General features: G+C 41.1%; 2 protein-coding genes across 3 annotated transcripts; one reads left to right on the top strand and one right to left on the bottom strand.

Moving 5' to 3' along the window:
* Positions 1-2,483: 2,483 nt before the first annotated feature.
* On the bottom strand, positions 2,484-30,868 carry LOC115847131 (zinc finger protein 182). 2 transcript variants are annotated; one of them, XM_060292344.1, is made up of 5 exons: positions 30,497-30,868; positions 29,548-29,604; positions 9,961-10,087; positions 9,554-9,646; positions 2,484-5,512 (listed from the first exon to the last, which is right to left on the bottom strand). In XM_060292344.1, exons 2-5 carry the CDS (start codon positions 29,560-29,562, stop codon positions 3,885-3,887), a joined length of 1,863 nt encoding a protein of 620 aa, XP_060148327.1. In that variant the 5' UTR covers positions 29,563-29,604; positions 30,497-30,868; the 3' UTR covers positions 2,484-3,884. The 2 variants fall into 2 exon arrangements, with proteins under 2 accessions (XP_060148327.1, XP_030702519.1); XM_030846659.3 differs by having other exon boundaries at positions 2,484-5,515; positions 9,554-9,649; positions 30,497-30,866.
* Positions 30,869-36,076: 5,208 nt separating this feature from the next.
* Positions 36,077-38,565, top strand: LOC115847178 (sperm acrosome-associated protein 5-like). Its single transcript, XM_030846743.2, has 4 exons — positions 36,077-36,221; positions 36,877-37,035; positions 38,283-38,361; positions 38,466-38,565. The coding sequence occupies exons 1-4, from the start codon at positions 36,077-36,079 to the stop codon at positions 38,563-38,565; spliced, it is 483 nt and encodes a 160-aa protein (XP_030702603.2).
* The last annotated feature ends 22,383 nt before the right edge of the window (positions 38,566-60,948 follow it).

The following is a 60,948-nucleotide window of genomic DNA, read 5'->3' as shown; positions in this document are numbered from 1 at the left end:
TGATTTATATGCAGCTGCCCGGCTTTCCCAACACTACTTGCTGAAGAGACTGTCTTTTCTCCACTGTATATTCTTGTCTCCTTTGTCGAAGATTGACTGTAGGTGTGTGGGTTTATTTCTGGGTTCTCTATTATGTTCCATTGATCTATATGTCCTAGCCACAGCAATGAGGCTGTCTTACATATACACAACTTACCAAAAAGCATATTATATAGGTGCAGCCCCAGTTCTTTTGACTTAGATCTACTCAATAGTCTCTATTACTAAAATTGTAAATGCTTGGCATGGGACCACTCTTGTCAAATGCTGCAAAACAATACCATTTGACAACCCCATAGGGGTTATCTTGACCAAAGACAGATCAGTTGGTGGCCCCTGACAGAACTGTATTGGATTTGTAACATAAATGCCTGACTATTAACTGCAAATTGCACAGCATCTGTTATCTTGGTAAATTAATGCCTACCTTCAAAAGAGCCCCTAATATCACCCAGAGTTTCTTTTGCTTCAATAAGTTTCCTTTTCAGAGAAAGAAGTCTTTAGATAATTTGATTCCAGAAGGAGAGAGACTAGACCTTGATTTGAGTCCAAAGACTTTACTCAAGAGGAATTTTGGACTGCCTTTTTCTGTCACCAAGTCTCTTCTTTCCACACTTTGTAAAGGCCAGAAAAGTGGGTGAAATTCTATATACTATTGTTCAGAGAACAGCAGGAAAACTAGACAAGGTCACTAAGGCTATAGAACTCCTTGCAGGAGAGGTTCATGAAATCAGACAAGCAGTGGTTGAACATACAGCCACTCTAGATATAATATTGGCCTCTCAAGGTGGAAGAATGTTGTACCTATATTCCAATAGGTTCTCTGGGACCTTTAACATTACTAAAAATATCAGAGAAACAAGCAAGCAAATCAATGTATCTGATATTTTTGCTAGTCCACCAATATCTGCTTCTGCATACTCTTCAGATTAGGAATGGGATCTGCTCTTTTCCTTTACTTGGGTAAACTTGGCTCTTGACTTAGGAGTGTACTACACAATCTTAGTATAATCATTCCCCTAGTGTTCGTGTTACAGTGTTTAAATGTGGGACCTCCAGAGTCCTAAATGCTACTGTGTAGCCACTGTCCTTTCTGATGATGCAACACTAAGGTGCTTTTGAAGGAATGTGAAGAATGGACATTTGTCCAACTACAGATTACGTTCTCCAAACCGTCTTTAGATCAATGTAACCGAGACAATGGTGAAGATGTGAATTTTCCAGAATAATATTCTATAGTTGAACTCACCTGCCCTTGGCCAAAAGGGGTAGTGAAGAGTAAAAACTTCTCTGGGACAGAAAGAGTGAAAATCAGCTCAGAGTGAGAAAGAAAAAGGCAGCACTGCATAACAGGTACAGATAAAGACAATTGCAAGTTAACAGGAAATACTATTTCTCCTAAATTCATACAGCAGCTGTAAAATGCCACAAAGACACATTTTTTCTCTAACTACTACTTTCTTATCAATGATGACCCCCAGATCCACTTTGCTATTCACATCTATTGCTGGAGATTTCCACCCCTTCCCCTCTGGGTCCCTGCCTCACTCACCTCTGCTTACACACATGGCCATCACATCAGACTGCCATCTGGGCCCCAGGAAGCAGGAGTCCAAGATCAACCTGAAATGGCAGATCTGACCGCCCATCCCCATCCCACTTAAGGGTGACCTTTGATGGGCCTGAAACCCCAGGAATATTCTCTATCAGCAGGAGGATGAAATGTTTCTTTTGTTTTTCAATTTTATTGAAGTATAGTTGATGTACAATGTCATGTTAATTTCTGCTATACAGCAAAGTGATTCAGTTATACATATATACATTATTTTTCATATTCTTTTCCATTATGGTGTATCACAGGATATTGAATATAGTTCCCTGTGCTATACAGTAAGACCTTGCTGTTCATCCATTCTCAATGTAATAGTTTGCGTCTACTAAGCTTGATTCCACCACAGAGATGGCCTCAGTGAAAAACCACAATAGGGTGAGGGCCACAAATATGGTCATCCATACAGTGGGACCTCTCCTTCTGGAGCAAAAGTGCTATTACATGGACTTTGGCTGTATCCATTAAGATCATGGCTTTCAATCTGTCTCTCACCTTGGAAAATGTCACCAGCAGAGGTGTGATTTGGGGGGCAAGTTATTCAACCTCTCTGTGGATTTATGCTTTATATCTCTTGTAAAAAGAATACATACACATGCATGGATGAAGTAATTTAAGTCGTTTTAAGATACAGAAAGGCATTGGCAGGCTTTAGTACAGGATATTTTCACAGATGTCACTGTGCATACTAAATAAGAAATGTGTTCCAGTCTCAATTATTGTAGATTTACATAATGCAGTCCCAGCTGACCTTAGAATCACTTTATTTGGCAACCTCAAGAAAGCAATGCTTGTGTGCCTTTGGAACTGGCTGGATATCTGTTTTGTCTGACTGATAATTCAATTTACTCACTCTAAAAAAATGAAACTCCACATTGAGCATATGTATACTAAATGTTATGAAATCCTGCATCTAGAATCTGACTTCATTAGAATAGTAATAGAAAATATGCTTTTTAAAAAGTTTTATTTTTTGAAAAGGTAGTACATCCACATAGTACAATTTTCAAAAGTTCTGAAAGGATATACAGTTGTCTCCCTCCCATTCCTTCCCTCCAGCCACCCACTTCCCCTTCCCTTTCCCAGAGGTAATCAGGGTTCCCAGCTTCTCGTATATCTTTCCAGAGATAGTTTATGCATATACACTCAATTATGTATTCACCATTCATTCTCCTTTTTACTTACAAATGGTAGCATATTATCCTCAGTATCCTGCACCTTGCTTTTCTAATAATGTATATTGGAGGTCATCCCACATCACTACACAAATGTTGTCCAAGTTCTCTTTAACCATTTTTCTTTTTTGTCTACCTAAAAGGTTGCTGTGCGAACATTCCATGATTTCAGGAGCCATGTGGAAAGCTTCCAATCTTTTGTTTTCACAAACAGTGCATCACTGAATACCTCTGTGTGTTCATCATTTTGTACATGCATGAGTATATACATTCCTAGAAGTGGAATTGCCGGCTCAAAAGCCATGTACATTTATGGTTTTGATTGCCTTGGAATCATTCCTCATTGAATAAGAGTTTTTCCTGGACTTGTTTGCTGGAAGTTCATGTAAGGGAAGAAATGGGGCCACATTCTAGGCAGATCAGAGTTTTTCTAACTGGAATTACTTTTGCATTTGGTAGGTTTTTCAGACTTGACTTTCCAGAGTCAGTAAATAGGGGCAGCTGTTGGGTTCTTCACAAGAACACTCCCTTCTCTTTCCCCAGCCCCTGCCAACTGCTCCTCTCATGAGTATAGACTACTTTCTGCAAATATGGCTTGTCTGAGCAATTCCTTGTTGAGGCCCCTGCCTGTCTCTCCTGAGACTCCAAATGGGTCTAGGAAACATCCCACCTGCCCATGCTCTCTGTTACCATTGTTATGTATCTATTTGGTCTTGCACTCAGCCTAAAACTTGGCTAACAGTCCTTACCAGTGCTATCTCACATCTGCAGCCTTGACCACTCCTCTCTAGCCTTTGAAATCTCCTTGCACTGGTGCTTGATTTCCTCTGCCTCTGGCAGCCCTCTCATCAGGGTTTCAGCGATCTCCTAATTTTGTCAGATACAGAGATTACACGTCCACTTCTTTTTCTCCTAGTAGTTTTGGGCGAAGACTGAGATGGAAAGAAAAAAAGGCTGACTTTACTCCCCATATTTAAACCAGAAGTCAGAACATACTTTTAAAATGTTTACTTAAACTGATGAAACTTTCCTTCAGTGAAGATAACTGCATTGTTGACTCTCTAATGTGCAATGAGCTTAGACTTCCGGGTATGGCCTTTCCCATGGGCTTTCTTTCCTGTATGTGTTCTCTGATGTACAATAAGATTTGACTTTTGAGTAAAGGCTTTCCCACATTCTGTACACTTATAGGGTTTCTCTCCAGTATGAGTTCTCTGATGTACAGTGAATGTTGATTTTTCTCTGAAGGCTTTGCCACACTCTGTGCACGCATAGGGTTTCTCTCCTGTGTGTGTTCGCTGATGTATTATGAGCTGTGACTTCTGGCTGAAAGCTTTCCAACATACAGGACATTCATAGGGCTTCTCTCCTGTATGGATTCTCTGATGTATAATGAGCTTCGACTTTTCTCTGAAGGCTTTGCCACATTCATTACATTTATAGGGTTTTTCTTCTGTATGCGTTCTTTGATGTATAATGAGATATGATTTCTGGGAAAATGCTTTTTCACATTCATTGCATTCATAGGGCTTCTCTCCTGTATGACCTCTCTGGTGTAGCATGAGATAGGATTTCTGAGAGAATGCTTTCTCACATTCATTACATTCAAAGGGTTTCTCTCCTGAATGAGTTCTTTGATGTACACCAAGGTTTGACTTTTGGGTGAAGGTTTTCCCACACACATCACATTCATAGGGTTTCTCTCCCGTATGAGTTCGCTGATGCACAATGAGGGTTGACTTCTCGTTGAAAGACTTCCCACATTCCGTACATTTATGAGGTTTCTCTCCCGTATGAGTTCTTTGATGTATAATGAGAGTTGACTTATCACTGAAAGTTTTCTTACACTCATTACATTCATGGGGTTTCTTTCCTGTATGAGTACTATGATGTATAATTAGATCAAGCTTCTGTATGAAAGATTCCCCACATTTGGTGCATTCGTAAGTTTTTTCTCCTGTGTGGGTTTTCTGATGGACAATGAGGTTTGACTTCTGAGTGAAGGCTTTTCCACATTCATTACATTCATAAGGTTTCTCTCCCGTATGAGTCCTGTAATGTATAATGACAGTTGACTTTTCCCTGAAGGCTTTTCCACATTCTGGACACTCAAAGGGCCTCTCTCCTGTATGAGTTCTCAGGTGTATAATGAGCTGAGATTTTTGGCTAAAGGCTTTTCCACATTCTGTACATCCAAAGGGTTTCTCTCCTGTATGAGTCCTCCAATGTACAATGAGGTGTGACTTCTTGCTGAAGGTTTTCCTACATGCAGTACATTCAAAGGGTTTCTCTCCATTTTTAATTCTCTGATGTAGACTAAGACCTTTCTTTTGCCTGAGGATCTTCCCACACTCTTTATATCCATAGGGTTTTACTCCAGGAGTTGTTTTCTCATACTCAGTATGGAAGAATAATTTTGCACATTCATTATCATGCTTCTTTCCTGCAGAGCTTCTACTAAATAAGTCTAAATTATCTACCATATTATATCCAAATGACTCAAATTTATGGGGCCTTTGTATTGAAGCAACAAGGTTTGTATTCAGATGAAGTATGTTTCCGAATTCATTATAGTCAAGGCCACTCTTGGTGGTAATTGTTTTCCTGTCAGGGAATCCAACTTGCATCAGATATTTATCTTGGTCATCCTGATGCTGTCTCTCAAACTGTTCATCAACCTGGCAGGCTTCTTCTAGAAAGAAGTACAATACACCATCTTTATACTTTGACATTATGGAATGGACCTTCTTTAGAAATGCCCTACCATATGAAAGCTGATACTGATATCTCATTTTATGAGTTCCTGGAGAATCACAGCCATCAAATCCTGTTCTTTTACTAAACTCCCACCTGCTAGCCTTTTTGTTACCCAAAACAATCTTACCCTAACATCTCAGTCTTTCTTACCTCTACTTTTACATCACTCTGGAGATATTATCACCCTTTATTTATCATATGAACTCTTAACTGTTCCTGACTTACATTATTTCCACCTAGACAGAAATACAACACTGTGACTTGTGGACTCAAATCTTACAACAATCCTGAAGCCCACATTCTCAGTAAATGAGAGAAATATCTAGAATAATTAGCCTTACAAAAACAAAGAAACCTAAATATCCTTGCCCAATTTGGATTCACCTTTGTATTCATCCAAGTTTGCATTCACAGTTCTTCAACATCACCTTCTGCTTCTGTCTACACTAATTCCACTAAAAACTCCATCTATTATTAACTCCAAACCCTTCCTCATGTTCCGTCACTCACATAGCCCCGTCCTCCATATTTTGCTATATTCAGGATCTAGATAACTTTCAAGAAGCAGTTCAGTCTTTTCAAAAAAGCTTAATCTGATCTTCCTCAATAACTTTAACTTTCATTAACTTCTAAAGTAGTCAGTTATCTGTACCACTCATTTAGACAGTTAAAATTGCAAGGCCTTGCCTTTAATATACCATACTTCATCAATTATAAGATGCATATTATTCCACATTTTAAAACCTCTGAATCCAGATTCACCTTACAATCAATGACATGTCATAAATTGCTGGAAAATTTTATTTCTCAGTGGTGTGTCTTAAAACCAATGGTATCCTGGACAGTAAATACTTTTTGCACATACACTGAATTTTTATTTTTTGTAGTTTAATTTTCTTCTCACCTTTTCCTAAAATTTTATATGAAAAATTTCAAACATACAGAAAAGTTGAAAGAAGAGTACAATAACTACTCATATTACCACTTAGATTTAATAACAACATTTGAGAGTAATACTGAATTTTAAAAGGGATCATGCAGCTGTGGCTTCTCTTCCTATGACTTCCTTTCTTTCCATAGTAAAGCACTAGTTCTTAACTGAGAGTGAATATCATAATCATAAGAAAAGCTTTTACAAAATACATTCGATGGGACCCAAGCTCCACCAAGGATCTACTGAATCTGGACCTCCTTAGGTGGTTAAGAAGCAACATAGCACATGTGGCTAGGGTCATAAGTTCTCTAGGCCAGGATCAAATCCTGGATCAGACTTTTACATGTTCTGTGACCTTAGGCATATTAGCTAATCTATTTGCATCTTACTTTCACACCTGGAAAACAGGAATTATAACAGTGCCCACCGAAATGTAATGTTTATGTACAGCACTTCAAATGTTTACTAGAATAACAACTACCACTATTACAATACAGCTACTACTATTATGATTGAGTCACTACATTACTATAAAAAGAAGTAAGGACTATCTCAGTATATTTAACATGTTCTTGAATTAACTGAATAAAGAAGGTGTATAAAAATAAGCACAGTAGGCTAACATTTTTCTAAGGAGGAAACAAATATATAAGTATATATTTAAAGTAATATAGGCTCATACTATAAAAAACAATGGAAGGATAAATCTTTAAATTTTAACAAATGGTTACCTATGGGGGAAGGAAGAGAGAGAGTAGGATGGAGAGGGAAAGAGGCTGGACTTCTTTGAATATACCTTGTTTTCTAGGTTTGATTTTATTTTCTAGGTTTGATTTTGGAACCAAGTTAATATTTTGCAAATATTTTATATACTCATAAAGCAAAACTGAAAATAAAAGGATTCCCTAATAGTAATAAATATTCCCTCATCTGTATTTCCTAACAACCATGCTAAAAAGTCTTGATTCTCAATGGCACCAACATGATTACCTCAATTGATTCAACCCACTATACACATTCAGCAATCTCAGAATAATATTAACAATATTACCATCAGATGTAAGATTAATAAATTAAAAACCTTTAAGTCCAGAATTTGATTTGGAAATATACATTTGAATACATGTCTTTCTCTTAAAAATCTTTGTTTACGTAGTTCCTAGCTATGTCAATGAAAAGGCCTGAGAAACAATTCCCTAACATCCAAACTGTGGTCACAAAACATTATTTACCACTAAAAAGAACCAAGGCTCCTTGGAGAAATGGCTGATTCCAGGGCAGAGAAAGGAACTGTATAATATGAGCCTGGAACATCTTGTAACAACAGAAAGCAAGGAAGCTACCAAAGCCTAGGGACCCAACTTGAAGGGGTTTCCACTGGCCAGAGATAGAGCAGTTTGATTTATAAAAAGGATAAGGCAATGGATCAAAACATAAAAGTGTTTAAATCCATAAGTCCATAAATGATACTCCAAAAAGACATACTAGGCTTTGAATGATGCTACAAAACCAACTCATTTTGAAAACTGATAAAGAAATGGAAAAATACATGTAACTCATATATAACCAAATACAGTTGACCCTTGAACAATGCAGGGGTTAGGGGCACTGACCTTCTGCACAGTTGAAAATCCAATTGTAACTTATAGTTGGCCCTCCATATAGGTAGTTTCTCCTCCTAGTCTGCGGTCCCACATCCGTGGATTTAACCAACTGCAGATCATCTAGCACTGTACCATTACCATTGAAAAACGCATATAAGTGGACTTGCACAGTTCAAACCTGTGTTGTTCAAGGGTCAACTGTAATAGATGGAGGGCAATCCCTCTTTATTGAAGTATTCCAGCTAATCAACAAAGAAGGAAAGTTCTTTACAGAAAAATGCCAACTTACAAAGGTAGAAGGAATGATAGAAAATGCACCATTTTTCTAACCATCTTAGTAATAATTGATTCAGGCAAGAATCATCAGTGAATGTTAAAACCACCGGGTAAAAATTTTGGAGGAACAGGATATTCACACAGTTTGGCAGTTCCACAAAATGTTAACACAAACAGCTATCACATGGTCTAACAACTCCACTCCTATGTATGTTCTCAAAAGAAATGAAAATGTACATTTCAAAACTTCTACATGAATGTTCATAGCAGCATTATCTATAATACCCAAAAAGTGGAAATAACCTAAATGTCCATCAACAGATGAATGGATAAACAAAATGTGGAATATCCATACAATGAAATATCATTCCACCATAAAAAATGATGACACATGCTACAATATGGACAAACCTTGAAAACATGCCAAATGAAAGAAACCAGACATAAAATTCCACATTTTGTATGGTTCCATTTATAAGAAATGTCCAGAATAGGCAAAACTATAGAGATAGAAAGTAGATTAGTGCTTGCCAGGGGATGGGGGTTGGGGAATGGAGAGTGACTGATAAGGGATAGGAGTTTCTTGGAGGGTGATGATAATGTTCTAGAATTAGATAGTGGTGATGGTTAGACAGTATATTCTGTGAATATAATAAACATCCTGAGTTTTTGAGTTTCACTTCAAAAGAGTGAATTTTATTGTATGTTAATTATATCTTAATAAAGCTGTTGTTAAAGAGAGAATCAAGATGCTTTAGGAGAACAAATCTCATAGGAATGTCTAAACTGGATGGAATCAGGTAACCCAATCTGGGATTAGAGCATTAGTGCCTAGGCCTGTGACTCATTTGGGCCTGGCTTCAGATGAGTAGTGGGAGGTAAGAACGATAGAACTGGCAGGGCGTGGGGCCAGCGGACTGTCATTTACAAGACAACTTTATACAGGGAAATGGAGCTGTGCAGAAACTTATTGGTGAGCACCAACCTAAGGAGAGTGGTCTGGTGGGTGTAGGATAGGGGAGGGGGTGTCTTAGGTGTTCATGTCCCTGTCCTCCAACAACCATTCCTGAGATATTCCTGAAAGTCCTTTCACAGGCCCTCACCCCTGACTGACAAGCTGGGACCTCCTGTCCCCATAGCCTGAGTCAATCCCACTTACCTGGAAAGCTCCAAATTGGGATTTTTCCTTCTGGCAGGCATGGCTCTTCTACCTCCAATTTAAGGATGAGATCTGGTTTGGTAACCTGCTGCCCTGCTAATGAGAAATGATAGCAATACCTCCTTGGTCTTCAGAGCCTCTGAGAAAAAGGAAGGTGGAGTTTGGGGCAGTACAAGCGATATATCACTTGACACAATGGTCGTCAAACCAATTCAGCTGAGTTTTGAGTTCATAAACACCTTGTCAGGAAAGCAAAGGGGGAAAAGGAACTCTGATCCATGGAATTTAATGACAAACTCTTCAATCAGTTCAGAGGCCTTGGAAGTTTCCAAACTTGAGAAAGGAAAGGCGTTCTATTGGACAGAATAATCATAAACAGCAAAATTACCTGAGGAAGCCATTCTTACCCACAGAGACCAGGTTGCTGTAGGTCTCCAGCATCACATCTCTGTACAGGTTCCTCTGTGGAGGGTTCAGGTATTGCCACTCCTCCTGGGTGAAATCCACAGCCACATCCTCAAATGTCATGAGTCCCTATAATTGCACATTCTTTTATTCTAATATGCTTACCACTGGGTGATAAGGATGGAATGAATGTAGGGGAACTTCTGACTGGGTTTCCAGTTCATGATGATAATTTAATACAGGATGCCTATCAAGTTAGTGACCTACTTTGTGGGGGAAAAAAATCACAAGTCATGGTAGAGAAACTATTATATTAAATAACAGAATATTTAAGACAATGTGGCATTAGCACAAGGATAGATGGATAGACATATAGTCCAGTAGAACTAAAAAGATAATCCAAATATGTACGGACACCTGAATTATGATAAAGTTGAAACTGCAAAACAGTAGTGACAGGATGATATTTTCAAGTAAATGTGGATGGGTTACCAGATGTCTATATGGGGACAAAAATGACATTTAACCCCCTAACTCTCACTATATACAAAAATCTGCTACAGGTAATTTGTAAATCTAATGTGAAAGGTAACACGATGAAGTGTCTGGAAAATAATATAGGAAAATGTTTTCATAAGCTTGGTGTAGGGAAAACATTCAAAAACAAGACATGAAAAGCACTACTCATAAAGGAAAAGACATACATGTTACAAGATTAAAAATACAGCAGTAAAGGCAACCTATAGATGGGGAGATTATCGGCAGCTTTCATAAGTGATAAAGCGTTCTGATCTGGAACATATAAAATAACCCCTACAAATCAAAAGACACATACAAACAATGCAGAAAAATAGACAAGAGATGTGAATAGATACTTCACTAAAAGGAAAAAATAAACATATGGACATATGTTCTATGAACATAAGAAAATATACCCAACCCTGTTAGCACTCAGGTAAATGAAAATTTAAGCCACATTGAGACACCACTTGGCACCCACCAGAAACATTATAATTATATGACTAAAATGCCATAAGATGTGGCTTCCCTGGTGGTGCAGTGGTTGAGAGTCCGCCTGCCGATGCAGGGGACACGGGTTCGTGCCCTGGTCCGGGAAGATCCCACATGCCGCGGAGCGGCTGGGCCCATGAGCCATGGCCGCTGAGCCTGCGCGTCTGGAGCCTGTGCTCCGCAACGGGAGAGGCCACAACAGTGAGAGGCCCGCACACTGCAAAAATAAATAAATAAATAGATAAATAAAATGCCATAAGATTGTGTTGAAATGGGAACTCGCACACGCTGTTAGTAGGAATGTTAAAAACTGGTATAACTGCTTGGGAAAACAGTTTGGCATTATTTACTAAAGTTAATGATTTGCAAACACTATGACCCAGAAATTCTACTCTTAGGTACACACTTTAGAGAAAATCATGCACGTGTGCTCTAGAAAACAAGTAGGATGTTCACAGAAGCACTATTTCTAATACTAAGTTGTGGGAAAAATCCAAATGTCCCTCAAAAATACAGTAGGTAAATTGTGGCACAATCTTTCAAAGGAATACTATGTGGTAATGAAAAGGAATGAACTACAGCTGCATATCCAACATAGATGAATGTCACAATTGTACTAATGAGCAAAAGAATCCAGCCACAAAAGAGCACATACTGCATAATTCTATTTATATACAGTACGAGAACAGGCAAGCCTAATCCATGATGTCAGAAGTTAGGAGAGTGATTACATTTGAGGCTGATGTTGATTGAAAGAGGGCATGAAGGGGGATTTAGGTCGTGATTTATGTTATAATCTTCACGTTGACCTGGGGGTGGCTCCACAGTGTGTCTACTTTGTGATAATTCATCAAGCTGTACACTTATAAACTGTACTTCATGTATGTTATAATTAAAGGTACTTTATATCTTTATACTTAAAATTATTTTTGACAAATGCAAAGGCACTTTAATGGAAAATGGGAGTTCCCAGTTCAACAAATGGTGTTGGAACAACTGGATATCCATATGCCAAAAAATAAAAATAAAAAAAGAACTTCAATCCATATCTCCAACATATATAAAAATTAACTCAAAATGGATCACAGACCTACATGTAAAATCTAAACCTATAAAATTTTTAGAAGAAAATATAAGAGAAAATCTTTTTAACCTTAGGTTTACCAAGTATTTCTTTGATGTGACACCAAAATTCAAAAGACACTGTTAAAAGAATAAAAAGCCATGGAACAGGAGAAAATATTTACAAATCATATACCCGACAAAGAAGCTGTATTGAGAATACATAAGAACTAGAACTCTCAAAACTGAAAAAAAAAAAAAGCAAAAGAGACATACTTTACCAAAGATATATAAATGGGAAATAAGCACATACAAAGATGCTCAACATCATTAGCCATGAGGAAACTACAAATCAAAACCACAATGAGCTACCACTACATACGTATCAGAATGGGAAAAGAAACTGACAATGCCAAGTGCTGGTGATGTGGAACAACTGGAAGTCTCATTTATCATAGATAGGGATGCAAATGGAACAGCCACTTTGGAACAGTTTTCTAGTTTCTTATGAAGTTAAGCATATACTCCCATAGGACCTGCAATCCCACTCACAGGTATATTTACCCAAGTGGAAAGAAAACTTATGTAAACCCAAAAACCTGTACATGAACATTTATATAGCAGGTATATTTGTAATCACCAAACTATGGAAACAACCCAAATGTTTTTCAACCAGTGAGTGAAAAACAAACTGTAATCTATACAATGTAATACTACTCAACAAGAAAACTGAAAGAACTAATGATACATGCAACAACATGGGTGAACCTCAAATGTATTACCCTAAGTGAAAGAAGCCAGACTCAACAAGCTACATACTGTATTATTCCATTTATATAACATGGGAAAGGCAAAACTATAGAGACCAAAAATATATCAGTGATTACAAGGGGCCAGGGTGCGGCCAGGGGTTGACTACAAAGGGGAAATACAGTTGACCCTTGACAACACAGATTGACAATCTGACAACACAGATTTGAACTACATGGGTCCACTTATATGAAGATTTCTTTCAGTAAATATATTGGAAAAATTTTTGGAGATTTGCAACAATTTGAAAAAACTCACAGATGAATTGCATAGCCTAGAAATATTGAAAATATTAAGAAAAATTTAGGAATGTCATGAAAGCATAAAATATATGTAGATACTATTCTATCCTTACATAGGCATATGGTGATATTTATATAAAATTAATAATGTGTTAGTTTTCCTACTATTTTATAACTTTGCTTTCAAAGAATTTTATTACTGTACAGTATGCCCTTGTCTCTCATAATTGGAGAAACTGCTTATCAGCCTATCATCACAGGTAAGTGGGTTTTTAAAAAATATAACAATGTTTCCAATACTGTATTATGAATATGACTGTAATACTGTATGCCATAAAATTATATAACCATTCATTAGTATATAGGCTAAGCTACCATGAAGCAATCATATCGACTACACTATGCTACCATAAAGCAATCATATTGCTGCTTCGTTATCAATGTATAAATCGTTATAACTGTAAATAAATATGAATTTTTCATATTATCTTTTCATTGTTGATATCGTGTTAATAATCTGTATAACATCTACAGTATTTTGTATCATATAAGACAATATTAATGTAGGTACTGACAGACGTGATTCATCTTGTAAACAGACGACACAAACTTAAGTATCGACAAATACAGTGCAGTACTGAACATGTATTTTCTCTTCCTTATGATTTTCTTAATGACATTTCCTTATCTCTAGCTTACTTTATTGTAAGAATACAGTATTTAATACATATAACATACAAAATATGTGTTAATAGACTGTTTATGTTATTGGTAAAGCTTTTGGTCAACACTAGGCTATTAGCAGTTAAATTTTGACGGAGTCCAAAGTTATACGTAAATTTTCAACTGTGCAGGGAGCTGGAACCACTAACCCCCGAGTTTCCAAGGGTCAACTGTATTGGGAGGCGATAGAACTGTTCTACATCTTCATTGTGGCAGTGTCAAAACTTGCAGAGTTTGCCAAAAGATGCAGAACTGTACACTGAAGGCCTATTTTACTGTATACAGATTATACCTTAATTTTTTATTAAAAAAATTAAGGTTCCTCCAGGTAATTTGGAATAACTTCACCTGTTAAAGGTGAAGTAGTTAAATCCAAATCTCTTCACATATCCTCCAAACAACTATACAGATCAATATGAAGAACAAATAAAACTACACATAACCTATACCTTCAGTATAACTTATAATAGAAAATAGAGAGTACTATACACATTTCTAATTACCTATGATTGAAAAACAAATACCAAATTCCAGCTCAGCTGGCTTTCAAATTACTGCCACAAACCTTTCTGGAGTGTGAGAAGGGTATGAAGAAAACAGTCAAGAGAACAGAGAGGGGAGCAGAGAACCTAAGAATGAGCTGAAATCAAAGCTTAGAAAGAGAAAATCTACCATAAGTATAAAAACACTGAAAAGTGGGCTAGATCAGTCACAGCACCAGCTATAAGAACGGTATATGGGACCCAAGGTGGCAGTCACAAAAAAGCATCACCTCCAAGGGAGCAGATGATAAAAAGGAATGAGGAAGAACCATGTGGAGATTGGGTTGTAAAGGGGAAAAGCTAGAGGGGGAAACTGAAGGTCATGTGAGACAAAAAATGACCTAAACAAACTAAAACAAGTCAGAGCACACACAAGGGGCCCCTCCACAGTGCCAAAAGAAAGTCTCCATTAAGGGAACTGCAGTTTGCCTCACTGACAAAAGAGGGGGCTCTTGAGCCAAGAATCGTGCAAGTCACCACAACCTCCAACAGTCCTTAAAAAGATGAAAACAGTGTGCATCCATTCAAAGCTTGAGAACAACAGAAAATGAGAAAATATTTCAGGTGATAAGAAATTCACCCCACAATGGCATTGACAAAATGACAGAGTAGGCAGCTCCCAGCCCTTAGCTTCTCTCCCACTACCACCGCAAAAATGAAAATTAAAAAACAAACAAACAAGTGTCAGAACCAACTTTGTCAAAACTCTGGAAAACAAAGGTTTGCAGTAACCACATGGAATCAAGAAAAAGGCAACTTAAAAGACATCAGGAGGGCTTCCCTGGTGGCGCAGTGGTTGAGAGTCCGCCTGCCGATGCAGGGGACGCAGGTTCGTGCCCCAGTCCGGGAGGATCCCACATGCCGCGGAGCAGCTGGGCCTGTGAGCCATGGCCGCTGAGCCTGTGCTCCGCAACGGGAGAGGCCACAGCAGTGAGAGGCCCGCGTACCGCCAAAAAAAAAAAAAAAAGACATCAGGAAGACTTCATGGCATCTTTACTTGCCCCTCTCCTAAGAGACAGCAGTCTTGAAGCAGCAGCAGCCAATGTTCCCCATGTGGGACCCCCAACCCCTAATTCTAAAGGAAGCAGAGCAGACCTTATTCACAAATTAGTGTGTGTCTGTTCTAACCTGTCTGGGGCTACCAGAAAGACTGATGCAAGGTGCTCCTCTCTGTTTCACCTAACTCTGAACTCAGGCCAGAAAGCAGTAGGCATTGCTCTTAAAGGCTGCAAGGCAAACTAACAACCCAGAGATGCCTGGGGCAAAAGATTACAGTCCAGACAGACAACAGACTGCCTAAGGCCTGAGAGGAAATACTGGGGGGGATTCTTTGGGAAATTAGGACATTCAAAAGCACCCATGTACAGGGGAATGTAGAAAGCCACACATATGCCCAGGATAAGACTCATGCTCACAAGAGAACTTAGAAGACTCTAACTGCTCTAATTCTTCCTGAGCATAGAAAAATGAAAAGCTTCCAAATTTGTACAAGAACTGAGTATAAATTTGACACATAAACTCATTTAAGGTTGTACAAAATAGGAAAATGAAGACTAATCTCACTTATGAACAACAGTGCAAAAAATCCTAAATAAAATACAGTTAACCCTTGAACAACATGGGGGTTAATCTACGTATAACTTATAGTCAGCCCTCCATATCAGTGGTTTTCCACATCTGTGGATTCACCAAACATGGACTGTGTAGTACTGAAGTATTTACTATTCAAAAACATCCACATATAAGTGGACCCAGACAGTTCAAACCCATGTTGTCCAAGGGTCAACTGTATAAGCAAAAGGAATAGATCCACATGACCAATTAAAATTTATTCCAGGCATACAATGATAGTTCAATATTAGAAGATTCATTAACATAAATCACCATTAAACAGACCTAAAGAGAAAACTTACATGATTAATCTAATTAATATAAGAAATGCTGATACAAAAATATTGAAACAGAATTCAATACCCAATCCCAATTAAAAAAAAAAACAGTAAAGATTAGAATAAATGGTAATTTCCTTAAAATAACCAGATAGGAAGGAAGGGAGGGAGGGAAGGAGGGAGGGAGGGAGGGAGGGAGGAAGGAAGGAAGTTTTACATAGGGGCCTTGAGTCACCATGAATAGCATAACGATGTAAGTTTAGGTGGGGGCTGGCCACACCAGAAAGATCAACCACATGATTTAGGGTGGGGGCTTTGGGTCACTCCCAGAGGGGCTGGAGACAGACAGTAGCCACATGGACAATCATGCCTATAAAATGAAGCCCTAATTAAAAACTCTGGGGGACTTCCCTGGTGGTCCAATGGCTAAGACTCCACACTCCCAATACAGGGGACCCAGGTTCGATCCCTGGTCTTGGAACTAGATCCCACATGCCGCAACTAAAGATCCTGCAGGCTGCAACTAAAAGATCCTGCATGCGGCAGTGAAGATCCCAAGTGCCACAACTAAGACCTGGTGCAGCCAAAATAAATAAATAAGTAAATGTTTACAAACAAACAAACAAAAAACTCTGAACACCAAGGATCACAAGAGCTTCCCTGGTTGCCAGAACTCCATGTGTACTATCACACATCAATGCCAACCACACAAAGTCATGCACCCTGACTCCATGGGGAGAGAAAAACGGAAGCTCCATGTTTGGTACTTTCTGGGGCTCTGCCCTATGTACTTCTTCCCTTGGCAGGTTCCAATCTGTATCCTTCCCCTGTAAAAAGCCATAACCATGAGTATAACAGTTTTCAGTGAGTTCTGTGAGTCCCTCCAGTGAATTGTCAAACCTAAGGGTGACCTTGGGGACCCCCAAACTTGTAATTGGTGTCAGAAGTGAGGGTGGTCTCTTATTGGGACAGTTCCCTCTAACTTCAGAGTTGTCCAACTCTTCATAGATAGAATGATAGAAAGTCACAAACATGTAGTTATCCCTAAGTTATTTTATAAATTTATTGTGATCCCAATTTAAAAAACAAGCTTTTTAATGGTACTAAACAAGGTAGTACTAAAGATCATATCAAAAAATAAATGTGCAACAATAGCTAGAAAAGTCTGGGAAAGAAAAAGTGTGAGGAAGGGAGTAGCCCTACCAAATACCAGAACATACTCTGATACAGGCATTCTCTTAAAGCACAGGGTGAAAGACCCACTTTTTAATAAGTGGTGCTGGGTCAACTGCAAAGCAATTTGGGAAAGGCTAAATTGGATCCATACCTCATTACATACACAAGTATAAACACCAAATGGATCGAGGGCTAAATGTAAAAAACGGAAACCAAACAAAGTACTAGAAGAAAGCATGGGTGAATGTCCATATAACCTGAATTGAGGGAAAGACTTTCTAACTATGAATAAAAATTCAGATGTAATAAAAGATTAATAAATACAACCACAAAAATATAAAAACACTTTGGTAAGTCCAATGACAAACCAGTGGGGGAAATCTGTTGCAACATATATCACAAATAAAGATTGCTGTAACATATATCACAGATAAAGATTAATACCCTTAATATATAAAGAACTCTTAAAAATCAAAGGGAAAAGAAGAACAAATATGTGATAGAAAATTAGACAAAAAACATAAGACAATTAACAAGAGATATAAAAATGGCTCTTATAGATATTTTATTTATTTTTTGGCTGCACTATGAGCTTGCAGGATCTTAGTTCCCCAACTAGGAACTGAACCTGGGGCCATGGCAGTGAAAGCGCCGAGTCCTAACCACTGGATCGCCAGGGAACTCCTGTAAATGGCTCTTAAATATATGAAATTACATTCAACTTTACTCATAATAATAGTAATGCTAATTAAAACTATACAGACATACCTTTTCTTACCTAGCAGATTAGAAAAACTTAAAAGCCAGACAATATACTCTGTTGGTACAGCCATAGAGAAATAGGTACTATCACACAATGTTGGTGGGAATGTTAAACAGTACAACCCTTATGGAAGGGAATTTAGCAATATCTAATAAATTGTGTTTACCCTTTGACCTATCAATGCCACTTGTAGGAATTTACATAGAAGATATACTTGCACAAAAAGGAAACAACATATGCACAATATATTTCATTTCAGCATTATTATTATTTTTTTTTTTTTGCGGTACACGGGCCTCTCACTGTTGTGGCCCTCTCCCATTGCAGAGCACAGGCTCCAGACGCACAGGCTCAGCGGCCATAGCTCACGGGCCCAGCCACTCCGCGGCATGTGGGATCTTCCCGGACCGGGGCACGAACCCGTGTTCCCTGCATCGGCAGGCGGACTCTCAACCACTGTGCCACCAGGGAAGCCCCAGCATTATTCTTAATTACAAAATACTGAAACAACCAAAATTCACATGTATATAGGAGAATGGTTGAACAAACTGGTACATCCACTAATAGAATACTATACAGCTATAAAAATGAACGAGTCACATAAACAGAACAATCCAAAGTTCGTATGAAATCACAAAAGACCCTGAATAGACAAAGCAATCTTGAGAAAGGACAACAAAGCTGGCAGCATCACACACCCTAATTTCAAACTATATTACAAAGCTATAGTAATCAAAATAGTATGGTACTTGCATAAAAACAGAACATAGATCAATGGAACAGAATAGAAGGCCCAGAAATAATCCCATGCATAAATGGTCAATTAATTTATGACAAAGGAGCCAAGACTATACAATGGGGAAAAGACAGCCTCTTCAATAAATTCTAAAATAAACTGTGTTGGGAAAACTGGACAGCCACATGCAAAAGAATGAAACTGGAGCACTATCTTATACTATGTGCAAAAATTAACTCAAAATGGATTAAAGACTTGAACATAAGACCCCAAACCATAAAATTCCTAGAATAAAACATAGGTAGTAAGCTCCTTGACACTGGTCTCGGTAATGATTTCTTTTTGGATTTGGCAACAAAAGCAAAACTCAACAAATAGGACTACATTGAAAAAAAAGAGCTTCAGTACACCAAAGGAATCCATCAACAAAATGAAAAGGCAACCTACCAGATAGGAGAAAACATCTGCAAATCATATAATTGATAAGGGGTTAATATCCAAAATATATAAAGAACTCACATAACTCAGTATCAAAAAAACGAACAACCCAATTAAAAAATAAGCAGAGGGGGTTTCCCTGGTGGCGCAGTGGTTGAGAGTCCGCCTGCCGATGCAGGGGACATGGGTTCGTGCCCCGGTCTGGGAAGATCCCACATGCCGCAGAGCGGCTGGGCCTGTGAGCCATGGCCGCTGAGCCTGCATGTCTGGAGCCTGTGCTCCACAAAGGGAGAGGCCACAACAGTGAGATGCCCGCGTACCGCAAAAAAAAAAAAAAAAAAAGCAGAGGACCTGAATAGACATTTTTCCAAAGAATACATACAGATGGCCAACAGGAACATTAGAAGATGCACTAATCATCAGAGAAATGCAAATCAAAACTACAATGACCTATCATCTCACACCTGTCAGAATGGCCATTATCAAAGAGACAAGCAATAGCAAGTGTCAGCAAGGATGTGGAGAAAAGGGAATCCTTGTGCACTGTTAGTGATAATGTAAATTGGTGCAGCCATTAGGGAAAACAGTATACAGGTCCTTCAAAAAATTAAAAATAGGGCTTCCCTGCTGGCACAGTGGTTGAGAGTCTGCCTGCCGATGCAGGGGACACGGGTTCGTGCCCCGGCCCGGAAGGATACCACATGCCACGGAGCGGCTAGGCCCGTGAGCCATGGCCACTAAGCCTGTGTGTCCGGAGGCTGTGCTGCACAATGGGAGAGGCCACAACAGTGAGAGGCCCGCGTACCGCAAAAAAAAAATAATTAAAAATAAAATACCATATGATCCAGCAATTCCACTTCTGGGTATTTATTCAAAAGGAAACAAAAACACTGACTGGAAAAGATATTTGCACCTTCATGTTCACTGCAGCATTATTTCCAATAGCCAAGACAAGGACTCAACCTAAGTGTCCATGGCTGGATCAATGGATTAAGAAAATGTGATAAGGAGGCTAGGAAGATGGTGGAAGAGTAAGATGCGGAGATCACCTTCCTCCCCACAGATACACCAGAAATACATCTACACGTGGAACAACTCCTACAGTACACCTACTCAAGGCTGGCAGAAGACCTCAGGCCTCCCAAAAGGCAAGAAACTCCCCACGTACCTGGGTAGGGCAAAAGAAAAAAGAATAAACAGAGACAAAAGAATAGGGACGGGGCCCACACCAGTGGGAGGGAGCTATGAAGGAGGAAAGGTTTCCACACACTAGGAAGGCCCTTCACAGGCAGACTGCGGGTGGCGGAGGGGGGAGCTTCGGAGTCACGGAAGAGATCACAGCCACAGGGGTGCGGAGGGCAAAGCGGAGAGATTCCCGCACAGAGGAGCGGTGCCAACTGGCACTCACCAACCCGAGAGCCATCTCTGCTCACCCGCCGGGGCGGGCGGGGGCTGGGAGCTGAGGCTTGGGCTTCGGAGATCGGATCCCAGGGAGAGGACCGGGGTTGGCGACGCGAACACAGCCTGAAGGGGTTAGTGCACCCCTTCAGTGCACTAACCGGGAGGGAGTCCAGGAAAAGGTCTGGACCTGCCGAAGAGGCAAGAAACATTTTCTTCCCTCTTTGTTTCCTGGTGCGCGAGAAGAGGAGATTCAGAGCGCCGTTTAAAGGACCTCCAGAGACGGGCGCAAGCCACGGCTATCAGCACAGACCCCAGAGACGGGCATGAGACGCTAAGGCCACTGCTGCCACCACCAAGAAGCCTGTGTGTGAGCACAGGTCACTATCCCCACCTCCCCTAACGGGAGCCTGTGCAGCCCGCCACTGCCAGGGTCCCGTGATCCAGGGACAACGTCCCTGGGAGAATGCATGGTGCTCCTCAGGCCGGTGCAACGTCAGACCGGCCTCTGCCGTCACAGGGTTGCCCTGCATCCATGCCCCTCCCTCCCCCCGGTCTGAGTGAGCCAGAGCCCCTGAATCAGCGGCACCTTTAACCCCGTCCTGTCTGAGCGAAGAACAGACGCCCTCCGGCGACCTATATGCAGAGGCAGTGCCAAATCCAAAGCAGAGCCCCGGGAGCTGAGCGAACAAAGAAGAGAAAGGGAAACTTCTCCCAGCAGCCTCAGGAGCAGCGGATTAAATCTCCACAATCAACTTGATGTACCCTGCATCTGTGGAATACATGAATAGACAACGAATCATCCCAAATTAAGGAGGTGGACTTTGAGAGCAAGATATATTATTTTTTCCCCTTTTCCTCTTTTTGTGAGTCTGTATGTGTATGCTTCTGTGTGAGATTTCGTCTGTATAGCTTTGCTTTCACCATTTGTCCTAGGGTTCTGTCCATCCATTTTTTGTTGTTTTTTTACTTAAAAATTTTTGTTCTTAATAATTATCTTTTATTTTAATAACTTTATTTTATTTTATCTTACTTTATTTTATTTTATCCTCTTTCTTTCTCTTCCTTCCTTCCTTCCTTCCTTCCTTTCTTTCTTTCTTTTCTTTCTTTCTTTCTACTTTTTCTCCCTTTTATTCTGAGCCGTGTGGATGAATGGCTCTTGATGCTGCAACCAAGAGTCAGTGCTCTGCCTCTGAGGTGGGAGAGCCAACTTCAGGACACTGGTCCACAAGAGACCTCCCAGATCCATGAAATATCAAACAGTGAAAATCTCCCAGAGATCTCCATCTCAACACCAACACCCAGCTTCACTCAACGACCAGCAAGCTACAGTGCTGGACACCCTATGCCAAACAACTAGCAACACAGGAACACAACCCCACCCATTAGCAGGGAGGCTGCCTAAAATCATAATAAGGCCACAGACACCCCAAAACACACCACCAGATGTGGAACTACCCACCAGAAAGACAAGATCCCGCCTCATCCACCAGAACACAGGCACTAGTCCCCTCCGCCAGGAAGCCTACACAACCCACTGAACCAACTTTAGCTACTGGGGACAGACACCAAAAACAAAGGGAACTACGAACCTGCAGCCTGCAAAAATGAGACCCCAAACACAGTAAGATAAGCAAAATGAGAAGACAGAAAAACACACAGCAGATGAAGGAGCAAGATAAAAACCCACCAGACCTAACAAATGAAGAGGAAATAGACAGTCTACCTGAAAAAGAATTCAGAATAACAATAGTGAAGATGATCCAAAATCTTGGAAATAGAATAGAGAAAATACAAGAAACATTTAACAAGGTCCTAGAAGAACTAAAGAGGAAACAAGCAACGATAAACAAAACAATAAATGAAATTAAAAATACTCTAGGGCTTCCCTGGTGGCGCAGTGGTTGAGAGTCCGCCTGCTGATGCAGGGGACACGGGTTTGTGCCCCGGTCTGGGAAGATCCCACATGCCGCAGAGCGGCTGGGCCCATGAACCATGGATGCTGAGCCTTCACGTCTGGAGCCTGTGCTCTGCAACAGGAGAGGCCACAACAGTGAGAGGCCCGCATACCGCAAAAAAAAAAAAAAAAAAAAAAACCAACTCTAGATGGGATCAATAGCAGAATACCTGAGGCAGAAGAACGGATAAGTAACCTGGAAGATAAAATAGTGGAAATAACTACTGCAGAGCAGAATAAAGAAAAAACAATGAAAAGAACTGAGGAAAATCTCAGAGACCTCTGGGACAACACTGAACGCACCAACATTCGAATTATATGGGTCCCAGAAGAAGAAGAGAAAAAGAAAGGGACTGAGAAAATATTTGCAGAGATTATAGTTGAAAACTTCCCTAATACGGGAAAGGAAACAGTTAATCAAGTCCAGGAAGCACAGAGAGTCCCATACAGGATAAATCCAAGGAGAAACACACCAAGACACATATTAATCAAACTGTCAAAAATTAAATACAGGGCTTCCCTGGTGGCGCAGTGGTTGAGAGTCTGCCTGCCGATGCAGGGGACAAGGGTTCGTGCCCCGGCCCAGGAAGATCCCACATGCCGTGGAGTGGCTGAGCCCGTGAGCCACGGCCGCTGAGCCTGCATGTCCGGAGCCTGTGCTCCACAACGGGAGAGGCCACAACAGCGAGAGGCCCGCGTACTGCAAAAAAAAAAAAAAATTAAATACAAAGAAAACATATTAAAAGCAGCAAGGGAAAAACAACAAATAACACACAAGGGAATCCCCATAAGGTTAACAGCTGATCTTTCAGCAGAAACTCTGCAAGCCAGAAGGGACTGGCAGGACATATTTAAAGTGATGAGGGAGAAAAACCTACAACCAAGATTACTCTACCCAGCAAGGATCTCATTCAGATTTGATGGAGAAATTAAAACCTTTACAGAGCAGCAAAAGCTGAGAGAGTTCAGCACCACCAAACCAGCTTTACAACAAATGCTAAAGGAACTTCCCTAGGCAGGAAACACAACAGAAGGAAAAGACCTACAATAACAAACCCAAAACAATTAAGAAAATGGGAATAGGAACATACATACTGATAATTACTTTAAATTTAAATGGATTAAATGCTCCCACCAAAAGACACAGACTGGCTGATGGATACAAAAGCAAGACCCATATATATGCTGTCTACAAGAGACCCACTTCAGACCTAGAGACACATACAGACTGAAAGTAAGGGGATGGAAAAAGATATTCCATGCAAATGGAAACCAAAAGAAAGCTGGAGTAGCAATTCTCATATCAGACAAAATAGACTTTAAAATAAGGACTATTAAAAGAGACAAAGAAGGACACGACATAATGATCAAGGGATCGATCCAAGAAGAAGATATAACAATTGTAAATATTTATGCACCCAGCATAGAACACCTCAATACATAAGTCAAATACTAACAGCCATAAAAGGGGAAATCAACAGTAACACATTCATCGTAGGGGACTTTAACACCCCACTTTCACCAATGGACAGATCATCCAAAATCAAAATAAATAAGGAAACACAAGCTTTACATGATACATTAAACAAGATGGACTTAATTGATATTTATAGGACATTCCATCCAAAAACAACAGAATACACATTTTTCTCAAGTGCTCATGGAACATTCTCCAGGATAGATCATATCTTGGGTCACAAATCAAGCCTTGGTAAACTTAAGAAAATTGAAATTGTATCAAGTATCTTTTCCGACCACAACTCTATGAGACTAGATATCAATTACAGGAAAAGATCTGTAAAAACTACAAACACGCGGAGGCTAAACAATACACTACTTCATAACGGAGTGATCACTGAAGAAATCAAAGAGGAAATCAAAAAATACCTAGAAACAAATGACAGAGGAGACACGACGACCCAAAACCTATGGGATGCAGCAAAAGCAGTTCTAAGAGGGAAGTTTATACCAATACAATCCTACCTTAAGAAACAGGAAACATCTCGAATAAACAACCTAACCTTGCACCTAAAGCACTTAAAGAAAGAAGAACAAAAAAACCCCAAAGTTAGCAGAAGGAAAGAAATCATAAAGGTCAGATCAGAAATAAATGAAAAAGAAATGAAGGAAACGATAGCAAAGATCAATAAAACTAAAAGCTGGTTCTTTGAGAAGAGAAACAAAATTGATAAACCGTTAGCCAGACTCATCAAGAAAAAAAGGGAGAAGTCTCAAATCAATAGAATTAGAAATGAAAAAGAAAAAGTAACAACTGACACTGCAGAAATACAAAACATCATGAGAGATTACTACAAGCAACTCTATGCCAATAAAATGGACAACCCGGACGAAATGGCCAAATTCTTAGAAATGCACAACATGCCAAGACTGAATCAGGAAGAAATAGAAAATATGAAGAGACCAGTCACAAGCACTGAAATTGAAACTGTGATTAAAAATCTTCCAACAAACAAAAGCCCAGGACCAGATGGCTTCACGGGCGAATTCTATCAAACATTTAGAGAAAAGCTAACACCTATCCTTCTCAAGCTCTTCCAAAATATAGCAGAGGGAGGAACACTCCCAAACTCATTCTACGAGGCCACCATCACCCTGATACCAAAACCAGACGAGGATGTCGCAAAGAAAGAAAACTACAAGCCAATAACACTGATGAACATAGATGCAAATATCCTCAACAAAATACTAGCAAACAGAATCCAACAGCACATTAAGAGGATCATACACCATGATCAAATGGGGTTTATTCCAGGAATGCCAGGATTCTTCAATATATGCAAATCAATCAATGTGATACACCATATTAACAAATTGAAGGAGAAAAACCATATGATCATCTCAACAGATGCATACAAAGCTTTCGACAAAATTCAACACCCATTTATGATAAAAACACTGCAGAAAGTAGGCATAGAGGGAACTTTCCTCAACATAATAAAGGCCATATATGACAAACCCACAGCCAACATTATCCTCAATGGTGGAAAACTGAAAGCATTTCCACAAAGATCAGGAACAAGACAAGGTTGCCCACTCTCACCACTCTTACTCGACATAGTTTTGGAAGTTTTAGCCACAGCAATCAGAGAAGAAAAAGAAATAAAAGGAATCCAAATCAGAAAAGAAGAAGTAAAGCTGTCACTGTTTGCAGATGACATGATACTATATATAGAGAATCCTAAAGATGCTACCAGAAAACTACTAGAGCTAATTAATGAATCTGGTAAAGTAGCAGGATACAAAATTAATGCACAGAAATCCCTGGCATTCCTATACACTAAGGATGAAAAATCTGAAACTGAAATTAAGAAAACACTCCCATTTACCATTGCAAGAAAAAGAATAAAATATCTAGGAATAAACCTACCTAAGGAGACAAAAGACCTGTATGCAGAAAATTATAAGACACTGATGAAAGAAATTAAAGATGATACAAATAGATGGAGAGATACACCATGTTCTTGGATTGGAAGAATCAACATTGTGAAAATGACTCTACTACCCAAAGCAATCTAGAGATTCAATGCAATCCCTATCAAACTACCACTGGCATTTTTCACAGAACTAGAACCAAAAATTTCACAATTTGTATGGAAACACAAAAGACCCCGAATAGCCAAAGCAATCTTGAGAACGATAAATGGAGCTGGAGGAATCAGGCTCCCTGACTTCAGACTATACTAGAAAGCTACAGTAATCAAGACAGTATGGTCCTCGCACAAAAACAGAAATATAGATCAACGGAACAGGATAGAAAGCCCAGAGATAAACCCACGCACATATGGTCACCTTATCTTTGATAAAGGAGGCAAGAATATACAGTGGAGAAAAGACAGCCTCTTCAATAAGTGGTGCTGGGAAAACTGGACAGGTACCTGTAAAAGTATGAGGTTAGAACACTCCCTAACAGTGTACACAAAAATAAGCTCAAAATGGATTAAAGACCTAAATGTAAGGCCAGAAACTATCAAAGTCTTAGAAGAAAACAAAGGCAGAACACTCTTATGACATAAATCACAGCAAGATCCTTTTTGACCCACCTCTTAGAGAAATGGAAATAAAAACAAAAATAAACAAATGGGACCTAATGAAACTTCAAAGCTTTTGCACAGCAAAGGAAACCATAAACAAGACCAAAAGACAACCCTCAGAATGGGAGAAAATATTTGCAAATGAAGCAACTGACAAAGGATTAATCTCCAAAATTTACAAGCAGCTCATGCAGCTCAATATCAAAAAAACAAACAACTGAATCCAAAATTGGGCAGAAGACCTAAATAGACATTTCTCCAAAGAAGATATACAGATTGCCAGCAAACACATGAAAGAATGCTCAACATCATTAATCATCAGAGAAATGCAAATCAAAACTACAATGACCTATCATCTCACACCTGTCAGAATGGCCATTATCAAAGAGACAAGCAATAGCAAGTGTCAGCAAGGATGTGGAGAAAAGGGAATCCTTGTGCACTGTTAGTGATAATGTAAATTGGTGCAGCCATTAGGGAAAACAGTATAGAGGTTCTTGAAAAAATTAAAAATAGGGCTTCCCTGGTGGTGCAGTGGTTGAGAGTCCACCTGCTGATGCAGGGGACACGGGTTCGTGCCCCGGTCCGGGAAGATCCCACATGCCACGGAGCGGCTGGGCCCGTGAGCCACGGCCGCTGAGCCTGCGCATCCAGAGCCTGCGCTCCGCAACGGGAGAGACCACAACAGTGAGCGGCCCGCGCACCGCAACGAAGAGTAGCCCCCACTCGCCACAACTAGAGAAAGCCCGCCCACAGCAACGAAGACCCAACCAAAAATAAATTAATTAATTAATTTTTAAAAACCTCAATAGTGATAAAACAAACAATCCAATTTAAAAATGGGCAGAAGACCTGATTGGACACTTTGCCAAAGAGGATATGTAAAAAGTAAATAAGTATTTATAAAGATACTCAACATCATTGGCCATTAGGGCAATGCAAATTAAAGCCATTATGAGATAACACTACACACTAGAATGAGTAAAATTAAAAACACAGTTGACCCTTGAACAACATGGGTTTGAGCTGCATGGGTCCACTTATATGTGGATTTTTTTCAGTAAATGCATACTACAGTACTACACGATCTGCAAGTTAGTTGGAAACACACATACAGAGGGCCGACTGTAGGTGGATTTTCAACTACTGGGGGAGTCAGTGCCCCTAACCCCAGCGTTATTCAAGTGTCAACGGTACTGACAATACCAAGTGCTGGCAAAAATGTGAAGCAATTGGAATTCTTAAACATTACTGGTGGAAATGAAAGATAATTCAACCATCCTAGAAAACAATTTGGCAGATTCCTAAAAAGTTAAGCCATACACTTACCACATGACCCAGCAATCCAATATTTACTCTAGAGAAATGAAAACATATGTTCACACAAAAACCTGTATATGAATGTTTAAAGTAGCTCTACTCACAACTGCCAAAAACTGAAAATAATTCAAATGTCTTTCAAAAGGAAAATGGATAAATAAGCTGTGGTACATCTACATCATGGAATGCCACTCAGCACTAAAAAGCAAAGAACTATGGACACACACAACTTGGCTGAATCTCCAGGGAATCATACTGAGTGAAAATAAATCCAATCTCAAAAGGTTACAGACTATGTGCTTTGATTTATATCACATTCTTGAAATGACAAAATTCTAGAAATGGAGAACAGATCAGTAATTGCTAGAAGTCTAGGCATAGGGTGAGGGGGGGAAAGGGATTGATGTGGCTATAAAAGGGTAACATAAGGGATCCTTGTGGTGATGGAACTGTGTCTTAACCATATCAGTGTGAATATCCTGGTTGTGACATTGTGCTATAATTTTGCAAGATGCTACCATTGATGCAAACTGGGTAAAGATCTCTCTGTATTATTTTTACAACTGCATGTCAATCAATTGTTGCAAAAGAAAGTTTAATTTGAAAAAAGGAAAGTTATATACTGTATGATACCATTTATATGACATTCCTGAAGAGATAAAACTCTAGTGACACAGAACAGGTCTGTGGTTGCCTGAGGTTACAGGGAGGGGAGGATATGACTAAAAGGGGTTGCATGAGGCAGCTCTTTGGCGGGATGAAACTATTCTCTATCCCATAGATTAGTTATAACAATCTACACAGGTGTTAACATTTATCGACCTGAACAACAAAATCAATTTTACAGTACACTAATTTTAAAAATAAAAAAAATTTAAGTGAAAGAAAAAAGATGGTGGGCTGTGGGTGCCTACAGGACTTTGTCCCTGGCCAAATGAGAATCAAAAGTCCAACTGAGAAAATTACTTCAGCAAAATCATTTGGAAGACAAACAAATTCCCTAAGATATTTCATTCCCAAATTACATCTAGATATTATGTCTCCAGCTCACTGAAGAATGCTGTAAGGAATATCTGCAGGAAACCAGAGACTGCATTTATCATTAGGCTGTGATTGACGACAATTCCACCATTCACACGAAGATTCAGCAAAGAAATGCCTTGAAAGGCAATTGCAGGAAACCTTTACTTCCCTGAGGGCTTGATGTGTTCTCTCCTTGATGAGTAAAGTGAGCCAGACTACCTCTGGCTGCCAGAGGCTCAAAGAGAAATTTGCAACTCAACTAATATTGTACTGCGTAACTGTCTGTTGCCCTAAGTCATTTGTCTACATTCTAACCTGGCCTTGCTGCTGTCTCATTTTCCCTGATTCTAATGCTTATTTATAAATAATTTTCTTTTATGTCTGAGATTCCTACATCACTCATCACATTCATGGTAAAATAAAAGAAGGAACACACAATATCCTTACCTGGGCTTTGGCCATTTCCTGCTCTTCTTGGGAAAAGACAGATGTGTGAAGCCTGAGCTAAAAGAGTGGAGAAGTGGAGAGCATATGAGAGACCCCATCAGGCTTCCAGTGCCCAGAATTATCGGCCTAGAAATCCCCTCACATGAAGCTGCTCTGTGGAAGTTTGGGCGACCATGTGGTTTTTAACAACCACTTGTGTATTCTTGAGTATTTTCCTCATGTGAACATCTAACACAAAAGGTTTTCTTCCATACATACTTGTGTACTGACTCAGAAATTGTATTTCTAGGTATTTTCCTTAATGAAATAATGTATCATAATTTCTCTTTAAGTACCTTCATCTCAGCATTGACTTTAACAATGCCAAACTTAAACGATCCTCTATGACCCATGATATGGGATTAATAAGGAAATACAAGGGATTAAATTCTATGTAGCTACTGAAAATAATGTTGTATGGTACTGTACACTTATTATCTGTGTATTTTCTGTACATATATCTAAATTACAAGTTTTTTAAATGTTACAGAATAAATCTTTAAGCTGAATCGCAGTAACTTCTAAATGAAAACAAAGGCAGGTTATCAAACTTAAGGAACCCATTTTAAAACCATACGTTAAATGTTTAAAAATGCATATCCCTTATACACACTAAAAAGTGTCTAAAGAATGAACATTTAAACAGAGGGGGCTAAAATTAGTTCTTTTTTATTTTCTTCTCTATTTTCTAATCAATCTATAATGCAAATGTGTTACTTACGTGTTAAATGCCAAAAAACCCCACTGAACTTTAACACTATTATTCCCAGGCGTTTTAAGCCCCATCCCCACCCCCACCCCGCCTGACCCCACAACACCAGACCCTGCCCACGCCTCCCAAGCCCCAGGCTCTGCGCGAGGCCCCTAATCAGGTGAGTTCTCTCTGGTGCCTCTTCTTGCTTCTCCTCACCTCACTGGGGACGTCTTGCCCAGGAGCCAAAAGGAAGCCTTCGGGTGCAGATTCACTTCAGCTGGAGCATTCACACAAGGCCCCTACCTCGGGGCTCGGGCAAGGGGAGAGGAACAGAGGGAGAGGCGGGGGCGCCTAAGGAGGAGCTTGAGGGGTGCGTATGAACCCTTAGCGCAGGTCACTGTGCTGGAAAATGTGTAAAAGTCAACGTTTAATATGCCCCATTCAACCCCGACTAGCCCCATAACTTTGTCTGCCATTGAGCCCACAAACCCTCATTCGCTGACCTCTCGGTCCACCCCACAACCTCCCACATCAGTGACCCCCCCAACACCCGCTTCATTCGTCCCCCAGAACTCCCCATCACTCAGCCCATCACCCCTACTACTCGCCCCCTCAACCTCTCTCTCGACACAGATTTTGTGCTCGCTGCAGAGGAGACCGTTACGAAAACTGGCCCCAAGAAGCACTTCCGCTTTGGGACCAACTCCGGCTCCGCAGCCCAGAGGGCTGTAGCGGCCGGTGTGCGCACGCTCAGTGGGGGCTTTGAGCCCGCGTACACCAATAGTCAACATGGGGACCCCTCCCGCCTGCCGGACGCGAATGCGACGGGGCTGCAGCGCAGGCGCAGAGGGGAGATGGCCGCTCCGGTGACGTCACTGCTCTGAAACGATGGCCGCGCCCACTGCGTCTTTTCCCTTCGAGGGCGGCAGTGTAGAACAGGTGCTTACTTTGATTTGCGGAGGCCGTCATTCCTAAGACTCCAAAGATCGGTTTCCTTATGGAGGGAGGGAAAGGGCCCAATTAAGGAGAATGCTAGCAGGCAGGAATTTCATGTCTTGAACCTGGAGAGCAGTATCGGGTTTGCAGGTGTAATTGAATAGGAAGTCGGGATGCGTGGCGGAATTGCTCAGCATGCACAAAGGCTAGGAGGTAGGGAGAGGTCACTGGCTCCATCCAGTGGCTAAGGCTGGGAGTTTACAGCCTAGCGTTTGAAGGACGGTGTGCAGACAAACAAGAAGCTGAAGAATAAATAAATGGCCACCTAGTACACACACACACCGGGATGAAGGGGATGTGTTAAGTAGTGACTGACAATGTTGTTGTCTCAGGATGGGCAGGGACGATCTCCTTTTGTCGGGGGTGACAGTTACGCTGGTCAAAAGGAGCCGGCCGCACAAATATTTGAAGCAAAGAGCTTTGTGGTGGAGGGCGCGGCTGTTAAAAAGGCCCTGAAGTAGGACCTGGTTTGGCACGTTGGAGGAACAGAAACAGTGTCAGTGTGTTGGGCATATAGAAGGTGTAGGCAAGGGAGAAGTGAGTGGGTGCCAGATGCTGTAGGGCCTCCTCTGCCAGGGACAGAGCTCATGTCTCATTCTGACATAATGGGATGCCATTAAGGGGGATCAGATTTTTAAAACACCAGTCTGAAGCAATCCAGCATTATATATTAACTTTAAAAATACACGTAGATTAGACTCTTGTTTATTGCCTGTCTTGTACCACTAGGACATGAGCTCCGCAGAAATTTGCTTAAGCACCTCCCATATGCCAGGTAGTGTTCTACATATTGGGAATACTGCAGGAGAGAAAACAGAACCAACCAAACAAACAAACGTGATGGAGACAGCCTGGTTGCAAACTCCCACCTACCAGCTGTGTAATCTAGGGCAGGACTCAACTCCTCTGTGCTGAATTTCCTCATCTATAAAATGGGGGATAATGACAGCACCTACCTCGTTAGGACTGTGGTGACAAATGAGCTGATAATTGTAAATGGCTTAGAACAATGCCTGGAACACAGCAAGTGCTGTGTAACTGATGATGATGATTAAAATAAAATTAGACGTGTGTATGTATAAAACTTTTTTTAATAAGAAGAAAAAAATAAAAAGATGACCTGCAGGCTGCTTTGTGGATGACAGATTGCAGAGGGCAAGGGCGAAAACAGGGAGAACAATAAGGAGGCTCCTGCCAACAGGCCCAGCAAGTGATAATGGAGGCTCAGACCTAGCTCAGTATCTCCTGTGTGCCAGGCACTGTGTGAAGCACATGACATGACCTGCCTCAGATAGTCCCCACTTTCTGTGAACAATCCTGTGGTCCCACCCGTCTTGTTAGGTGAGGAAACTGAGTCCCAGAGAGACTAAGTAACTTGCCCAAAGTCACACAGGTTCCCAAGATCAGATCCTTAACTTCTACCCAATAATACTCTTCTTTTGTTTATTCAGTATCCCACAGAACTTCCAGAAAATATCTGAGGGTGTTCATTCCAGAACCATTAAAACCAGGCAAGGAATTTTTTTTTGGGGGGGGGGCAGGAATATAGATGGAGCTTCCTAGCAGACAAAGCAAAGAGAGAAAGCAGGGAAGTAACTCAGGTCTCTTGCTCTCTTAAGGATCTGTACCTCCTGGGTACAAAACTTGTCAACTCTCTTAATGAATTAGGATGTGGAAAATAGGAGGGGCTGGACCTTTAGGGCCCCTGTCAGTCTGGCCTCTTCCATCCTGTAAACATAACTTCTCCACCACCTTGTACACACATATATATACACACACCCCTGTGTGGAGGGGGAAATCCTATAGGGTTGGTGGGTGTTGGGGTACAGTGATTTCCAGCTCCAAAAATATTCTGAGCCAGTGATACAGCCCTGCAGAAACTGTCCCAGGGTTCACAGTGCATATCCACAAGCTATGTGAAACCAGATTTTCTGCTGTGGAGCTAGGATGCCCACTCTCTGTCCTGGGCATCCTCTACCATCAGTCCCTACAGGTACAAACTCATTCAGTGGCCTAAGCAGCAGGTAGCTAGGTGAAGGGGTGTGGAAAGCTGACAGGTAGCTGGTCCCACCACAGAATCTGCACGATGTGACACTCCAACCCAAAGGCCACCCCCACCTCGCTGGTGAGTCATTAAAACTGCTCTTAAGATACATTTTCTCAAAACTGTGGAAGTGTTGCCAATGGTGAGCAATCATTTTGGACCATGAGGTAGCAGGTGAGTTTGGCAGAGCTACAGCATACGAGCAGCCAGCTCTCTGGTGAGCTTGGAGCTGCCACTCTAGCCCTCCAAGAGAGGAATCCCCTTCCATCCTCTTGAAGCTATTGGTATTTAGGGTGGTACTGGTATGTGCAGCCAAACTGAATCCTGAACAATACATCAGACTTTTCTGTCTTGGCAGATGTGTCACTAAACAGAGACATGTGGGACCAGTGAGGGCAGGGGGCGGTGAATAATGGTGAATGAAGGACAAATTGGGAATGAATGGGGGCAAGGAGAGACAAAGGGGGATGGCAGGGAGGTGAATGAGCAGTAGAGTGGAGTGAATGTGGGTAGTGTGGGACAGAGTGAGGAAATAACTACGCATTCAATTTTTTTTTTTTTTTTTTTTTTGCGGTACGCGGGCCTCTCACTGTTGTGGCCTCTCCCGTTGCGAAGCACAGGCTCCGGACGCGCAGGCTCAGCGGCCATGGCTCACGGGCCCAGCCGCTCCGCGGCATGTGGGATCTTCCCGGACCGGGGCACGAACCCGTGTCCCCTGCATCGGCAGGCGGACTCTCAACCACTGCGCCACCAGGGAAGCCCTACGCATTCAATTTTGAATCAATTTAAGCTTATGGATGAGACTGAGTAAGTGATGGGGAAATGAGGCACCGTCTAAGTGGCAAAAAGTGAAAGATGGAGTGGACTGTGAGTGAATGGGGCAATGAAAGGTGGTGAATGTGAATGGGGTTGATAAAGCATGAGGGTGCAAGTTGATATGAGTACTAAGGATTGAAGTGTAAATGAATGATGGTTTATGGAGCACAATATGAGTAAGGAGAGGTGAATTTAGGGAGAAAGTAGCAGTTAATGGAAGTCATGTGAGGCACAGAGGGAAGAATGGGGGACACAAGGGGCAGAATAAGAGGAAACAGAAATGAATACAAGGTAGAATGTGAATAAGTGAATCGAGTCGAGTTTGTTTGAGTGGGGATACTACGAGGGAGGAGAGCGACCAGAGGTGAATAAGAGGCAGACTGGGATTAGATGGGGTAGGTATGCGGGGCAGCGTTCCAGTAATGTGCAGAGATCCCAGTGGGAATCAGCCCAGGTGAATGAGCAAAAGCATGTGCGTGAATGGAGGTAATGTTGGGCACAGTGAGAGGGGATGGAAGTAAAGAGCAGAAGAAGGTGAGTAATTGGGTATTGTGAGGCAAGGGGAGAGGGGATGAAGGTCACATAGCCCAAGGTGAGTAAAGTGGGGGAAATGGAGCCCAATGTGAGCAAAAAGTGGTAAATCCGAGGCAGAGTGTGACTGAACGAGGGTACCGCGAGGCAGAGTGGGAGCAACTCAAAATGAATCGGGAGCAGAACAAGAGTGATGAGTGGAAACAGGGGTTACATCGGGAGTGACTTTAAATGAATGAGATAATGGGAGGCAGTGAAGATTGAGAAAGAATGGAGGTGACCAAGTGTAGAGTGAGTATAACTTGGGCTAGTGTTTGGGAGTAATACAGTTTCAGGAAATGCAGGTAATATGGGAGAAGCGCTTGAGAGAATAGAAGTGAAGAAGGGGCAGAAATAGAGTGAATGAGGGAGGGAATGAGGCCCAGAGTCAATGAACAAAGGTGAAGGATGGGCCACGTGAGAGCAGATGGGAGTCATTTGATGCGGTGTCAGGCAGTGAAGGTGAAAGTAGGAAATGAGAGTCTGAGTGGGAGTGAATGGAGGTGAAGAAGGAATAGGATGTGAGAGAGCTTGGGTAAGAGTAAGTAGAGGGTTAGGGAATTGCAGTAACACGAGGCCCAGTGTGAATGAATATAGGTGGATAAGAGGCAGTGTAAGTGGACGAGGGAATAAAACGTAGAATGAGAACGGGGGTGAAAAAGCAGTAGAGTGAACATGTATATGTAATATGTAATGTGGGGCAGAGTCTGATTAAATGGGTGTAACATGGGGCAGATTCCAGTAAATGAGGGTGGAACGAGCACATTAAGTGAAGAGAGGTGAAGGAGGTGCTGAGAATGAGTAAATAGAGGTAATGTGGAACAAAGGGGAGAGCACAGTGGTTATATTTTATAAAGCATGAGGAATCCGAGGTGGTAGTAGGCATGGTGTAGTGACCAGAGCTGACTACTCAGCAGAGTGGGGGAAATGGAGGTGATGAGGGGCAGAATGAGTGGAAATGGAGGTAACCAAGTGGTAGAGCATGATTAATGGGAGTAGAGTGGGACAGTGTTAAGGAATGTAGGGGAATGTGGGCTGAGTGTGAGGTCTAGTACCTGGGACCTGTCTGTCCTTTTTGTGTCCCAAGCCCCTCTCTCCCTGCATCCCTTTCTGATATCTCTGGGTTTCTCCCTGTCCTTGTCTCCTTCCACCTCTGTGTATACATTAGTATCTTTCTTTTTCTTTGTTTCTGTCTTTAACAGAGCTAACACAGGGGAAGATGGTGAGATGCCCAACCCTCTGGCTTCTCTGTTCCAGAATCTGTCACTTAGATCTTCACAGAGCCCAAAATTCCAGCATACCCTTAGTTCTGAGCACTGAAGGGTGAGTCTGAAGCAATGGGTCAGGTAGGAGGGCTTGTGCATGTCATAATGCAGGCCTGGGACACGATGGTGGTGACCCTGGCCATGCTGATGCCTGCCACTGTGGATGCCAAGATCTTCCAACGCTGCGACCTGGCAATGAAGCTGGAGGAGGCGGGCCTCAATGGCTTCAAGGGCTACACCATTGGAGGCTGTGAGACTTGTCACCCCATGCCACGAGCCACCCACCACACTCAGACCCAAGCCCTCCCCCATTGCCATTTGTTACCTCCCAGGCTAGGGAATGATCCTCTCAGTCACCCTCTGACTATGATGAGTACTTTAACTAACTCTAGTTTCATCATCATTGCCTTCACAACCATTTACCCTCATCTCTACTAACACCACCATCACTACCATCCATGTCATCACTGCTGTTATCACCATGGATACCATCACCACCACCATTACTGGTATCTCACCAGAATCACCAACATCAACCCCAAACCAAGAATTCACCCCCAACAACTAAGATGAAAACCATCCCTGGGGGCTTCCCTGGTGGCGCAGTGGTTGAGAGTCCACCTACCGATGCAGGGGATGCGGGTTCGTGCCCCGGTCCGGGAGGATCCCACATGCCGCAGAGCGGCTGGGCCCGTGAGCCATGGCCGCTGAGCCCGCGCATCCGGAGCCTGTGCTCTGCAACGGGAGAGGCCACAACAGTGAGAGGCCCGCGTACTGCAAAAAAACCCAAAAAACAAAAAAGCAAACAAACAAACAAACCCATCCCTGCCCCATTCCCTCATCCTACCCTCTCCCCTATTACCAAGACCCATGCCCATCTGCTACCTCCCCCCTCCCTGCCCCAGTGCTGTGCATGGCACACTATGAAAGTGGCTTTGACACCTCCTTCATGGACCACAATCCTGAAGGCAGCAGTGCATATGGCATTTTCCAGCTGAACTCCACCTGGTGGTGTGACAGTGGTGTTACACCTACCCAGAACCTCTGTCACATGGAGTGTCATGGTGAGGCAGCATTGAGGACACCTTGAAGCCCTGCCTGGCCTCACTCCCCAACACGCAGAGGGCAAGACTGTCTAAGCCATAGCCTTGAGTAACAAGCAGAAAAATGATAGGGAAAGGAGCAGACTTGCCTGAGCTGTTACAGACACCAGCCTGTATCCTTACCCAGACTGCACTGAGATGTTGTCTAGGTAAGGAGGACTCAGAGCTCCCAAACCTCACCTAGAATGGAGGCTGCCATTTTCTAGGACTCAGGAAACAATACACTTAGCTCCAAGTGGAATGGAGGGGGAAACTGTCCTGATTTGGGGTTGGGGTTGTCCAGGCCCTGAAGGAAGAAGCAGATATCTGTCTGTAGGAACAGAAACAAGGTACCTCTGTGCAGAAAGGAGAGAATTTTTCAGACAAGAGTGTGGTATTGTTGAGGACAAAATTGAATAGCAGTAGAAGTTGTTCAGGGTTCACCAAAATGGTGTTTGAGGTTGTCCAAGATAGGCCAAAATGGAGACTGTGGTTATTTGGGACCAGCCCAAATGGAGGTTGAAGTTGTCCAAGTCCTGCCACAGTGACAGAAGAGATCACCCAGGACTTGCCAGCTTGAAGGCTGAGGTTATCCAGGACTAGTCAACATAGTGGTTGAGATCATTAACTAGTCAGAATGGCAGTTAAGGTCATCCTCGTCTAGCCACCATAGCAGTTGATGTCATCTAGGACCAGGCACCATGGTAGCTGAAATTGAACAGGACTAGCCAACATAGAGACTGAGGTCACTTGTAACTAGTAAAAATGGGTGTTGATGTTATCCAGGACCTGACAACATAGTGTTTGAAGAGTCCCCAGGACTGACCAACCTTGCAGTGGAGTGGCTTTCCAGCCAGCCAACAGCCATTGCAGTTGAGATCATTCATAACCACACAAAATGACAGTTGAAGTCATCTGGAACTGGCCAACATGGAGTCTGAGGTTGTCCAGGACCAGCCAATATGGTGGTTGAGGTTATTCATAACCAACAAACATGACAGTCAAGATCACTCAGGATCAGTCAATGAGTTAAGGTTGTACAGAACCAGTCAACATGGCAGTTGATGTAATTCATAGCCAGCTAATAAGTGAATCAAGGTCATCTAAAATCAGGCAATATAGTGGTTGAAGTTATTCAGGCCCCAAGAAACCCAGAACCCCTTGTCCCTTCATACACTGTCACCCTGTCCCCAATACACCAGATTACTATATCCCTCTCTTCCTCCTAGAACTGTTCAACCGCCATATTCTGGATGACATCATGTGTGCCAAGCAGATAGTGTCCTCACAAAACGGTATGAATACCTGGTAAGTCTCATGGGGATGTCTTGGACTCTGGGCAGCCGAGATAGTGGCACTACCACCCCATCAGCCTGTCCACTTCATCCTCCCTCTCTCCCTTCATTTCCCAGGGATTCTTGGAGCCAGCACTATTCTGGCCATGATTTATCTGAATGGCTCAAGGGGTGTCATATGTATGCAAAACCTTACACAACAGAAATTAATTCATGACTCAGCTTCCCAGAGATAGAGATTTCATTTTCCTTTCTGTCCTTTCTTTTGTGGATTTAATAAAGGATGATATCTATAAACAATTCAAGAGACCCCTGATGTCTGACTCTCTTCATTTTTCCAATGCCTGAAGGTACCCCTATTCAATCACTCCCTCCATATATTCAAAGCTGTAATCAGGGGACACAAGCTCACTCAGGGTGGGGGTGGAGGATAATGTAGTGATTAAGAGCATAGGTTCTCCTGGGTTCAGAAACAATCTCTACCACTTACTGTCCCCAAGTTGCCTTGGGTAAGGCACTTAATTTCTTTGTGCCTCAGTTTCCTCATCTGTAAAATGAGGATGATAGTGGTAGTAACTATCTCATGGGTTGTTGAGAGAATTAAATGAATTAATGTTTGTAAAGCACATAAAGTGTTTAGTACACAAGACAATTCTAGGTCTGGAAATAGAAGGGTGGGGTGGGGAGATATGAAAATTGGCTTCCCTTAAAAAGTATCACTCTCAGTTGATGTAACAACAGGGTCTTTAATTAAGGTAGATACAGTCTCTTCAGGGGGAAATGGAATTGGTTTCAGCTTACAGAGAAAGCTCAGTGGGAATTAGGATTTTAAAGTATTCACATTCTCCCACATCCTCCCACATTATTACCATTCTAACTCTCAGCCCCCAACTCCTTCTTTCATGATCTGTAACCGAAGTTTCAAATGACAAACTGGAAATTTAGGCCAGGAATTCAATGGATGCACAAGGTAATAATTATCTTTACAGAATCCCCGAGTTTCGGTCTATGTCTTGAGCAGAGAATTTAGGAATTTGAACTTGCCATTCTTTCTCTTTGTGCTGACCAGCCCCATTGGAAGCAGCCACCCCCGTGAGGAAGCAGTCCCTCACGTCCTTTGTACTCTTTGGTTGGGGTGGATATTCAACTATCCAAAGCCTTGTTTTCAGTGTTGACTTCATCCAGATAAGCACAGATGATCATTAAAGCAGTTATCTGCCACTGCATGCCAAGGAATGCCAGAGCCCCCTTCCTTAATGCCACGTGGATTTCCCCTGCCTTCAGTCCCAACCAGCCTAGAAAACCAAATCTCGCATTTCCCTGGGGTCCGTTAAAGGTATCATCACTCTGGATACCAACTTCTGAATGAGATAGTTATTTATCAAAAGCAGCATAAATAAACTCTGGTGAATTTAAGTAAAAAGCAGATCTCCTAAAAGCCTATCAGGTAGCTCATAGTATTTCTGGGAAGACTGCATGATCTAGCTCAGACAGGGGGAAGGTCCACACAAAGAAGAAGCCAAAATCTTGAACGTAGAATAGGTTGGGGCAAGAATATTGGCATTACCAACTGTTGCTACTTCTGAAAACTGGATTTGATGCCCTAGTGTTTCCTTTACATTTTTTCCGATTATGCATCTTTTCTAATAATTTACAACATTTATAGTATATTTATCATTGTTATTCCTTTACTGGTTATCTTTAAACCTCTAATTTTATATCATTTGATGAACTCTTTTTTCGGTAGATAGCACTTATTCCCCATTATGGAAGATGTGAAAGCAGCTGTTCTTCATAATAGACTGTATTAGGTTTTTTTCTATGAGAGTTTGATATTAAATCTGGAATATTTCCCTTAATATCATTGCCATGGGACTATGTTTATCGAAATCAATTAAATTGGGTTTCTCTTGATACCTGTGCCCAGATTTACCATGTTTGGCTTTCATATATTCAAGGCTTCAAAGGACTGCAGTCTTGAACAACCTCTCTGATGTAAAATAGTCATTCACTATACACCCATGATAACAACTACAGAGGCCAAGTATTTTGCACCAGGATCTTGGCTCTTGCTATTCTTTATGCCTGGAATGTTCTTACCCCCAGTATGGCTGGCTCCTTATTTTTAGAAAGACCTTCCCTGACCACCTTAGCTAAGGCATGATCCTTTCACCTCACCTTTTTCTTTTCCTTTCACTTTTTTATGAAGGATTTTCCATTTTCAGTTCTTTTGCAAAGTTTCTCTTTTCTCTGAGTTCTTTAATCCATGATGAACTTTAACTTCTGGAAGGTTTTTCTTATATTCAGGAAAGCCATAGGGTTTCTCGCCTATGTGGGTTCTTCGATGTAGAGTGAGTTTTGACTTCTCTCTGAAGGCTCTACTACACTTATCACATTTATAGGGTTTCTCTCATGTGTGAGTTCTTTGATGTATAACGAGATATGATTTCAGGGAGAAAGCTTTCTCACATACATTACACTCATAGGGTTTCTCCCCTGTGTGAACTCTCAAATGAATAATGAGATATGACTACTGGAAGAAAACTTCATCACATTCATTGCATTCATAGGATTTCTCAAATTTTTCTCCTGTATGAGCTCTCCAATGTAACACAAGATAGTACTTCAGGGAGAAGACTTTCCCACATACAGTACATCCATAGTTTTTTTCTGTATGAATTCTTTGATGAGCACTGAGATTCAGCTTAAGGGTGAAGGCTCCTCCACAGTCTGAACACACATAAGTTTTCTCTCCTGTATGAGTTCTTTGATGTCTACGCGATTTTGATTTCTCTCTGAAGGATTTGCCACGTTCATTACATTCATAGGGTTTCTCTCCTGTGTGTGTTCTCTGATATGTACCTGTTTTTTGTTTTGTTTTGTTTCTTTGTTTTTTATTTTGCGGTACGCGGGCCTCTCACTGTTGCAGCCTCTCCTGTTGTGGAGCACAGGCTCCGGACAGGCTGGCTCAGTGGCCATGGCTCATGGGCCCAGCCGCTCCGTGGCATGTGGGATCTTCCCGGACCGGGGCACGAAGCCGTGTCCCCTGCATCGGCAGACGGACTCTCAACCACTGCGCCACCAGGGAAGCCCTGATATGTACCTTTTGATTGAAGGTTCTCGCACATTCATTACATTCACAGGATTTCTCTTCTGTGTGAGTTCTCTGATATATAATGAGCTTTGTCTTTTCTTGGAAGGCTTTGCCACATTCGTTGCATGTATATGGTTTATCACCTGTGTGCGTTCTCTGATGTATATGCAGTGCTGATTTCTCTCTGAAGGATTTGCCACATTCATTACATTCAAAGAGTTTCTCTCTTTTGTGCGTTGTACTTCTGATATACACTGAAGCATGCCTTCTTGTTGAAGGCTTTTCTGTATTCTGTACATCTGTAGGGTTTTTCTCCTACATGAGTGATCTGATGAGCAATAAGGAGTGAATTCTTGCTGAAAGTTTTTCTACACTCAGGAAATTAACAGATTTTCTCTCCAGCTTGAGTTATATTATGCTGAACAAAGAATGGGTTATGCTTATGACCTTTCCCACCCACATTATGGTCATGGGATTTCATTCCATTATTTTTCTCAAGCCTGCCATGAATTAATAATTTTCCACATCCATAACATTCTGAGCTGCAAAGCCTCTATTATGACCGAGTAAACCCTAATTATCTTGAAAACTTTTCTGAGTCATATATATAGAGAGTGTGTAATGAAGAAACCACCCCTGTGCTCTGAGCAAGTGGGTTTACAAATCCATTATATTCGTGACCTCTATCCTTAGTCAAATTTTTCTCATTAATGGATATAGCTTGCCTCAGGTGTCTGTTTTGGTTTTTCTGGTACCTCTCCAGCTGGTCAACTTGCCAGACTTCTAGAAAGAAGAATAATAAACCATACCGTGTGAATACACCTTTTGTCAGAAGCAGACCTTTGTAGGGTTGACTTTTATTTTCTTTTGACTAGATACCAGTCAGAAAGAAATTCGAAGCACATGTCTCTCCTATATGCTGAGCTTAAGGGGAAAAAAGCTCAAATTGCTCTAATAGATATTGGAACAGGAGAGTAACAATAAATATAAGTGACTTTGATTGTTTAAGAAAAGTACCTTAAAACTGAGGAGAGAAAGTGAAAATAGGTTTAGGTAGCCACTGAGTAGGAAAAAAGGATTTTTTGAAATGGTATCAGATCTAGGATTTGGAGGAAGGGGACTCAAAATAGGATGGAAAGAGCCTTTCAGGAAGGCTGAAAATAACTGAGGTGACCAAGGGAAGAAGCAGAAGGACAAGGCCAATTATAGTCAAGTTCCTCTCCATCTCATTCCAAGATTACCATGAGACAGTAACTCACAAAACTAACAATTTGGAGTTAGAAAAGAAAAGTTCATATGCTTTATTTAGGAAGATATTTCTGAGCTTTAAGAGATGTCTGGCACTCACTGACACACTGGAGTCTTACCCTCATCATCTCCCACCTATTCATTTCTTATTTACCTGTACAACTCGAACTTGAGATTTCTCTCTCTATGATCCAAAGTCCTCTCTTCTCCAAAGAGGTAATCATATCTACTTCAGTAACAGGATACCCTGTAATGGGAAATGATACAAGACTTGGGCACATCTGTGTGGGCTTCAGGGCCTCAAAGTAATTAGTAAGGTACATTTTAATAAGCATAAGTTTCACATGAGAGGTGAAAATACAAACACCTTGTTCAGTCTAAGAGCAATTAAGAATCTTTAGTTCCTCAGAAATAGACTCACAGACATAGAAAACAAACTTATGGTTCAAAGGGGAAAGAGAGGGGGAGGAGGGATAAATTAGGCATATGGGATTAATAGATACAAACTACCATACATAAAATAGATAAGCAACAAGGATTTACTGTATAACACAGGGAACTATATTCAATATCTTATAATAACCTATAATGGAAAAGAATCTCAAAAAATATATGTATATATATAACTGAATCACCTTGCTATACACCTGAAACAAATACAATATTGTAAATCAACTATACTTCTATAAAAAAATTTTTTTAAAAGAATCTTATGGTTACCAAAGGGGAAAGGGAGTGGGGGAGGGATAAATTAGGAGTTTGGGCTTAGCAGATACAAATTACTATATGTAAAATAGATAAACAACAAGGACCTACTGTATAACACAGGGAACTATATTCAATATACTGTAATAAACCATAATGGAGGGACTTCCCTGGTGGTCCAATGTTTAAGACTCCATGCTTCCACTGCAGGGGACGCAGGTTCAATCCCTGGTCAGGGAACTAAGATCCCATATGCCGCGTGGCACAGCCAAAAAAATGAAAAAAAAAAAAAAACACGATGGAAAAGAAGATGAAAAAGAATATATATATATATGTATATATAACTTAATCACTTTGCTGTACACCAGAAACTAACACAACATTGTAAATCAACTATACATCAATAAATAAAAATAAGAATCTTTAGTTCCTGGAACTTGAGGTCAAAGTATTACTACACTTCAGAGATGGAAAGTTGTTCTATTGGGTACGCTATGAATTACTCAGGGAATCTGTACTCACCCACAGAGACCAAATGGCTATAGTTCTCCAGCATCACATCTTTGTACAGGGTTCTCTGAGTAGGGTCCAGATGATTCCACTCCTCCTGGGTGAAGTCCACAGACACATCTTCGAATGACACCAATCCCTGTAATTACATACTTCTATTCAATCAGTTTGATAAAAATTAAAATAATATATTATTTAAATTATTTATGCTGCACGAGGTCTTTCTTTTTTTTTCCAGAGTTCAAATTTTTCCTATTGTCTTATTATTTTTCAACTTATTTGTTCATGGCAGGATCCTAAATAGCTTCAAGCATTGAAGTTGGGCTATATGTTTCTTTTTTTTTTTTTTTACATCTTTATTGGAGTATAATTGCTTTACAATAGTGTGTTAGTTTCTGCTTTATAACAAAGTGAATCAGTTATACATATACATATGTTCCCATAACTCTTCCCTCTTGCGTCTCCCTCCCTCCCACCCCTCTAGGTGGTCACAAAGCACCCAGCTGATCTCCCTGTGCTATGCGGCTGCTTCCCACTAGCTATCTATTTTACGTTTGGTAGTGTATATATGTCCATGCCACTCTCTCACTTTGTCCCAGCTTACCCTTCCCCCTCCCCATATCCTCAAGTCCATTCCCTAGTAGGTCTGTGTCTTTATTCTTGTCTTACCCCTAGGTTCTTCATGACATTATTTTTTCTTAGATTCCATATATATGTGTTAGCATACGGTATTTGTCTTTCTCTTTCTGACTTACTTCACTTTGTATGACAGACTCTAGGTCCATCCACCTCCCTACAAATAACTCAATTTCGTTTCTTTTTATGACTGAGTAATATTCCATTGTATATATGTGCCACATCTTCTTTATCCATTCATCCGATGATGGACACTTAGGTTGTTTCCATCTCCTGGCTATTGTAAATAGAGCTGCAATGAACATTTTGGTACATGACTCCTTCTGAATTATGGTTTTCTCAGGGTATATGCCCAGTAGTGGGATTGCTGGGTCATATGGTAGTTCTATTTGTAGTTTTTTAAGGAACTTCCATACTGTTCTCCATAGTGGCTGTATCAGTTCACATTCCCACAAGCAGTGCAAGAGTGTTCCCTTTTCTCCACACCCTCTCCAGTATTTATTGTTTCTAGATTTTTTGATGATGGCCATTCTGACTGGTGTGAGATGATATCTCATTGTAGTTTTTTTTTTTGCCATCATCATGCCATCTTATTTAAAGTTCATTAATTTTTTAGATAGATTATACATGCAGAAGTTTCAAATTTTGAAAGTTAAAACATACATACAATAAAAAGCCTCCGTCTCACCCCTTCTCCTAGCCACCCAGGCTTCCTCTTGCCAGGCAGGCTCTATACCCTCTAGCTGCCCAAATAAGGTAGGAAATAGAACAATTTACAAAGTTCTCAAGGATCAAGTTTTATCACAAAAGAAAGGCACTTTTTTTTTTGAGGGAGGAGAATTTTAAGCTCTTAAAGAAATTTGTCAAAAGGATGCCTACACAGCAAATGCTCTTGAGCAAAATCATGGAAAATAAACTCAGTAATATCTATGGACAACGTAGAGGAGTTCCTCATTTCTGAGCTCTTCATCTGTTTCAGAATTTAAAGAAATACTCTGTTGAATTCCCCAAATTCTGTCCCATTAAAAAAATCAAGAAGGACAGACTTTGACCTGGGTATTTTGAGGGAAAAATTTACCCCAAACCTCATTTATTTCTGCCCTCGAGGAACCTTAGCTCCTGAGTTATGTTTAATTTTGAAAAGGACTACAACCTGATTTGATTCTAAGATAATTCATCCTCCAGATGAAGCGCTGTGTAACTGAATGGGGAAATCTTTTGGCTAAAATTGTTTAGTGTTATCTATTTACATATGACAGTGCAACTGACAAGAGTTTGGTTTGACATAATTACTATTTAGCTGTTCTCCTAGGCAGTAATTGGTCAACAGGTTCAACTGCTTTTAGAGGCCACTCCTGGAACGTGAAAGTGGTGCCATGTGATCAGCATAAAAAGGGTCCTTCTCTTCTGTTGGCTAAATAGGTACCTTGGATTTGGAGCTAGTACCAAATAGTCCAGATACAAGTTAAACTCAGAAGGGGTTGTGTGCCACTGAAAAGATGCTATAGTTGTCAGAAAGTGAATCCTGTCAGCTCTGATTCTCAGACTAGTAGGGAATTAAATGCGGTAAAGCGGTATTAAAAACCTTGGGTCAACGCACATTATGTATTCTGGCCATAAATCATTGCCTGTAGAATGAAGGACTGACACCAGATCAGTAATTGCCAGAAAAGTTAAAATTTTCATTAAATGAAACAAAAAGCAACATTTGAACAGTTAAACCTCAAACCAGCCTGCTTTCCAGGGGGCATAAGAGGTGGAGTGACCCAGGTCTGGACCTTGTTGAGCAGAACTGGCATAGAATTCCGAGGAAATGAGAGGAGGTGAAATGGGTCTATATCTCATTTTTGTTTTTAAAGGTCTTGGGGTCCATCTAGTTAATGGAGGTACAGATTTCTCCAAAAATCAGACCTGTAAATTGCAGTAGGTTAAAGAGCTCCCAGGACAGGGCTTCCTTGGGACCCTTCTCTGGCTTAAGACTTGTCTTAGGGAGTGTACTGGAAGCAAAACAAGAGCCCTTGTCCCAAAGCTGCAGCAGCAGAGCCGGGCCTTGACAGAGATCTGTAAGTCACAGTTCCTCCCATCACAGTCCTGTGAAAACAAAGCCCCAGCCACCAAGTACAGTCTAAGGGCCAGGCCTCCCACTGAGGTCTGTGGGAGCCCCTCCCCTGCCCCTCCTCCCCTGCCATGTGTGAACCCAAGGCAGCTTTCTCAGAAGTACACAAAAACCACGTGCTTCCTTGCTAGTCTGCCTCTTTTTCTTAGCTCCCTAACAGTTCCTTCCCAGATATGGGGCAGAAATAAAGGGGTTGGATTCTCCACCAGAAAGCTCTGTTTCTGGGTTTAATTGATCTCTAGTTCACGGTGGCAATGGCTCTTTGGCCCACCCTGGCCTCTTCTCATCTTTCAACCAAATCGTTAATAACCTGTAAACAAACAAACAGCTGTCCAAGGGGATCCAGATATTAAAAAAGCCCTGAGGTGAATCTTTTTTTTAAGTTTTTCTATTTTTTAATTAATTAATTTATTTTTTACATCTTTATTGGAGTATAATTGCTTTACAATGGTGTGTTAGTTTCTGCTTTATAACAAAGTGAACACCTTACACATATACATATGTTCCCATATCTCTTACCTCTTGTGTCTCCCTCCCGCCCACCCTCCCTATCCCACCCCTCCAGGTCGTCACAAAGCACCGAGCTGATCTCCTTGTGCTATGCGGCTGCTTCCCACTAGCTATCTACCTTACGTTTGTTAGTGTATATATGTCCATGCCACTCTCTCACTTTGTCGCAGCTTACCCTTCCCCCTCCCCATATCCTCAAGTCCATTCTCTAGTGGGTCTGTGTCTTTATTCCTGTCTTACCCCTAGGTTCTTCATGACATTTTTTCCCTTAAATTCCATATATATGTGTTAGCATACGGTATTTGTCTTTCTCTTTCTGACTTACTTCACTCTGTATGACAGACTCTAGGTCTATCCACCTCATTACAAATAGCTCAGATTTGTTTCTTTTTATGGCTGAGTAATATTCCATTGCATATATGTGCCACATCTTCTTTATCCATTCATCCGATAATGGACACTTAGGTTCTTTCCATGTCCTGGCTATTGTAAATAGAGCTGCAATGAACATTTTGGTACATGACTCTTTCTGAATTATGGTTTTCTCAGGGTATATGCCCAGTAGTGGAATTCCTGGGTCATATGGTAGTTCTATTTGTAGTATTTTAAGGAACCTCCATACTGTTCTCCATAGTGGCTGTGACAGTTCACATTCCCACCAGCAGTGCAAGAGTGTTCCCTTTTCTCCACACCCTCTCCAGCATTTATTGTTTCTAGATTTTTTGATGATGGCCATTCTGACTGGTGTGAGATGATATCTCATTGTAGTTTTTGATTTGCATTTCTCTAATGATTAATGATGTTGAGCATTCTTTCATGTGTTTGTTGGCAGTCTGTATATCTTCTTTGGAGAAATGTCTATTTAGGTCTTCTGCCCATTTTTGGATTGGGTTGTTTGTTTTTTTGTTATTGAGCTGCATGAGCTGCTTGTAAATTTTGGAGATTAATCCTCTGTCAGTTGCTTCATTTGCAAATATTTTCTCCCATTCTGAGGGTTGTCTTTTGGTCATTTTTATGGTTTCCTTTGCTGTGCAAAAGCTTTGAAGTTTCATTAGGTCCCTTTTGTTTTTATTTCCATTTCTCTAGGAGGTGGGTCAAAAAGGATCTTGCTGTGAATTATGTCATAGAGTGTTCTGCCTATGTTTTCCTCTAATAGTTTGATAGTTTCTGGCCTTACATTAAGGTCTTTAATCCATTTTGAGCTTATTTTTGTGTATGGTGTTAGGGAGTTATCTAATCTCACACTTTTACATGTACCTGTCGAGTTTTCCCAGCACCACGTATTGAAGAGGCTGTCCTTTCTCCACTGTACATTCCTGCCTCCTTTATCAAAGATAAGGTGACCATATGTGCATGGGTTTATCTCTGGGCTTTCTATCCTGTTCCATTGATCTATATTTCTGTTACTGTCTTGATTACTGTAGCTTTGTAGTATAGTCAGAAGTCAGGGAGCCTCATTACTCCAGCTCCATTTTTCGTTCTCAAGATTGCTTTGGCTATTCGGGGTCTTTTATGTTTCCATACAAATTGTGAAATTTTTTGTTCTAGTTCTGTGAAAAATGCCAGTGGTAGTTTGATAGGGATTGCATTGAATCTCTAGATTGCTTTGGGTAGTAGAGTCATTTTCACAATGTTGATTCTTCCAATCCAAGAACATGGTGTATCTCTCCATCTATTTGTATCATCTTTAATTTCTTTCATCAGTGTCTTATAATTTTCTGCATATAGGTCTTTTGTCTCCTTAGGTAGGTTAATTCCTTGATATTTTTGTTGCAGTGATAAATGGGAGTCTTTTCTTTATTTCACTTTCAGATTTTTCATCATTAGTGTATAGGAATATCAGAGATTTCTGTGCATTAATTTTGCATCCTGCTACTTTACCAAATTCATTGATTAGCTCTAGTCGTTTTCTGGTAGCATCTTTAGGATTCTCTATATATAGTATCATGTCATCTGCAAACAGTGACAGCTTTACTTCTTCTTTTCCGATTTGGATTCCTTTTATTTCCTTTTCTTCTCTGATTGCTGTGGCTAAAACTTCCAAAACTATGTTGAATAAGAGTGGTGAGAGTGTGCAACATTGTGGTGTTCCTGATCTTAGTGGAAATGTTTTCAGATTTTCACCATTGAGAACTATGTTGGCTGTGGGTTTGTCATATATGGCCTTTATTATGTTGAGGAAAGTTCCCTCTATGCCTACTTTCTGGAGGGTTTTTATTATAAATGGGTGTTGAATTTTGTCGAAACCTTTCTCTGCATCTATTGGGATGATCATATGGTTTTTCTCCTTCAATTTGTTAATATGGTGTATCACATTGATTGATTTGCGTATATTGAAGAATCCTTGCATTCCAGGAATAAACCCCACTTGATCATGGTGTATGATCCTCTTAATGTGCTGTTGGATTCTGTTTGCTAGTATTTTGTTGAGGATTTTTGCATCTATGTTCATCAGTGTTATTGGCCTGTAGTTTTCTTTCTTTGTGACATCCTTGTCTGGTTTTGGTATCAGGGTGATGGTGGCCTCATAGAATGAGTTTGGGAGTGTTCCTCCCTCTGCTATATTTTGGAAGAGTTTGAGAAGGATAGGTCTTAGCTCTTCTCTAAATGTTTGATAGAATTGGCCTGTGAAGCCATCTGGTCCTGGGTTTTTGTTTGTTGGAAGATTTTTAATCACAGTTTCAATTTCAGTGCTTGTGATTTGTCTGTTAATATTTTCTATTTCTTCCTGATTCAGTCTTGGCATGTTGTGCATTTCTAAGAATTTGTCCATTTCTTCCAGGTTGTTCATTTTATTGGCATAGAGTTGCTTGTAGTAATCTCTCATGATCTTTTGTATTTCTGCAGCGTCAGTTGTTACTTCTCCTTTTTCATTACTAATTCTATTGATCTGAGTCTTCTCCCTTTTGTTCTTGATGAGTCTGGCTAACGGTTGATCAGTTTTGTTTATTTTCTCAAAGAACCAGCTTTTAGTTTTATTGATCTTTGCTATCATTTCCTTCATTTCTTTTTCATTTATTTCTGATCTGATTTTTGTAATTTCTTTCCTTCTGCTAACTTTGCGGGTTTTTGTTCTTCTTTCTCTAATTGCTTTAGGTGCAAGGTTAGGTTGTTTATTCGAGATGTTTCCTGTTTCTTAAGGTAGGATTGTATTGGTATAAACTTCCCTCTTAGAACTGCTTTTGCTGCATCCCATAGGTTTTGGGTCATCGTGTCTCCACTGGCATTTGTTTCTAGGTATTTTTTGATTTCCTCTTTGATTTCTTCAGTGATCACTTCGTTACTAAGTAGTGTATTGTTTAGCCTCCATGTGTTTGTATTTTTTACATATCTTTTCCTGTAATTGATATCTAGTCTCATAGCGTTGTGGTCGGAAAAGATACTTGATACAATTTCAATTTACATAAATTTACCAAGGCTTGATTTGTGACCCAAGATATGATCTATCCTGGAGAATGTTCCATGAGCACTTGAGGAAAATGTGTATTCTGTTGTTTTTGGATGGAATGTCCTATAAATATCAATTAAGTCCATCTTGTTTAATGTATAATTTAAAGCTTGTGTTTCCTTATTTATTTTGATTTTGGATGATCTGTCCATTGGTGAAAGTGGGGTGTTAAAGTCCCCTACTATGAATGTGTTACTGTCGATTTCCCCTTTTATGGCTGTAAGTATTTGACTTATGTATTGAGGTGCTCCCATGATGGGTGCATAAATATTTACAATTGTTATATCTTATTCTTGGATCGATCCCTTGATCATTATGTAGTGTCCTTCTTTGTCTCTTCTAAAACTCTTTATTTTAAACTCTATTTTGTCAGATATGAGAATTGCTACTCCAGCTTCCTTTTCATTTCCATTTGCATGGAATATCTTTATCCGTCCCCTCACTTTCAGTCTGTATGTGTCTCTAGGTCTGAAGTGGGTCTCTTGTAGACAGCATATATATGGTTCTTGTTTTTGTACCCATTCAGCCAGTCTGTGTCTTTTGGTGGGAGCATTTAATCCATTTACATTTAAGGTAATTATCGAGATGCATGTTCCTATTCCCATTTTCTTAATTGTTTTGGGTTTGTTATTGTAGGTCTTTTCCTTCTCTTGTGTTTCTTGCCTAGAGAAGATCCTTTAGCATTTGTTGTAAAGCTGGTTTGGTGGTGCTGAACTCTCTCAACTTTTGCTGCTCTGTAAAGGTTTTAATTTCTCCATCAAATCTGAATGAGATCCTTGCTGGGTAGAGTAATCTTGGTTGTAGGTTTTTCTCCTTCATCACTTTAAATATGTCCTGCCAGTCCCTTCTGGCTTGCAGAGTTTCTGCTGAAAGATCAGCTGTTAACCTTATGGGGATTCCCTTGTGTGTTATTTGTTGTTTTTTCCTTGCTTCTTTTAATATGTTTTCTTTGTATTTAATTTTTCACAGTTTGATTAATATGTGTCTTTGCAAATTTCTCCTTGGATCTATCCTGTATGGGACTCTCTGTGCTTCCTGGACTTGATTAACTATTTCCTTTCCCATATTAGGGAAGTTTTCAACTATAATCTCTTCAAATATTTTCTCAGCCCTTTTCTTTTTCTCTTTCTCTTCTTCTTCTGGAACCCCTATAATTCGATTGTTGGTGTGTTTAATGTTGTCCCAGAGGTCTCTGAGACTGTCCTCAGTTCTTTTCATTCTTTTTTCTTTATTCTGCTCTGCAGTAATTATTTCCACTGTTTTATCTTCCAGGTCACTTATCCGTTCTTCTGCATCAGTTATTCTGCTATTGATCCCTTCTAGAGTATTTTTAATTTCATTTATTGTGTTGTTCATTGTTGCTTGTTTCATCTTTAGTTCTTCTAGGTCCTTGTTAAAGGTTCCTTGCACTTTCTCTATATTTCCAAGATTTTGGATCATCTTTACTATCATTATTCTGAATTCTTTTTCAGGTAGACTGCCTATTTCCTCTTCATTTGTTAGGTCTGGTGGGTTTTTATCTTGCTCCTTTGTCTGCTGTGTGTTTTTCTGTCTTCTCATTTTGCTTATCTTACTGTGTTCAGGGTCTCATTTTTGCAGGCTGCAGGTTCGTAGTTCCCTTTGTTTTTGGTGTCTGTCCCCAGTAGCTAAAGTTGGTTCAGTGGGTTGTGTAGGCTTCCTGGTGGATGGGACTAGTGCCTGTGTTCTGGTGGATGAGGCGGGATCTTGTCTTTCTGATGGGAAGGTCCACGTCTGATGGTGTGTTTTGGGGTGTCTGTGGACTTATGATTTTAGGCAACCTCTCTGCTAATGGGTGGGGTTGTGTTCCTGTGTTGCTAGTTGTTTGGCATAGGGTGTCCAGCACTGTAGATTGCTGGTCGTTGAGTGAAGCTGGGTGTTGGTGTTGAGCTGGAGATCTCTGGGAGATTTTCGCCGTTTGATATTACGTGGATCTAGGAGGTCTCTTGTGGACCAGTGTCCTGAAGTTGGTTCTCCCAACTCAGAGGCACAGCTCTGACTCCTGGCTGCAGCACCAAGAGCCATTCATCCACATGGCTCAGAATAAAAGGGAGAAAAAGTAGAAAGAAAGAAAGAAAGAAAGAAGATAAAAGAAAATATAATAAAGTAAGATAAAATAAAATAAAGTTATTAAAATAAAAAATAATTATTAAGAAAAAAAATTTTTAAGTGTAAAACAAAACAACAACAAAAAAACAGATGGATAGAACCCTAGGACAAATGGTGAAAGCAAAGCTATACAGACAAAATCTCACACAGAAGCATACACATACACACTCACAAAAAGAGGAGAAGGGGAAAAATAATAAATCTTGCTCTCAAATCCACCTCCTCAATTTGGGATGATTTGTTGTCTATTCAGGTATTCCACAGATGCAGGGTACATCAAGTTGATTGCGGAGATTTAATCCGCTGCTCCTGAGGCTGCTGGGAGAGGTTTCCCTTTCTCTTCTTTGTTCGCACAGTTCCCGGGGCTCAGCTTTGGATTTGGCTCCGCCTCTGCGTGTAGGTCGCTGGAGGGCGTCTGTTCTTCGCTCAGACAGGACGGGGTTAAAGTAGCCGCTGATTCGGGGACTCTGGCTCACTCAGGCCGGGGGCAGGGAGGGGCACGGGGTTCGGGGCGAGCCTGTGGCAGCAGAGGCTGGCGTGACATTGCGCCAGCCTGAGGCGTGCCATGCATTCTTCCAGGGAAGTTGTCCCTGGATCCCGGGACTCTGGCAGTGGCGGGCTGCACAGGCCCCCCGGAAGGGTGGTGTGGATAGTGACCTGTGCTCATGCACAGGCTTCTTGGTGGCGGCAGCAGCAGCCTTAGCATCTCATGCCCGTCTCTGGGGTCCGCGCTGTTAGCTGTGGCTTGCGCCCGTCTCTGGAGCTCCTTTAAGCAGCGCTCTTAATCCCCTCTCCTCGCGTACCAGGAAACAGAGGCGAGAAAAAGTCTCTTGCCTCTTTGGCAGGTCCAGACTTTTCCCGGGACTCCCTCCTGGCTAGCCGTGGTGCACTAACCCCCTGCAGGCTGTGTTCACGCCGCCAACCCCAGTCCTCTCCCGGCGCTCCCACCAAAGCCCGAGTCTCAGCTCCCAGTCCGGCCCTCCCCGGCTGGTGAACAGACAAGCCTCTCGGGCTGGTGAGTGCCAGTCGGCACCGATCCTCTCTGCGGGAATCTCTCCGCTTTGCCCTCTGCACCCCTGTTTTTGTGCTCTCCTCCATGGCTCCAAAGCTCCCCCCTCCTCCGCCACCCGCAGTCTCCACCCGCGAAGGGGCTTCTATTGTGTGGAAACCTTTCTTCCTTCGCAGCTCCCTCCCACTGGTGCAGGTCCCGTCCCTAATCTTTGGTCTCTGTTTATTCTTTTTTCTTTTGCCCTACCCAGGTACGTGGGGAGTTTCTTGCCTTTTGGGAGGTCTGAGGTCTTCTGCCAGCATTCAGTAGGTGTTCTGTAGGAGTTGTTCCACATGTAGATGTATTTCTGATGTATCTGTGGTGAGGAAGGTGATCTCCGCGTCTTACTCTTCCGCCATCTTCCCCTTCTCTGCACCAGGTCTTAGTTGCAGCATGCCAGATCTTCATTGCAGCATGTGGACTTCTTAGTTGCGGCATGCTGACTTCTTAGTTGCAGCATGAGGACTTCTTAGTTGTGGCATGAGGGCTCTTAATTAAGGCGTATAGGATCTAGTTCCCCGACCAGGGATTGAACCCGGGCCCCCTGCTTTGGGAGTGTGGAATTTTACCCACTGGATCACCAAGGAAGTTCCAAAATTAAAATAATATTTTTTAAGAAGGGAATATTCTTAAGAGAAAAGCTACTGTTTAATCATTTCAAAGATGCCTTCTCTGAGATATTTGCAATACCTGTATCTAACAAAGGACTTTTATACTATAGAAACTATAAAGAACTCCTACAAATCAGTAAGATAAATATATTTTTTTAATAAATTTATTTATTTTCTTTATTTAGTTTTGACTGCATTGGGTCTTCGTTGCTCCACGCGGGCTTTCTCTAGTTGCAGCGAGTGGGGGCTACTCTTCTTTGCGGTGCATGGGTTTCTCATTGCGGTGGCTTCTCTTGTTGCGGAGCATGGGCTCTTGGCGTGCGGGCTTCAGTAGTTGTGGCACATGGGCTCAGTAGTTGTGGCTCGAGGGCTCTAGAGGGAAGGCTCAGTAGTTGTGGCACAAGGGCTTAGTTTCTTCACAGCATGTGGAATTTTCCTGGACCAGGGCTCAAACACGTGTCCCCTGCATTAGCAGGCAGATTCTTAACCACTGTGCCACCAGGGAAGCCCCCAGTAAGATAAATATAAACAATCCAATAGAAAAAGATTTGAACAGACACTTCACGAAAGATGATATATAAATGGCCAATTAACATATTTAAAGGTGCTCAAAATCATTAGTTATCAGGGAAATTACAAATTTAAACCACAATGAGATACCACTATATACCAACAGAATGGCTAAAATTAAGACCAAAAACCCAAATGTTGGTGAGGTTGTGAAACAACTGGAACTCTCGTATATGGTGAGAGTAGAATGGTACAGCCTCTTTGGAAAACGCTGTAACTCAATCTACTATTGCTGAGCATACCCCTAACCTAGGACCCAGCAATCCCACTCCTAGGTAAATATCCAACAGAAATGAGCACATATGTTCACCAAGATACAAACAAGAATATTCATAGAAGTATTATTTGTAATAGCCAAAATGGAAACATCCAGCAGCAATAGAATGGATAAACAATTGTAATATATTTATATAATAGAATCACAGTAATGGAAAGAAAACAAACTACTGATATATAAAATAACAAGAATGAGTCTCAAAAACATCATGATAAGTGAAAAAAAGCCAAACCCAAAGAATAATAACGTATGATTCCATTTATATGACATTCAAGAACAAGCAAAAATGATCTATGATGGTGAAAATCAGATAGTGGTTACCCATGAGTCAGGGGATAGCAATTGAAAGGGGCATGAAGGAGGCTTCTGGGTGGCTTGTCATTTACTGTTTCTTGAGTCAGGTACTGGTTACACAGGTGTTTCCAATTTGTAGAAATTCATGAAACTATATACATTATATACTTTTCTCTGTATGCTATGCTTCAATAAAATGTCTATCCCAAAAGACTTTTACCTAAGTTATATTTCCATAAAAGGTTTTTAAAATAGTAAGACAAAGATTTAAAAACCCACAGGAGGGCTTCCCTGGTGGCACAGTGGTTGAGAGTCCACCTGCTGATGCAGGGGACACGGGTTCGTGCCCCGGTCCGGGAAGATCCCACATGCCGCGGAGCGGCTGGGCCCGTGAGCCATGACCGCTGAGCCTGAGCGTCCAGAGCCTGTGCTCCGCAATGGGAGAGGCCACAACAGTGAGAGGACCGCGTACTGCAAAAAATAAAAACAAAAACAAAAAAAAACCCACAGGAGAAAGGACAATGTATATAAAAGAACAACTCACAAAATAAATATAAAAAGGAAAAAATATGAAAAGATACTCAACCTTAACTGATAATTAAATAAACACAAACAAAAGAAATGAGATATTTTCAACTGTCCAATGGCAAGGATTAAAAACATGATAAAAGGATTAGGAAGGGTATTTTTATTCATTATTAGTGGAAGTATAAACTTGCACTAACTTTTCAAAAGGCAATTTGGCAATGTATATGAAAACTCAAAATGTACCCAGCTTTTGAACCAGAAATTTTAGAAATGCTCACCACAGTATACAAAGATAGATGACAAGAAATGTCACTGCCATGGTGTGACAGAAATTACACAGAAGTCCTTGAAAATGGGGCTGATTAATAAGTCATGTCATACGCATACAAGAGGAAAATATGCAGCTGTTAAAAATCTCTTTTCAGCTCCTAAGTCTTCCAAATTTTTGTTTAAACACAAATTACTTTGATAGTAAGAATTTTTAAAATTGCAACAGTGATACCTGGCACACAGGGTGTTGCAAGGTTTAAATATAATGTCTTAAGTGTAAGAATTTGTCACAATGTCTAGCATGAGATATCAATAAGTATTGTTTTCCTTCCCTGCCAGGTAAAGATGCAAGGTAAATAGTTTCGTATTTAAGAACTCAGGCTCTGCTCTCAGAGAGAACTGAATTCAGATATTGGCATTCCCATTTATTAGATGTCATGATTAATTAATTTATCTAACCTTCGATAACTTCACCTATAAATAAAAGTAATCGTAATACCTAACAAATTGGATTATTTGGGGAATTAAATGAGCTTAATCATAAAAGTTACTCTTCTTACTGCCTGGCACATAACAAGCTTTCAGTAAATATTAACTGCTAATATTTGTATGTCAAAGTAAAAGGGTAGCTACAGGCATGGTTTGACTTTTTTTTATTGGAGTAAGTAGACTTTTGGATCCATGTAGTGAATTCAAACATGAGCAAACAAAATAGATGTCCCTTAGAGAACAGATTTGTGCTTGCTAAGGGGGTATGGGGGATGAGGAAGGGATGGATTGGGAGTTTGGAGTTAACAGATGCAAACTATTATACATAGAATGGATAAACAACAAGGTCCTACTGTATAGCACAGGGAACTACAATATATTCAATATCCTTTGATAAACCAGAATGGAAAAGATATGAAAAATAATGTATATATATGTATAACTGAATCACTGTGTTGTACAGCAGAAATTAGCACAACATTGTAAATCAACTATACTTCAATAAAAATATAATCGCTATGTCCTAAAAGTGAAATATCTTCTATCAACAAGTATTCATTGAGTAGGGACTATCCCAGCTATGCCAGTGACCAGCTGTGCTACCCCACTGCCACTTGCTTATCCACTCTGGGACTCAGTTTCCTCATCTGTAAGATGTGAATAATAATAGTATTCACTTCTTAGGGTGATTGTGAGGATTAAGGGGGTCATGCATATAAAGTGCTTAGTACAGTGCCTGGTGCAATGTAGACTCTTTATATGTTAGCCCCTGTTACTGCCACTAATATTATCATTCTCATCATCATCTGTATTATCATTATCATTACTATTACTACCATTATCAATATTATTGCATAAAGTAAAAACAGGGAGTTGCAAGACAGTTTGTATATCATGAGCAAAATTTAGCAAAAGGAAGACATATGTTAACTATATATGTATGTAAACATAAAGAACAAGGGAGAGAGAGAGAGGTATATAGATGGAAATTAATCAAATATTCCATAGAATTGGTTATTTGGGATGAGTGAGATCATGAGATATTTTCTCCTTTCAGGTTGTACATTCCTAAAAGAATTTGAAGTTATGGTGCCACTTCTATATCATGAGATACATATGAGAGGGGAAAAAGTGACAAAACAGTAAAGATTGTTTTGAAAGGGCAGAAGGGAAAGAACTGAATATAGTCAGGGGCATCATGAATTCCAAGCTTGAAAAGGAGAAGGGCAGACCTATGGGCTGCTCAGGCTGTGCTGAAGTCCCAGATGAGAAAAAAATGTATTGGAAAATAATTTGAAAGGCATGGGGCTTACTGATTCTTCCTGATCATCACAGTTTTCTCCCTGAATTGAGCCAGAACATAAGAGAGCCCCTTGTACTGTCATGGCTTTTGTTTCCTGAAGAGTTGCATCCCTTTAGTTCTGCCTCAGCAGGACACCTTTGGCTGACATGAAGACATATGTTATGCCACACACAGAGCAATTCTATCCCTGTATTTATCACAGAATCGCTGATGAGGACATGGCTAACCCATCAGAGAAATGTCTTGAAACATCAACGTCAGGAAATCTTTGCTGCTGAGAAGTGGCTCACTTTCTCTATATGGGTGAGATAAATAAAGCAAATGATTGTGTTTCCTTCCCTTTATGTCATGGCTTCCAGAAAGCTCAGAAAAATAACTATAGCTCAACATAATTATGAAGGATCCTATGATCTACATATACACATTTCAATTTTGCTTTAGTTTTGCTCTACTTCCCTAGTCCTAACTTTTTATGTGTTTATACAGATACATTTTATGGTATAAATAATAATATACTAAAGATATAAGGCTCATTATGTGTGTGCCAGGCATTATTCTAAACACTTAATATTAATTCAATTGATCTTCACAACAATGATAAAGGTGTAGGTATTATTATTACCGTCATCATCATCATCATCCCCATTTTACAGACAGGGAAACTAAGGCACAGAGAGGTTAGAGACTTGCCTAAGCTCACAAAGCTATTAAGGACATTTTGGCTCCAGCGTCTGTGCTCTTAACTACTACTGCTTCCTTGCTTCTAAGTGTCCTAACCTAGGTCGCAGAAAGAGGAACAAATAACAACTTACCTGGAACTTAGTTATGTCTGACTTGTGGAGCGAGGGCAGTGGCCTAAAAAGGCAGATCTATTGAGAGGCGGGGAGAAGAAAAGAGAAGAGTCGGGGATGGCATGGAAAACCCATATCGAAAGTTCACCAAATCATCAGGCTAGAAATCCATAAATGCCAGCTGGTAAAGTGGCCGTGCTGTAGCCAAGAACAATGGGAAAGAACATTTGTTTTTCCCACAGATCCCCATCATTCAACAGCACCACCCTATCACAGACCTCATAAAACTCCCAACACTCACTGTCACCCAATACTGACTCCAGAGACCCACGCCCCATCACACACCCTTCAGAACCCACCCATCACTCCAAATATTCCCATCATTCACCCTACAGATTCCCCCATCACAGACCCCACAAATGCACCATCGCACACACACCCATCAATTACCTTACAGACCCTATCATTCATCCCACAGCCCCCCGTCACAGACACAACTCCAATCACTGACTCCATAGACCCCATCACTCAGCTTACGGACCTCTCATCACGTACCCCTGGAGACTTTTATTAGTCATCTCAGAGCACCCCTCCAAATAATTACCCAGTAAATTCACATCTTTACAAAGCCCACACTCACCCGTTTCACTTTGCCCGCAGACCACCAGCCCTGTCTCACTTCCATTCTGAGTGAACCCTCTATCGTCCTTCATCTCCTGCTCTGATGTTAAGAACCGAATTCTTATTCTGGCGAGGTCCGCCTGGTGTTTCCAGAATCAGTCACAACTTCCTCCAACAACTACTTTCTTGGCCCTTGACCCCCACCATCGTTACAGTCTGTCACTCTTCCTGCTCTTGCGCAGTTGCTCTTCCTAATGCCACTGATGATAGTAGCCCGTAGCATTGTTGCTAGTAGTGTTCTGTAATGGCCTTGACTGTATGTGGCTGGCCAGAAAAATGGTCGCACCAATAAACCTTCAAGGGAGCAGACATCTTTACAAAGGTTACCACTCTATACAGCAGAGAAATGTGCCTCTTAAAGTTTAGAAGAGATGGGATTTGGGGAAGAATTTGAAAACTTGCGATAAGAGTGGAGCCCTAAAGGCTAGTGATGGGCGAGTTATACTCAAGTTTTTGGGGGTTGATGAGAACTCATATGTACAAATGTACAGCTGAGGACCACAGACCCCCATGGGGAGATACCACTGCAGAAATGTGGGAGGGAGGCCAGGAATAATAGATCTCCCTGGGAACTATTACTGGGAAGAAGAGAGGCAAAGCCGGGAATGATACATTCCTCTAGAGATCGGTACCACTGGGGTGATGGGGAGAAAGTATGGGGTGGTAGTCCTCTCCAGAAGATAACATTAGGGAGATGGAGGAAAGCATAGATACTATTGGGCTAGGAGAGGTGAAGGCCCGGGTTGGTACACTCCTCTGTGAGAGATACCACTGGGGCAGATGGTGGGTGGGGGGACAGGGTACAATTCTGTACTCAGGGAAAGAGACGTGTGAAGAAAGTGGTACTGGTAAACATAAGTGCAGGGAGAGTTGGAGACAGAAGCCCAGGGGGAATTGGGGCAAGGTGGGGTCCTAATCGGAGACTAGGTGAGAATCCAGACCTGATGGTGACCCACCAGGCCCACTTTACATCCTCCTCCTGGGAATCTACCCCAGAAAGATGAGGGGTGACCAAGATACCAGGGTCAGAGCTCTGGTATCAGGCGAGGGGCTCTGGGCCTCTGTGAGGCCTAGAGGAACAAACAGGGGACAAACCAGTGCTCAGGTTCTGGACCTTAAACACTCTACCATATTAATCATACTCTACCACTTAGGCATGTGAAAGGCAAAATGCATGTGATACTAAAGGAGATTATTGCAATAGGGATAAAAGCAAGGAAGGGGACCTGGGGTTTTATAGAGGCAGGTAAAAAAGGAGTCATAGTTGAGTCATGAGGAAGGATGAGGACAGGTCTTATCTTGGAATATGCAGAAGCATTGGGGACTGCTATGAACTGAATTGTG

The sequence above is a fragment of the Globicephala melas genome, chromosome X (genome assembly GCF_963455315.2).
Source record: "Globicephala melas chromosome X, mGloMel1.2, whole genome shotgun sequence".
NCBI classification, from domain to species: Eukaryota; Metazoa; Chordata; class Mammalia; order Artiodactyla; family Delphinidae; genus Globicephala; species Globicephala melas.
Note: the sequence above shows the minus strand (reverse complement) of the source record. Positions and strands in the feature narration are given on the sequence as shown.

Excerpts from the sequence above, each read along its gene's own strand:
- LOC115847131 (XM_030846659.3), bottom strand. Across the intron at positions 9,650-9,960 it reads CAGCAACCTGGTCTCTGTGG|CAGGGCAGCAGGTTACCAAA; the intron begins GTAAGAATGGCT and ends ATTTCTCATTAG. Across the intron at positions 5,516-9,553 it reads CCCAATTTGGAGCTTTCCAG|AAGAAGCCTGCCAGGTTGAT; the intron begins GTAAGTGGGATT and ends ACTTCTTTCTAG.
- LOC115847178 (XM_030846743.2), top strand. The coding sequence starts at position 36,077 with ATGCAGGCCTGGGACACGATGGTGGTGACCCTGGCCATGCTGATGCCT. Across the intron at positions 36,222-36,876 it reads GGGCTACACCATTGGAGGCT|TGCTGTGCATGGCACACTAT; the intron begins GTGAGACTTGTC and ends TCCCTGCCCCAG. Across the intron at positions 37,036-38,282 it reads CTGTCACATGGAGTGTCATG|AACTGTTCAACCGCCATATT; the intron begins GTGAGGCAGCAT and ends TCTTCCTCCTAG.